This window comes from Syngnathus leptorhynchus, unplaced genomic scaffold (assembly GCF_054491065.1).
Source record: "Syngnathus leptorhynchus isolate UIUO unplaced genomic scaffold, UIUO_Slep HiC_scaffold_94, whole genome shotgun sequence".
NCBI lineage: Eukaryota > Metazoa > Chordata > Actinopteri > Syngnathiformes > Syngnathidae > Syngnathus > Syngnathus leptorhynchus.
The window spans coordinates 55,397-127,485 of NW_028232061.1; the positions used below are offsets into that span (position 1 = coordinate 55,397).

The 72,089-nt window shown below is 41.0% G+C and overlaps 1 protein-coding gene across 2 annotated transcripts; it reads right to left on the reverse strand.

The window, feature by feature from the left end:
- Window positions 1–22,600: 22,600 nt before the first annotated feature.
- LOC147038041 (uncharacterized) lies at window positions 22,601–34,775 on the reverse strand. Of its 2 annotated transcripts, none has more exons than XM_085905073.1 (5): window positions 34,617–34,775; window positions 34,369–34,534; window positions 34,010–34,291; window positions 33,776–33,914; window positions 22,601–24,136 (listed from the first exon to the last, which is right to left on the reverse strand). In XM_085905073.1, the coding sequence occupies exons 2-5, from the start codon at window positions 34,520–34,522 to the stop codon at window positions 24,127–24,129; spliced, it is 585 nt and encodes a 194-aa protein (XP_085761199.1). In that variant the 5' UTR covers window positions 34,523–34,534; window positions 34,617–34,775; the 3' UTR covers window positions 22,601–24,126. The 2 variants fall into 2 exon arrangements, with proteins under 2 accessions (XP_085761199.1, XP_085761198.1); XM_085905072.1 differs by lacking the exon at window positions 22,601–24,136 and having other exon boundaries at window positions 32,175–33,914; window positions 34,369–34,419; window positions 34,502–34,534.
- Between the last annotated feature and the right edge of the window lie 37,314 nt (window positions 34,776–72,089).

Consider the following 72,089-nt stretch of genomic DNA (forward strand, 5'->3'; position numbering starts at 1 on the left):
AACTCGATACTCCCTAGCCCCCAACAGCCTTTTTTTTCATAACACTTTAACCAGAGTGACGGGAGAGCGGCATTTCAGAAAACGTGCTTATCTCGGCGAGAAAAAGCGATTTCGGCAATAAAATTTAAAACGCGTGTAAAACATAAACCAAACGATGAAATTGGTTATTTCTTCATGTATAATGATCAACTCGATACTCCCTAGCCCCCAAAAGCCTTTTTTTTTCATAACACTTTAACCAGAGTGACGGGAGAGCGGCATTTCAGAAAACGTGCTTATCTCGGCGAGAAAAAGCGATTTCGGCAATAAAATTTAAAACGCGTGTAAAACATAAACCAAACGATGAAATTGGTTATTTCTTCATGTATAATGATCAACTCGATACTCCCTAGCCCCCAACAGCCTTTTTTTTCATAACACTTTAACCAGAGTGACGGGAGAGCGGCATTTCAGAAAACGTGCTTATCTCGGCGAGAAAAAGCGATTTCGGCAATAAAATTTAAAACGCGTGTAAAACATAAACCAAACGATGATATTGGTTATTTCTTCATGTATAATGATCAACTCGATACTCCCTAGCCCCCAACAGCCTTTTTTTTCATAACACTTTAACCAGAGTGACGGGAGAGCGGCATTTCAGAAAACGTGCTTATCTCGGCGAGAAAAAGCGATTTCGGCAATAAAATTTAAAACGCGTGTAAAACATAAACCAAACGATGAAATTGGTTATTTCTTCATGTATAATGATCAACTCGATACTCCCTAGCCCCCAACAGCCTTTTTTTTCATAACACTTTAACCAGAGTGACGGGAGAGCGGCATTTCAGAAAACGTGCTTATCTCGGCGAGAAAAAGCGATTTCGGCAATAAAATTTAAAACGCGTGTAAAACATAAACCAAACGATGAAATTGGTTATTTCTTCATGTATAATGATCAACTCGATACTCCCTAGCCCCCAACAGCCTTTTTTTTCATAACACTTTAACCAGAGTGACGGGAGAGCGGCATTTCAGAAAACCTGCTTATCTCGGCGAGAAAAAGCGATTTCGGCAATAAAATTTAAAACGCGTGTAAAACATAAACCAAACGATGAAATTGGTTATTTCTTCATGTATAATGATCAACTCGATACTCCCTAGCCCCCAACAGCCTTTTTTTTCATAACACTTTAACCAGAGTGACGGGAGAGCGGCATTTCAGAAAACCTGCTTATCTCGGCGAGAAAAAGCGATTTCGGCAATAAAATTTAAAACGCGTGTAAAACATAAACCAAACGATGAAATTGGTTATTTCTTCATGTATAATGATCAACTCGATACTCCCTAGCCCCCAACAGCCTTTTTTTTCATAACACTTTAACCAGAGTGACGGGAGAGCGGCATTTCAGAAAACGTGCTTATCTCGGCGAGAAAAAGCGATTTCGGCAATAAAATTTAAAACGCGTGTAAAACATAAACCAAACGATGAAATTGGTTATTTCTTCATGTATAATGATCAACTCGATACTCCCTAGCCCCCAACAGCCTTTTTTTTCATAACACTTTAACCAGAGTGACGGGAGAGCGGCATTTCAGAAAACGTGCTTATCTCGGCGAGAAAAAGCGATTTCGGCAATAAAATTTAAAACGCGTGTAAAACATAAACCAAACGATGAAATTGGTTATTTCTTCATGTATAATGATCAACTCGATACTCCCTAGCCCCCAACAGCCTTTTTTTTTCATAACACTTTAACCAGAGTGACGGGAGAGCGGCATTTCAGAAAACGTGCTTATCTCGGCGAGAAAAAGCGATTTCGGCAATAAAATTTAAAACGCGTGTAAAACATAAACCAAACGATGAAATTGGTTATTTCTTCATGTATAATGATCAACTCGATACTCCCTAGCCCCCAACAGACTTTTTTTTCATAACACTTTAACCAGAGTGACGGGAGAGCGGCATTTCAGAAAACGTGCTTATCTCGGCGAGAAAAAGCGATTTCGGCAATAAAATTTAAAACGCGTGTAAAACATAAACCAAACGATGAAATTGGTTATTTCTTCATGTATAATGATCAACTCGATACTCCCTAGCCCCCAACAGCCTTTTTTTTCATAACACTTTAACCAGAGTGACGGGAGAGCGGCATTTCAGAAAACGTGCTTATCTCGGCGAGAAAAAGCGATTTCGGCAATAAAATTTAAAACGCGTGTAAAACATAAACCAAACGATGAAATTGGTTATTTCTTCATGTATAATGATCAACTCGATACTCCCTAGCCCCCAACAGCCTTTTTTTTCATAACACTTTAACCAGAGTGACGGGAGAACGGCATTTCAGAAAACGTGCTTATCTCGGCGAGAAAAAGCGATTTCGGCAATAAAATTTAAAACGCGTGTAAAACATAAACCAAACGATGAAATTGGTTATTTCTTCATGTATAATGATCAACTCGATACTCCCTAGCCCCCAACAGCCTTTTTTTTCATAACACTTTAACCAGAGTGACGGGAGAGCGGCATTTCAGAAAACGTGCTTATCTCGGCGAGAAAAAGCGATTTCGGCAATAAAATTTAAAACGCGTGTAAAACATAAACCAAACGATGAAATTGCTTATTTCTTCATGTATAATGATCAACTCGATACTCCCTAGCCCCCAACAGCCTTTTTTTTCATAACACTTTAACCAGAGTGACGGGAGAGCGGCATTTCAGAAGACGTGCTTATCTCGGCGAGAAAAAGCGATTTCGGCAATAAAATTTAAAACGCGTGTAAAACATAAACCAAACGATGAAATTGGTTATTTCTTCATGTATAATGATCAACTCGATACTCCCTAGCCCCCAACAGCCTTTTTTTTCATAACACTTTAACCAGAGTGACGGGAGAGCGGCATTTCAGAAAACGTGCTTATCTCGGCGAGAAAAAGCGATTTCGGCAATAAAATTTAAAACGCGTGTAAAACATAAACCAAACGATGAAATTGGTTATTTCTTCATGTATAATGATCAACTCGATACTCCCTAGCCCCCAACAGCCTTTTTTTTCATAACACTTTAACCAGAGTGACGGGAGAGCGGCATTTCAGAAAACGTGCTTATCTCGGCGAGAAAAAGCGATTTCGGCAATAAAATTTAAAACGCGTGTAAAACATAAACCAAACGATGAAATTGGTTATTTCTTCATGTATAATGATCAACTCGATACTCCCTAGCCCCCAACAGCCTTTTTTTTCATAACACTTTAACCAGAGTGACGGGAGAGCGGCATTTCAGAAAACGTGCTTATCTCGGCGAGAAAAAGCGATTTCGGCAATAAAATTTAAAACGCGTGTAAAACATAAACCAAACGATGAAATTGGTTATTTCTTCATGTATAATGATCAACTCGATACTCCCTAGCCCCCAACAGCCTTTTTTTTCATAACACTTTAACCAGAGTGACGGGAGAGCGGCATTTCAGAAAACGTGCTTATCTCGGCGAGAAAAAGCGATTTCGGCAATAAAATTTAAAACGCGTGTAAAACATAAACCAAACGATGAAATTGGTTATTTCTTCATGTATAATGATCAACTCGATACTCCCTAGCCCCCAACAGCCTTTTATTTCATAACACTTTAACCAGAGTGACGGGAGAGCGGCATTTCAGAAAACGTGCTTATCTCGGCGAGAAAAAGCGATTTCGGCAATAAAATTTAAAACGCGTGTAAAACATAAACCAAACGATGAAATTGGTTATTTCTTCATGTATAATGATCAACTCGATACTCCCTAGCCCCCAACAGCCTTTTTTTTTCATAACACTTTAACCAGAGTGACGGGAGAGCGGCATTTCAGAAAACGTGCTTATCTCGGCGAGAAAAAGCGATTTCGGCAATAAAATTTAAAACGCGTGTAAAACATAAACCAAACGATGAAATTGGTTATTTCTTCATGTATAATGATCAACTCGATACTCCCTAGCCCCCAACAGCCTTTTTTTTCATAACACTTTAACCAGAGTGACGGGAGAGCGGCATTTCAGAAAACGTGCTTATCTCGGCGAGAAAAAGCGATTTCGGCAATAAAATTTAAAACGCGTGTAAAACATAAACCAAACGATGAAATTGGTTATTTCTTCATGTATAATGATCAACTCGATACTCCCTAGCCCCCAACAGCCTTTTTTTTCATAACACTTTAACCAGAGTGACGGGAGAGCGGCATTTCAGAAAACGTGCTTATCTCGGCGAGAAAAAGCGATTTCGGCAATAAAATTTAAAACGCGTGTAAAACATAAACCAAACGATGAAATTGGTTATTTCTTCATGTATAATGATCAACTCGATACTCCCTAGCCCCCAACAGCCTTTTTTTTCATAACACTTTAACCAGAGTGACGGGAGAGCGGCATTTCAGAAAACGTGCTTATCTCGGCGAGAAAAAGCGATTTCGGCAATAAAATTTAAAACGCGTGTAAAACATAAACCAAACGATGAAATTGGTTATTTCTTCATGTATAATGATCAACTCGATACTCCCTAGCCCCCAACAGCCTTTTTTTTCATAACACTTTAACCAGAGTGACGGGAGAGCGGCATTTCAGAAAACGTGCTTATCTCGGCGAGAAAAAGCGATTTCGGCAATAAAATTTAAAACGCGTGTAAAACATAAACCAAACGATGAAATTGGTTATTTCTTCATGTATAATGATCAACTCGAGTCGAGCTCCAGGGAGAGAGGCTGATTTTTCGCTTTTTGAGGCCGACCGACGAACCGGCGCGGGGCGGACTCAAAAGCCCGCAGAGCCGTAGGCACTTAGAAAAGTTTCGCCTTTGGCTGTGAGCTCCAGGGGAGAGGCTGGTTTTGCGTTATTTTAGGCCGGCTGGAGAACCGGCGCGGGTCGGACGCACAATCCCCGCAGAGCCGTGGGCACTTAGAAAATTTTTGCCAAGTTGGCTCTGAGCGCCTGGTACCTAATATGGAAGTATAGAGGCCGACTTTCGGGCAAGATCACGCCGCGTTAGGCTTCCAGGACCCCGGCTAAGCAATTTTACCGGGCCGCCCGGTTCTTTTTTTGAACCAGCCCGGTTCTTTTTACACTTCCAGCTGGAGCTCAGCAGCGGCTTTTTGCGCAAGATCACGCCGGGTTAGGCTTCCAGGACCTCGGCTAAGCAATTCTACCGGGCCGCCCGGTTCTTTTTTTGAACCAGCCCGGTTCTTTTTTCACTTCCAGCTGGAGCTCACGAGCGGCTTTTTGGACAAGATCACGCCGTGTTAGGCTTCCAGAGCCCCGGCTAAGCAATTTTACCGGCCCGCCCGGTTCTTTTTTTTAACCAGCCCGGTTCTTTTTACACTTCCAGCTGGAGCTCAGCAGCGGGTTTTTGGACAAGATCACGCCGTGTTAGGCTTCCAGAGCCCCGGCTAAGCAATTTTACAGGGTCGCCCGGTTCTTTTTTTTAACCAGCCCGGTTTTTTTTACACTTCCAGCTGGAGCTCAGCAGCGGCTTTTTGCACAGTATCACGCCGGGTTAGGCTTCCAGAGCCCCGGCTAAGCAATTTTACCGGGCCGCCCGGTTCTTTTTTTTAACCAGCCCGGTTCTTTTTACACTTCCAGCTGGAGCTCAGCAGCGGCTTTTTGGACAAGATCACGCCGTGTTAGGCTTCCAGAGCCCCGGCTAAGCAATTTTACCGGGTCGCCCGGTTCTTTTTTTTAACCAGCCCGGTTCTTTTTACACTTCCAGCTGGAGCTCAGCAGCGGCTTTTTGGACAAGATCACGCCGTGATAGGCTTCCAGAGCCCCGGCTAAGCAATTTTACCGGGTCGCCCGGTTCTTTTTTTAACCAGCCCGGTTCTTTTTACACTTCCAGCTGGAGCTCAGCATCGTGTAAAACATAAACCAAACGATGAAATTGGTTATTTCTTCATGTATAATGATCAACTCGATACTCCCTAGCCCCCAACAGCCTTTTTTTTCATAACACTTTAACCAGAGTGACGGGAGAGCGGCATTTCAGAAAACGTGCTTATCTCGGCGAGAAAAAGCGATTTCGGCAATAAAATTTAAAACGCGTGTAAAACATAAACCAAACGATGAAATTGGTTATTTCTTCATGTATAATGATCAACTCGATACTCCCTAGCCCCCAACAGCCTTTTTTTTTCATAACACTTTAACCAGAGTGACGGGAGAGCGGCATTTCAGAAAACGTGCTTATCTCGGCGAGAAAAAGCGATTTCGGCAATAAAATTTAAAACGCGTGTAAAACATAAACCAAACGATGAAATTGGTTATTTCTTCATGTATAATGATCAACTCGATACTCCCTAGCCCCCAACAGCCTTTTTTTTCATAACACTTTAACCAGAGTGACGGGAGAGCGGCATTTCAGAAAACGTGCTTATCTCGGCGAGAAAAAGCGATTTCGGCAATAAAATTTAAAACGCGTGTAAAACATAAACCAAACGATGAAATTGGTTATTTCTTCATGTATAATGATCAACTCGATACTCCCTAGCCCCCAACAGCCTTTTTTTTCATAACACTTTAACCAGAGTGACGGGAGAGCGGCATTTCAGAAAACGTGCTTATCTCGGCGAGAAAAAGCGATTTCGGCAATAAAATTTAAAACGCGTGTAAAACATAAACCAAACGATGAAATTGGTTATTTCTTCATGTATAATGATCAACTCGATACTCCCTAGCCCCCAACAGCTTTTTTTTTCATAACACTTTAACCAGGGTGACGGGAGAGCGGCATTTCAGAAAACGTGCTTATCTCGGCGAGAAAAAGCGATTTCGGCAATAAAATTTAAAACGCGTGTAAAACATAAACCAAACGATGAAATTGGTTATTTCTTCATGTATAATGATCAACTCGATACTCCCTAGCCCCCAACAGCCTTTTTTTTCATAACACTTTAACCAGGGTGACGGGAGAGCGGCATTTCAGAAAACGTGCTTATCTCGGCGAGAAAAAGCGATTTCGGCAATAACATTTAAAACGCGTGTAAAACATAAACCAAACGATGAAATTGGTTATTTCTTCATGTATAATGATCAACTCGATACTCCCTAGCCCCCAACAGCCTTTTTTTTCATAACACTTTAACCAGGGTGACGGGAGAGCGGCATTTCAGAAAACGTGCTTATCTCGGCGAGAAAAAGCGATTTCGGCAATAAAATTTAAAACGCGTGTAAAACATAAACCAAACGATGAAATTGTTATTTCTTCATGTATAATGATCAACTCGAGTCGAGCTCCAGGGAGAGAGGCTGATTTTTCGCTTTTTGAGGCCGACCGACGAACCGGCGCGGGGCGGACTCAAAAGCCCGCAGAGCCGTAGGCACTTAGAAAAGTTTCGCCTTTGGCTGTGAGCTCCAGGGGAGAGGCTGGTTTTGCGTTATTTTAGGCCGGCTGGAGAACCGGCGCGGGTCGGACGCACAATCCCCGCAGAGCCGTGGGCACTTAGAAAATTTTTGCCAAGTTGGCTCTGAGCGCCTGGTACCTAATATGGAAGTATAGAGGCCGACTTTCGGGCAAGATCACGCCGCGTTAGGCTTCCAGGACCCCGGCTAAGCAATTTTACCGGGCCGCCCGGTTCTTTTTTTGAACCAGCCCGGTTCTTTTTACACTTCCAGCTGGAGCTCAGCAGCGGCTTTTTGCGCAAGATCACGCCGGGTTAGGCTTCCAGGACCTCGGCTAAGCAATTCTACCGGGGCGCCCGGTTCTTTTTTTGAACCAGCCCGGTTCTTTTTACACTTCCAGCTGGAGCTCACGAGCGGCTTTTTGGACAAGATCACGCCGTGTTAGGCTTCCAGAGCCCCGGCTAAGCAATTTTACCGGCCCGCCCGGTTCTTTTTTTTAACCAGCCCGGTTCTTTTTACACTTCCAGCTGGAGCTCAGCAGCGGGTTTTTGGACAAGATCACGCCGTGTTAGGCTTCCAGAGCCCCGGCTAAGCAATTTTACAGGGTCGCCCGGTTCTTTTTTTTAACCAGCCCGGTTTTTTTTACACTTCCAGCTGGAGCTCAGCAGCGGCTTTTTGCACAGTATCACGCCGGGTTAGGCTTCCAGAGCCCCGGCTAAGCAATTTTACCGGGCCGCCCGGTTCTTTTTTTTAACCAGCCCGGTTCTTTTTACACTTCCAGCTGGAGCTCAGCAGCGGCTTTTTGGACAAGATCACGCCGTGTTAGGCTTCCAGAGCCCCGGCTAAGCAATTTTACCGGGTCGCCCGGTTCTTTTTTTTAACCAGCCCGGTTCTTTTTACACTTCCAGCTGGAGCTCAGCAGCGGCTTTTTGGACAAGATCACGCCGTGATAGGCTTCCAGAGCCCCGGCTAAGCAATTTTACCGGGTCGCCCGGTTCTTTTTTTAACCAGCCCGGTTCTTTTTACACTTCCAGCTGGAGCTCAGCATCGTGTAAAACATAAACCAAACGATGAAATTGGTTATTTCTTCATGTATAATGATCAACTCGATACTCCCTAGCCCCCAACAGCCTTTTTTTTTTCATAACACTTTAACCAGAGTGACGGGAGAGCGGCATTTCAGAAAACGTGCTTATCTCGGCGAGAAAAAGCGATTTCGGCAATAAAATTTAAAACGCGTGTAAAACATAAACCAAACGATGAAATTGGTTATTTCTTCATGTATAATGATCAACTCGATACTCCCTAGCCCCCAACAGCCTTTTTTTTCATAACACTTTAACCAGAGTGACGGGAGAGCGGCATTTCAGAAAACGTGCTTATCTCGGCGAGAAAAAGCGATTTCGGCAATAAAATTTAAAACGCGTGTAAAACATAAACCAAACGATGAAATTGGTTATTTCTTCATGTATAATGATCAACTCGATACTCCCTAGCCCCCAACAGCCTTTTTTTTCATAACACTTTAACCAGAGTGACGGGAGAGCGGCATTTCAGAAAACGTGCTTATCTCGGCGAGAAAAAGCGATTTCGGCAATAAAATTTAAAACGCGTGTAAAACATAAACCAAACGATGAAATTGGTTATTTCTTCATGTATAATGATCAACTCGATACTCCCTAGCCCCCAACAGCCTTTTTTTTCATAACACTTTAACCAGAGTGACGGGAGAGCGGCATTTCAGAAAACGTGCTTATCTCGGCGAGAAAAAGCGATTTCGGCAATAAAATTTAAAACGCGTGTAAAACATAAACCAAACGATGAAATTGGTTATTTCTTCATGTATAATGATCAACTCGATACTCCCTAGCCCCCAACAGCCTTTTTTTTCATAACACTTTAACCAGAGTGACGGGAGAGCGGCATTTCAGAAAACGTGCTTATCTCGGCGAGAAAAAGCGATTTCGGCAATAAAATTTAAAACGCGTGTAAAACATAAACCAAACGATGAAATTGGTTATTTCTTCATGTATAATGATCAACTCGATACTCCCTAGCCCCCAACAGCCTTTTTTTTCATAACACTTTAACCAGAGTGACGGGAGAACGGCATTTCAGAAAACGTGCTTATCTCGGCGAGAAAAAGCGATTTCGGCAATAAAATTTAAAACGCGTGTAAAACATAAACCAAACGATGAAATTGGTTATTTCTTCATGTATAATGATCAACTCGATACTCCCTAGCCCCCAACAGCCTTTTTTTTCATAACACTTTAACCAGAGTGACGGGAGAGCGGCATTTCAGAAAACGTGCTTATCTCGGCGAGAAAAAGCGATTTCGGCAATAAAATTTAAAACGCGTGTAAAACATAAACCAAACGATGAAATTGGTTATTTCTTCATGTATAATGATCAACTCGATACTCCCTAGCCCCCAACAGCCTTTTTTTTCATAACACTTTAACCAGAGTGACGGGAGAGCGGCATTTCAGAAAACGTGCTTATCTCGGCGAGAAAAAGCGATTTCGGCAATAAAATTTAAAACGCGTGTAAAACATAAACCAAACGATGAAATTGGTTATTTCTTCATGTATAATGATCAACTCGATACTCCCTAGCCCCCAACAGCCTTTTTTTTCATAACACTTTAACCAGAGTGACGGGAGAGCGGCATTTCAGAAAACGTGCTTATCTCGGCGAGAAAAAGCGATTTCGGCAATAAAATTTAAAACGCGTGTAAAACATAAACCAAACGATGAAATTGGTTATTTCTTCATGTATAATGATCAACTCGATACTCCCTAGCCCCCAACAGCCTTTTTTTTCATAACACTTTAACCAGAGTGACGGGAGAGCGGCATTTCAGAAAACGTGCTTATCTCGGCGAGAAAAAGCGATTTCGGCAATAAAATTTAAAACGCGTGTAAAACATAAACCAAACGATGAAATTGGTTATTTCTTCATGTATAATGATCAACTCGATACTCCCTAGCCCCCAACAGCCTTTTTTTTCATAACACTTTAACCAGAGTGACGGGAGAGCGGCATTTCAGAAAACGTGCTTATCTCGGCGAGAAAAAGCGATTTCGGCAATAAAATTTAAAACGCGTGTAAAACATAAACCAAACGATGAAATTGGTTATTTCTTCATGTATAATGATCAACTCGATACTCCCTAGCCCCCAACAGCCTTTTTTTTCATAACACTTTAACCAGAGTGACGGGAGAGCGGCATTTCAGAAAACGTGCTTATCTCGGCGAGAAAAAGCGATTTTGGCAATAAAATTTAAAACGCGTGTAAAACATAAACCAAACGATGAAATTGGTTATTTCTTCATGTATAATGATCAACTCGATACTCCCTAGCCCCCAACAGCCTTTTTTTTCATAACACTTTAACCAGAGTGACGGGAGAGCGGCATTTCAGAAAACGTGCTTATCTCGGCGAGAAAAAGCGATTTCGGCAATAAAATTTAAAACGCGTGTAAAACATAAACCAAACGATGAAATTGGTTATTTCTTCATGTATAATGATCAACTCGATACTCCCTAGCCCCCAACAGCCTTTTTTTTCATAACACTTTAACCAGAGTGACGGGAGAGCGGCATTTCAGAAAACGTGCTTATCTCGGCGAGAAAAAGCGATTTCGGCAATAAAATTTAAAACGCGTGTAAAACATAAACCAAACGATGAAATTGGTTATTTCTTCATGTATAATGATCAACTCGATACTCCCTAGCCCCCAACAGCCTTTTTTTTCATAACACGTTAACCAGAGTGACGGGAGAGCGGCATTTCAGAAAACGTGCTTATCTCGGCGAGAAAAAGCGATTTCGGCAATAAAATTTAAAACGCGTGTAAAACATAAACCAAACGATGAAATTGGTTATTTCTTCATGTATAATGATCAACTCGATACTCCCTAGCCCCCAACAGCCTTTTTTTTTCATAACACTTTAACCAGAGTGACGGGAGAGCGGCATTTCAGAAAACGTGCTTATCTCGGCGAGAAAAAGCGATTTCGGCAATAAAATTTAAAACGCGTGTAAAACATAAACCAAACGATGAAATTGGTTATTTCTTCATGTATAATGATCAACTCGATACTCCCTAGCCCCCAACAGCCTTTTTTTTCATAACACTTTAACCAGAGTGACGGGAGAGCGGCATTTCAGAAAACGTGCTTATCTCGGCGAGAAAAAGCGATTTCGGCAATAAAATTTAAAACGCGTGTAAAACATAAACCAAACGATGAAATTGGTTATTTCTTCATGTATAAAGATCAACTCGATACTCCCTAGCCCCCAACAGCCTTTTTTTTCATAACACTTTAACCAGAGTGACGGGAGAGCGGCATTTCAGAAAACGTGCTTATCTCGGCGAGAAAAAGCGATTTCGGCAATAAAATTTAAAACGCGTGTAAAACATAAACCAAACGATGAAATTGGTTATTTCTTCATGTATAATGATCAACTCGATACTCCCTAGCCCCCAACAGCCTTTTTTTTCATAACACTTTAACCAGAGTGACGGGAGAGCGGCATTTCAGAAAACGTGCTTATCTCGGCGAGAAAAAGCGATTTCGGCAATAAAATTTAAAACGCGTGTAAAACATAAACCAAACGATGAAATTGGTTATTTCTTCATGTATAATGATCAACTCGATACTCCCTAGCCCCCAACAGCCTTTTTTTTCATAACACTTTAACCAGAGTGACGGGAGAGCGGCATTTCAGAAAACGTGCTTATCTCGGCGAGAAAAAGCGATTTCGGCAATAAAATTTAAAACGCGTGTAAAACATAAACCAAACGATGAAATTGGTTATTTCTTCATGTATAATGATCAACTCGATACTCCCTAGCCCCCAACAGCCTTTTTTTTCATAACACTTTAACCAGAGTGACGGGAGAGCGGCATTTCAGAAAACGTGCTTATCTCGGCGAGAAAAAGCGATTTCGGCAATAAAATTTAAAACGCGTGTAAAACATAAACCAAACGATGAAATTGGTTATTTCTTCATGTATAATGATCAACTCGATACTCCCTAGCCCCCAACAGCCTTTTTTTTCATAACACTTTAACCAGAGTGACGGGAGAGCGGCATTTCAGAAAACGTGCTTATCTCGGCGAGAAAAAGCGATTTCGGCAATAAAATTTAAAACGCGTGTAAAACATAAACCAAACGATGAAATTGGTTATTTCTTCATGTATAATGATCAACTCGATACTCCCTAGCCCCCAACAGCCTTTTTTTTCATAACACTTTAACCAGAGTGACGGGAGAGCGGCATTTCAGAAAACGTGCTTATCTCGGCGAGAAAAAGCGATTTCGGCAATAAAATTTAAAACGCGTGTAAAACATAAACCAAACGATGAAATTGGTTATTTCTTCATGTATAATGATCAACTCGATACTCCCTAGCCCCCAACAGCCTTTTTTTTCATAACACTTTAACCAGAGTGACGGGAGAGCGGCATTTCAGAAAACGTGCTTATCTCGGCGAGAAAAAGCGATTTTGGCAATAAAATTTAAAACGCGTGTAAAACATAAACCAAACGATGAAATTGGTTATTTCTTCATGTATAATGATCAACTCGATACTCCCTAGCCCCCAACAGCCTTTTTTTTCATAACACTTTAACCAGAGTGACGGGAGAGCGGCATTTCAGAAAACGTGCTTATCTCGGCGAGAAAAAGCGATTTCGGCAATAAAATTTAAAACGCGTGTAAAACATAAACCAAACGATGAAATTGGTTATTTCTTCATGTATAATGATCAACTCGATACTCCCTAGCCCCCAACAGCCTTTTTTTTCATAACACTTTAACCAGAGTGACGGGAGAGCGGCATTTCAGAAAACGTGCTTATCTCGGCGAGAAAAAGCGATTTCGGCAATAAAATTTAAAACGCGTGTAAAACATAAACCAAACGATGAAATTGGTTATTTCTTCATGTATAATGATCAACTCGATACTCCCTAGCCCCCAACAGCCTTTTTTTTCATAACACGTTAACCAGAGTGACGGGAGAGCGGCATTTCAGAAAACGTGCTTATCTCGGCGAGAAAAAGCGATTTCGGCAATAAAATTTAAAACGCGTGTAAAACATAAACCAAACGATGAAATTGGTTATTTCTTCATGTATAATGATCAACTCGATACTCCCTAGCCCCCAACAGCCTTTTTTTTCATAACACTTTAACCAGAGTGACGGGAGAGCGGCATTTCAGAAAACGTGCTTATCTCGGCGAGAAAAAGCGATTTCGGCAATAAAATTTAAAACGCGTGTAAAACATAAACCAAACGATGAAATTGGTTATTTCTTCATGTATAATGATCAACTCGATACTCCCTAGCCCCCAACAGCCTTTTTTTTCATAACACTTTAACCAGAGTGACGGGAGAGCGGCATTTCAGAAAACGTGCTTATCTCGGCGAGAAAAAGCGATTTCGGCAATAAAATTTAAAACGCGTGTAAAACATAAACCAAACGATGAAATTGGTTATTTCTTCATGTATAAAGATCAACTCGATACTCCCTAGCCCCCAACAGCCTTTTTTTTCATAACACTTTAACCAGAGTGACGGGAGAGCGGCATTTCAGAAAACGTGCTTATCTCGGCGAGAAAAAGCGATTTCGGCAATAAAATTTAAAACGCGTGTAAAACATAAACCAAACGATGAAATTGGTTATTTCTTCATGTATAATGATCAACTCGATACTCCCTAGCCCCCAACAGCCTTTTTTTTCATAACACTTTAACCAGAGTGACGGGAGAGCGGCATTTCAGAAAACGTGCTTATCTCGGCGAGAAAAAGCGATTTCGGCAATAAAATTTAAAACGCGTGTAAAACATAAACCAAACGATGAAATTGGTTATTTCTTCATGTATAATGATCAACTCGATACTCCCTAGCCCCCAACAGCCTTTTTTTTCATAACACTTTAACCAGAGTGACGGGAGAGCGGCATTTCAGAAAACGTGCTTATCTCGGCGAGAAAAAGCGATTTCGGCAATAAAATTTAAAACGCGTGTAAAACATAAACCAAACGATGAAATTGGTTATTTCTTCATGTATAATGATCAACTCGATACTCCCTAGCCCCCAACAGCCTTTTTTTTCATAACACTTTAACCAGAGTGACGGGAGAGCGGCATTTCAGAAAACGTGCTTATCTCGGCGAGAAAAAGCGATTTCGGCAATAAAATTTAAAACGCGTGTAAAACATAAACCAAACGATGAAATTGGTTATTTCTTCATGTATAATGATCAACTCGATACTCCCTAGCCCCCAACAGCCTTTTTTTTCATAACACTTTAACCAGAGTGACGGGAGAGCGGCATTTCAGAAAACGTGCTTATCTCGGCGAGAAAAAGCGATTTCGGCAATAAAATTTAAAACGCGTGTAAAACATAAACCAAACGATGAAATTGGTTATTTCTTCATGTATAATGATCAACTCGATACTCCCTAGCCCCCAACAGCCTTTTTTTTCATAACACTTTAACCACAGTGACGGGAGAGCGGCATTTCAGAAAACGTGCTTATCTCGGCGAGAAAAAGCGATTTCGGCAATAAAATTTAAAACGCGTGTAAAACATAAACCAAACGATGAAATTGGTTATTTCTTCATGTATAATGATCAACTCGATACTCCCTAGCCCCCAACAGCCTTTTTTTTCATAACACTTTAACCAGAGTGACGGGAGAGCGGCATTTCAGAAAACGTGCTTATCTCGGCGAGAAAAAGCGATTTCGGCAATAAAATTTAAAACGCGTGTAAAACATAAACCAAACGATGAAATTGGTTATTTCTTCATGTATAATGATCAACTCGATACTCCCTAGCCCCCAACAGCCTTTTTTTTCATAACACTTTAACCAGAGTGACGGGAGAGCGGCATTTCAGAAAACGTGCTTATCTCGGCGAGAAAAAGCGATTTCGGCAATAAAATTTAAAACGCGTGTAAAACATAAACCAAACGATGAAATTGGTTATTTCTTCATGTATAATGATCAACTCGATACTCCCTAGCCCCCAACAGCCTTTTTTTTCATAACACTTTAACCAGAGTGACGGGAGAGCGGCATTTCAGAAAACGTGCTTATCTCGGCGAGAAAAAGCGATTTCGGCAATAAAATTTAAAACGCGTGTAAAACATAAACCAAACGATGAAATTGGTTATTTCTTCATGCATAATGATCAACTCGATACTCCCTAGCCCCCAACAGCCTTTTTTTTCATAACACTTTAACCAGAGTGACGGGAGAGCGGCATTTCAGAAAACGTGCTTATCTCGGCGAGAAAAAGCGATTTCGGCAATAAAATTTAAAACGCGTGTAAAACATAAACCAAACGATGAAATTGGTTATTTCTTCATGTATAATGATCAACTCGATACTCCCTAGCCCCTAACAGCCTTTTTTTTCATAACACTTTAACCAGAGTGACGGGAGAGCGGCATTTCAGAAAACGTGCTTATCTCGGCGAGAAAAAGCGATTTCGGCAATAAAATTTAAAACGCGTGTAAAACATAAACCAAACGATGAAATTGGTTATTTCTTCATGTATAATGATCAACTCGATACTCCCTAGCCCCCAACAGCCTTTTTTTTCATAACACTTTAACCAGAGTGACGGGAGAGCGGCATTTCAGAAAACGTGCTTATCTCGGCGAGAAAAAGCGATTTCGGCAATAAAATTTAAAACGCGTGTAAAACATAAACCAAACGATGAAATTGCTTATTTCTTCATGTATAATGATCAACTCGATACTCCCTAGCCCCCAACAGCCTTTTTTTTCATAACACTTTAACCAGAGTGACGGGAGAGCGGCATTTCAGAAAACGTGCTTATCTCGGCGAGAAAAAGCGATTTCGGCAATAAAATTTAAAACGCGTGTAAAACATAAACCAAACGATGAAATTGGTTATTTCTTCATGTATAATGATCAACTCGATACTCCCTAGCCCCCAACAGCCTTTTTTTTCATAACACTTTAACCAGAGTGACGGGAGAGCGGCATTTCAGAAAACGTGCTTATCTCGGCGAGAAAAAGCGATTTCGGCAATAAAATTTAAAACGCGTGTAAAACATAAACCAAACGATGAAATTGGTTATTTCTTCATGTATAATGATCAACTCGATACTCCCTAGCCCCCAACAGCCTTTTTTTTCATAACACTTTAACCAGAGTGACGGGAGAGCGGCATTTCAGAAAACGTGCTTATCTCGGCGAGAAAAAGCGATTTCGGCAATAAAATTTAAAACGCGTGTAAAACATAAACCAAACGATGAAATTGGTTATTTCTTCATGTATAATGATCAACTCGATACTCCCTAGCCCCCAACAGCCTTTTTTTTCATAACACTTTAACCAGAGTGACGGGAGAGCGGCATTTCAGAAAACGTGCTTATCTCGGCGAGAAAAAGCGATTTCGGCAATAAAATTTAAAACGCGTGTAAAACATAAACCAAACGATGAAATTGGTTATTTCTTCATGTATAATGATCAACTCGATACTCCCTAGCCCCCAACAGCCTTTTTTTTCATAACACTTTAACCAGAGTGACGGGAGAGCGGCATTTCAGAAAACGTGCTTATCTCGGCGAGAAAAAGCGATTTCGGCAATAAAATTTAAAACGCGTGTAAAACATAAACCAAACGATGAAATTGGTTATTTCTTCATGTATAATGATCAACTCGATACTCCCTAGCCCCCAACAGCCTTTTATTTCATAACACTTTAACCAGAGTGACGGGAGAGCGGCATTTCAGAAAACGTGCTTATCTCGGCGAGAAAAAGCGATTTCGGCAATAAAATTTAAAACGCGTGTAAAACATAAACCAAACGATGAAATTGGTTATTTCTTCATGTATAATGATCAACTCGATACTCCCTAGCCCCCAACAGCCTTTTTTTTCATAACACTTTAACCAGAGTGACGGGAGAGCGGCATTTCAGAAAACGTGCTTATCTCGGCGAGAAAAAGCGATTTCGGCAATAAAATTTAAAACGCGTGTAAAACATAAACCAAACGATGAAATTGGTTATTTCTTCATGTATAATGATCAACTCGATACTCCCTAGCCCCCAACAGCCTTTTTTTTCATAACACTTTAACCAGAGTGACGGGAGAGCGGCATTTCAGAAAACGTGCTTATCTCGGCGAGAAAAAGCGATTTCGGCAATAAAATTTAAAACGCGTGTAAAACATAAACCAAACGATGAAATTGGTTATTTCTTCATGTATAATGATCAACTCGATACTCCCTAGCCCCCAACAGCCTTTTTTTTCATAACACTTTAACCAGAGTGACGGGAGAGCGGCATTTCAGAAAACGTGCTTATCTCGGCGAGAAAAAGCGATTTCGGCAATAAAATTTAAAACGCGTGTAAAACATAAACCAAACGATGAAATTGGTTATTTCTTCATGTATAATGATCAACTCGATACTCCCTAGCCCCCAACAGCCTTTTTTTTCATAACACTTTAACCAGAGTGACGGGAGAGCGGCATTTCAGAAAACGTGCTTATCTCGGCGAGAAAAAGCGATTTCGGCAATAAAATTTAAAACGCGTGTAAAACATAAACCAAACGATGAAATTGGTTATTTCTTCATGTATAATGATCAACTCGAGTCGAGCTCCAGGGAGAGAGGCTGATTTTTCGCTTTTTGAGGCCGACCGACGAACCGGCGCGGGGCGGACTCAAAAGCCCGCAGAGCCGTAGGCACTTAGAAAAGTTTCGCCTTTGGCTGTGAGCTCCAGGGGAGAGGCTGGTTTTGCGTTATTTTAGGCCGGCTGGAGAACCGGCGCGGGTCGGACGCACAATCCCCGCAGAGCCGTGGGCACTTAGAAAATTTTTGCCAAGTTGGCTCTGAGCGCCTGGTACCTAATATGGAAGTATAGAGGCCGACTTTCGGGCAAGATCACGCCGCGTTAGGCTTCCAGGACCCCGGCCAAGCAATTTTACCGGGCCGCCCGGTTCTTTTTTTGAACCAGCCCGGTTCTTTTTACACTTCCAGCTGGAGCTCAGCAGCGGCTTTTTGCGCAAGATCACGCCGGGTTAGGCTTCCAGGACCTCGGCTAAGCAATTCTACCGGGCCGCCCGGTTCTTTTTTTGAACCAGCCCGGTTCTTTTTACACTTCCAGCTGGAGCTCACGAGCGGCTTTTTGGACAAGATCACGCCGTGTTAGGCTTCCAGAGCCCCGGCTAAGCAATTTTACCGGCCCGCCCGGTTCTTTTTTTTAACCAGCCCGGTTCTTTTTACACTTCCAGCTGGAGCTCAGCAGCGGGTTTTTGGACAAGATCACGCCGTGTTAGGCTTCCAGAGCCCCGGCTAAGCAATTTTACAGGGTCGCCCGGTTCTTTTTTTTAACCAGCCCGGTTTTTTTTACACTTCCAGCTGGAGCTCAGCAGCGGCTTTTTGCACAGTATCACGCCGGGTTAGGCTTCCAGAGCCCCGGCAAAGCAATTTTACCGGGCCGCCCGGTTTTTTTTTTTAACCAGCCCGGTTCTTTTTACACTTCCAGCTGGAGCTCAGCAGCGGCTTTTTGGACAAGATCACGCCGTGTTAGGCTTCCAGAGCCCCGGCTAAGCAATTTTACCGGGTCGCCCGGTTCTTTTTTTTAACCAGCCCGGTTCTTTTTACACTTCCAGCTGGAGCTCAGCAGCGGCTTTTTGGACAAGATCACGCCGTGATAGGCTTCCAGAGCCCCGGCTAAGCAATTTTACCGGGTCGCCCGGTTCTTTTTTTAACCAGCCCGGTTCTTTTTACACTTCCAGCTGGAGCTCAGCATCGTGTAAAACATAAACCAAACGATGAAATTGGTTATTTCTTCATGTATAATGATCAACTCGATACTCCCTAGCCCCCAACAGCCTTTTTTTTTCATAACACTTTAACCAGAGTGACGGGAGAGAATGGTAGGTGGCCCTTATGACAAAGTTTGATGGAGTATTGATTTATGACCTTAATAAAAAAGTATTAAATATATATTTTTTTTTTTTTTTTTTTTTTTTTAAAAGAGTTATTGAGGTCATAGAGTTTATGGAGGTCATAGGGAGGTCATAGGTTATAGGGTTAGGTTGTTATTTATTTAAATGTTGAATTATGGGTTGGGTTAGGGTTTGAGTTTGGTATGAGTGGTGTGTGTGTGTGGTTGAAAGTCAAAAATGTTATGAGCTGCTGCTTCCTCCCTCGTCCTGTAGGGGGTGTTTAAGTGTTTCATTCACTTTCATCCTGAGATAGGAGTGGTAAGGTGTGTAAGTTTATTTATCTCAGGATGAGTGTAAATCTTGTTTTGTTTTGTTTTTTGGATGGTGGTAAGTCTGAACATATGTGTTAGATCATCTGTAAATCTTGTTTTGTTTATTTTTTGGTGGTGGGAATATGTCTGTAGATGTTTAGGGTCTTAAGATTGTTGGGAGTGTCTGACCTTCTCACCTTGCGCGGCTCTTTACGGCGTGTGTCTGTATCTGGGTTGTATGTGTGTGTATGTGGCTGAGTTAAATTATTTGATGGTGGGAATATGTCTGTACATGTTTTGGGTCTTAAGATTGTTGGGGGGTGTATGACCCTGCTTTATGACCTCGCCGCGTGTATCTGTGGGATGTGTGTGTGTGTGGATGTCTGTGTGGGCCCCATGCGTTTTATGAAACATATATATATTTTTGGTGCTATGTTTCAGTTTAAAAAAGCTTTTAATAATAGTATGAGGTGAAAAAAAATGAATCTTACCTTCCGAGGGATGAAATTAGCTGGTCCTCAGTCCAATTTTGTGTATGGAGGAGAAAATGGAGTTAAAAAATGTTCAAACAAGATCTTTGAAAATATAACACAAATATAACACGTGACGATGAAAGGCAAAAAGTGGGTGGGATCGGCAATGTTGGGTATATAGAGTCTGGGGAGTGGAGGTTGTGTATCTTGATTTTTGAACCTTCTACTGAGAAGTATGATTTGCGAAACACCTGTGACGGTCCACATCTCACCCTTGGGTGCAGATGGCCTTTTACAGGCCCCTAGGAAGAAGCATATGTTTGTCAGAAGATTGCAACAGAGTCCTCTAAATATGACGGAGCTTGAGAATAAATGGCCTTTAACTCCTACTTTTTCCTGGGGTTATCATTATTTTCACGGAATCGGCGAGCTGGTCTTTTTCATGCAAGAGGATGGCAAATATACTATGCCCCACGGATTTGGATCCCTCAACTCGAATGACTGGGCCATCGTCAGTCAATTGTTTCCAAAGCTCCTTCCCCAATTTGTTGGAGAAACGGGGCTGAAGGGGGAGCTCACACTAACTTGGATTTCGAGACTAGGACCGAATGGCCGTTGGTTTTTCCGCCTCAAAGTTTCACCTCAGCTATCCGAGGAGGAGGAGGAGGAAGACGGGGAAATATGTGATGCTTTACTTAGCCTTCAGGTTTTCAACAGTGAGTGTGGTGTACTTCAGACGATTCTACAAGTCCCTTTATCAGAGTGGCAGAGGAGAATTAACCCCTTAACTGCCATGATAACGGAGCAGTATTTGTGTAGTAGAATGTGGATCACGATTGCGGGGGTCAGAAAAAAATTAATATTTGAATAACATTTCAATACGTTCTAATTTTTACATCCCCCTACAATCAAAGTACCGCCTACTCCAGACTCCAAGCACACCCCTAAATCTCCTACCGCCTACTCCAGACTCCAAGCACACCCCTAAATCTCCAGGAGGAGGAGGGCGTGGACCGTTTACAACTGCTCTGTATAAGAAAAAAAAGCTCCCCCCAAACCTTCAAACCTCAAAGAATCTCGCCAAGAAACATCTCGCTGCTCAAGACAAAAAAAATGTCTGACAAACGATGCGCCAAAAATCTTCTGCCTACCTTCCAAGATGCAGACAAGGAACCGAAACAAAAGATTCTGAAAGGCCTACAACATCACCACGAAGAGGTAATTAATTTGTGTTCACCTGCATCCTCACCGCCGTTTCCCCACGGCTGTGCTTCTGATGAAGCTGACATCGACATGCAGACTTCCACACCGATTTGCCCTGAACGCACCGTCACGTATCCGGGGACCCGGCATCCTGATTCTGCAAAAGATGACTGCGGTCGAGAATGTTTGAAAGAATTCGCACCGTTGCTATACGCCGAATCGATCATCATAATTTCATCGGATGAAGAAGACGAAGAGGGAAAAACAGATCGGCGATTCACACGTCTGTTGAAGGAACCGGCTACCTGGCACGCAAAGGAGGCCAGACGACAGTCTTTCACCACGCTGGACAACCCGGTGGAATCGGAGCTATGGTATCCCGAGCTGGCAATTCCACCATTTGAAGCAGATAATGTCTCCCTGTCTGCAAAACAGCCTTCACCTCCAGATCTCGCCTCAACAGAAGGACCAGTAATGAACAGCGACTGCGAGAATTCACCAAAGGGGGCAGTATTGAACAGCGACCCCGACAAATCAACATCCAGGTCGATGATGAGCAAGAAATCATCATCATCCGCGGCTTCAACGTTGCCATCCACCTCGTCATCAACCAGCGTCAGTTTTGAAATCGAAAATGCGCTACCCTGGATGTCGCCGCTTGAATATGTAAGAATCAAATTGTTGGTAGTTCTCTTACTACACAAAAATCTGCTTAAACATACCGCAAGTGATTGTTTGGCTTGTGAATTGGATGATCTTTCTCAGATGAGACATACATGTCTGTACATAAAACATGAAAATTATTATATGTTCGAAAATTTCCATAAGATCATGAAATCAGTATGTAATAGACAGTTCTTTTCTGCTATTTACAGAATGCTGACGCACCTCGATATTCAGTTACCACAAATAGATGTTAAAAAAATCATCAATGTCATTTTGTTAGATCTGTCCTATGAAGAAGACATCTTCGGGAAACTAGAAAGCTGTATTATTGATTACAAACAGTTTGCCCAAATTTCTGATTCTGCGATTGAATTTGTGTTTCATAGACACGAGGTTGAGAGAAATGGGTAATTCTTTGAGAAGAAACGATTTGCAAAATTGGACTGAGGATTTGGAACGAGTAATTATACAGCGTGACACTAATAACGACGCTTCTGTCCAGAAATTGGTGGATATTATGGAAAAAATAAGACATATATCCCAAAATGTTTTAGAAATTACTTGGACTAATCTAGTGTGTATTTTATCAAATTTAGAAGAAGTCTTTAACAAATTGAAACTCGTTATCAACGAATGGAGTGAAATATCTGTCGCACACCTGTTTACTCTGATGACATTGTTCCATGATTTGATTATTGTACATATACGCAATAATATTCCAATTGATGTTAAAGCCGAATTGAACAAATTCAAAATTCTTATCGAATCAAATGTACCGAAACATGTGATACGGTCTATGATAGCGTATGTACGTTCTTAAAATGTAATACAAAACTATGTGCCTTTTTTTTAAATGTACTTTTTTATTTTTATAATGTACCTTTTTTTTAAATGTACTTTTTTATTTTTATAATATACCTTTTTTTTAAATGTACCTTGTTTCTCCTATACCGCATTGTTTGATTATATTCTAACCAGAACAAACATTATACGTTTAACACCTGGTTTGTTTTATATATTGTAACCAAAAAAAAAAAAGAATTTTACCTGTTTTTCTCCTTTCAATAAACATTTTAAAACCACGAACGGGTTCCATATTTGTCACAACGGTTGCAACAATGGCTGAGGAAAGATGTCTGAAAAAATTGTATTATAATGTTAAAAATCCAGCAAGTTTCGGTGGTGCTCAACGTCTCCACAAGGCGGCTCTCTTGAGCTGTAAAAAAAACCAACCCACTTTGAAGAAAGTGAAATCATTCCTTGCGGGAGAAAATGCATATACATTACACAAACCTGCAAGACTGACTTTCTCTAGAAACAAAGTTTTCACGCGGCGAGCTCAAAGACAACTACAAGCCGATTTATGTGATATGCAAATTTTGTCATCACATAATGATGGGATGAAATATATTCTCACCGTGATTGACATTTTCTCAAAGAAGGCTTTTGCTCGCGTTCTGAAGGATAAATCAGCCGCCAGTGTGAGCCAAGCATTTGAATCAATTCTGTCAGACAGCGGAATCCCGCTACGTTTGCAGACGGACGCTGGCACAGAATTCTTCAACAAGCAATTCCAGAAATTAATAAAACGTCATAAAATCATCCATTTTTCCACAGCGTCGGATTTGAAAGCACAAACAGTCGAGCGTTTTAATCGGACTCTTAAGACCAGGATGTGGCGGTTTTTCACTGCGCATAATACAAGACGTTATGTCGACAAAATTCAAGATTTTCTATCCTCTTATAATAATTCATTTCATCGTAGTATTAAGATGTCGCCTAATGAGGTGACTATGGAAAATACAGACATCGTTTTCCGTAACCTGTACGGCAACGTATCTCTACAGAAGAGTGATAAAAAAAGATTCGCCGTAGGAGACAACGTTAGAATTTCCAAAATAAAGGGTGTCTTTGACAAATCGTACGAACAATCTTTCTCAGATGAGTTTTTCACTGTAGTAGAAATTCTCAATCGTTTTCCAAAGGTTTACAAACTCAGCGATTACGACGGAGAGCCGCTAGATGGCGTATTCTATGCAGATGAGCTCCAAAAAGTGAAAATTAAGAAAAATACATTTTTCAGCATTCAGAAAATTCTTAAATCCCGAACGGTCTCAGGGAGGCGTGAACTTTTGATACGCTGGGTCGGATGGCCTCCGAAATTTGATTCTTGGGTGGCAGCCAGCAGTGTTAAAGATATCTGAAATGACAAAACCAATCATTACTCATAAAATATCAAGATGGGTGAAGTCAGGGATGGATTTTATGTAACCCTGACCTCCAACGCAAGTATGCATTTGTATCCGAATAATACAAATACGGACTTTAGAGTCGAATTGGTCCAGAATATCGATTTAAAGGGGCCCTGGGAAGTCGCTATTTGTGAAATTACATATGTGAACACGTGTGTAGATGTACCGGAGAAAAAAAGGGGCTTCTACTTTAGAGAGATGACAAAACCAGCAACCGAGCCTCACGAGGCACCCCTACCCACCCTGGTGAAACTGCAGGGGGAGATATATGGCGATCTCAACTCCTTGGCTGAAGATATTAAAACGCAGTTATTGAAAGCTTCCAACAAAAAAATAAACGTGGAATACGACCAACATACCCATAGATTTAAATTTCACACCAAAGAACCCTACGAACTAAAATTTAACGAACCGTTAGCTTATTTAGTAGGCCTGCCGGCTGAGCAATGGTTTCCATTAAAAACAGATTGGACAAAGGCCCCGCGGACAGCTGATCGAAGGGGAGGGCGGTACCATCTTTTCATTTACGCCGATGTAATACACTATCAGACTGTTGGCGACGCCCACGCCCCTTTACTAAGGAGCCTGCCTTTAGAAGGGGAATTTGGATCGCTCATAAATAGAAGTTTCACCACGTTATATTATTTAGATGTAAACAAACGCCACATTGAGCACATCCATATTAGCATTCGCACAGACCAGAATCAACCAATCAATTTCAAATACGGGAAGATCGTTCTAGTTCTACATTTTAGACCGAAACATTAGAAAAATATGAGACTCGAGACACATCCCGATCTATATCGATTCGTCAAATATTATGAAAGTCAAATAGGTGGTTCCTATCCTGGTTTCCACGGTGCCCCAGTTCAGTACGGACGTGGGATAGGGTCTATATTCGCGAAGCTATTTCGTTTTGTTGCTCCAATGTTGAAATCAGGTTTCAACCTAGCCAGACCGCATCTGCAAAGTGCCGCGCGGAACATTGCTACGGATGTGGCGGGCCGCGTCATTGAAAAAATAAAACGTAAACCGGAAGCCGCTCAAGGAGGTGCGGGGCTTGTAGTTCTTTCACGTCGTGGCCGAAGACCCTCAGGCCTCAGATTGAGAATAAATAAAAAGACACGCAGTATCAAAAACTTCAAACCAGTCATCAAAAGGCGACCAAGACGTAGGACGGACATATTCTCTTAAAAAAATAAAAATAAAATAAATAAAATGTCGCTTTTACATTTTAATTCCCAAGAATGCAGTCTTAGTGAGCTGGATATTTTTGCTCCACCTCTTACACAATTATCAATAGATCAAACACAGTATGTGGAGATTCCTCCTTTATCGGCAATTACAGATTCGGGCCCGATTGAATTTTTTATCCCCGGAGATGGCTCTAAATATCTCGATCTATCTGATACATTGCTGCATTTACGTTTAAAAGTATTACACAAAGACGGAAGCAATCTAGCAGCGAATGAAGCTGTGGGGATTATTAATTATCCTCTTAATACCATATTTTCACAAGTTGACGTCGTTCTAGGGGACCGTCTTATATCACAATCTAGTGCGACTCACCCCTATAGGGCAATAATTGAGACTTTGTTAAATTTTTCAAGAGATACCCTCCATTCACAATTCTCAGCTGGGATGTTTGTTAAAGATACTAGGGGACGTATGGACTCTATTGCTTTTGAAGGCCCCAATATCAACGATGGACTATGGAAGCGCGCTTTACGACTGGCAGAATCACAAGAGTTCCAAATTATGGGGCCCATACACAGCGATATATTTTTCTGCGAGCGTCATCTACTGAATCACGTGGATCTACGTTTGAAATTATCCAGAGCCAACGATGATTTCTGTCTCATGAGCGCTTCTAACAACGACGTCTGTCTCAAGATTTTAGGGGCAACATTATTTGTGAAAAAAGTAACTGTGTCGCCAGCCGTCGCTATTGGCCACGAAGCAGCGTTACACAAGGGCAATGCCATTTATCCTTTAACGAGAATTTGTCTTAAAACGTTTTCCATTGCTCAGAATTCCAGAATATGTCATCAGGATAATCTGTTTCTCGGACATATGCCAAAACAAATAGTGTTAGCCCTCGTAAATCATTTGAGTTTTGCTGGGAGAAAAGATTTAAATCCATTTAATTTTATCAACGCCGACATTGAATATCTAAGTCTCTCGCAAGAAGGCCGACAGATTCCGTCCAAAGCTTTTCAGCCTTATTTTGGCGGGGGGCTTTCTACACGCGAATACCTTAATCTTTTCACAGCGACGGGGCGTTTTTTGAAGGATTTACCACTCTGTATCGATCAAGATGATTTTAATCAAGGTTACTCGCTTTTTGTCTTCAATCTGAACCCCGGAGATGATTCAGGAGCCATTGCCCCAGTAAACAACGGCGTGCTCAGACTGGATCTACGATTTCGTAATCCGCTTCCGCACACAACAACGTTAATTGTTTACGCCGCTTATGATTCAATTATCGAAATCAACGCCAAGAGAGAGGTGCTGATGGATTATTATTAATATTAAGATGAACGGGCGTGAATTGACCAGTTTCATGAGGCGTCAACATGGGCCTCTCTTTGGAGGCGTTTTTGCAGCAGACGAGTTGCATGACGTCACAGACACACCCCCCAGACACTACATTGTAAACACGCACCCGAGGCATCTGCCGGGGGAACACTGGCTGGGGTTAACGTTAGAAAAAGACGGTTCGGCCACATTCTTTGACCCTTTTGGTTTAGAACCCGACCATATATTTTACCCTAAGAGTATATTGGATTTTCTGAAAAAACATTCTAACCGTATAATTTACCATAACATTCAACTACAACACGAACTGACGAGCACCTGCGGTCATCACTGTGTTTATTATTTAAGTCAACGAAGATGCGGGTTAACTTATCTGGATGTTTTGGATAGCTACACGACAGACCCCCTACACAATGATGCAATGGTTACCTCCTTTGTTCGAAAATCACGTGGGGCTCGGCGAGTGTGCGGGGGTCAGACATCGTGTTCTTTGCATAAGTTTAAAAAATGTCATTGTACGTAGTCACGTTAATGTTTTTTATAAAACTCTTTTTATTCAATAAAACATCTTTAAAAAGAGAGTTACAGAGTCAAGTGTGTTTTTATGCTAACATATACAATATACGTTTTTTTTATTTCACCATACATCAAATTTCTCATATTTAATAACTAACCCATTTTTGAGCCATTGCGGCTTGCTTTCTTTTTTTTTTCTTAATGTTTTTTGCGTTTGCATTTTTAGCTTGGGAAACGTCTTCATCTTCAGCTCTAGCGTATTTTAAACGTTTAAAGTCAGAACGTGCCAAAGGGTTGGAAATGCTTGATTCCGGTAAATTAAGACGGGTTAATGTTTCCAAAAATTCACTCCAGCCTATAGGAGGACCGCCTACTTTCTTACCGCTCACGACGAGCTTTTTTATCAAATCGGTCATATGAGATCCTCTGATAAGATTTCCATTAAATATAAATTCGCCCCGAGGCGTCCATCCTATATCGTTCGATGCTAATTTTCTCAACACGTATGCGGCGTTTCGATGATGTCGTGATCCTATAGCGTCGAGAATCCCTGTCCATTCCTCCGTTTGCACCTGTTGCGTAGTTTTCATCCCCGGCGGGTCCTCGTGCACCTGTTCTCTCGTCTCCATCTCCGTCAGCTCCGTGGCGTTGTTGTTCTGATTGGGAGGGGTGGTGCGTTCTATCTGATCTTGCGATACATTCAGTGTGATGGGGGCACTCTCCTCATTCTTTTGTTTTAATAATCCTCTGTAACGTTGCATTAGGCTTTGATACATTTTGATTTTTTCGTATTGATTTAAATTTTTATTTTCCAACACCTGTTTCATCTGCCGATCTAAATCCCGTTCAGCTGTATCGAGGATGTTTGGCTGCGCTCGAGTCATCCTGTCTAGTTGGTATGGGGAGACGAGGTACAATTTATTCGCCGTTTTCAAACTCATTTTTTTTTAATTTATTTATTTATGAGGCCTCCGATGACGCTTCCGAGTACAGGAGCAAAAGCAGCCAGCAACGGGAAAATGAAACCACCTTTTTGAACCAATACAGCTCTTTTCTTCTTTAAAGTATTTTTTTTATCGGCTAGAAATCGAATATTCCTTTTTTGTTTTTTAAGTTTTTTGTATTGTTTCGAATTTAGAGGTATGTGGCCTTTTAGGAGATTTAAAGCAATCTCACATAGCGCTTTTAGTAAACTGGCAGGAGCTCTGAGGAGTAAATGTTTGCGTTCGCCCGGCTTGCAGGTAAAGAGAGTCTTAAGTAACGCCGCATTTCTTTTTAACAGTTTAGACATTGTTTTTATTGCTTAGGAATATAAACAGTAGGCCATTGATTGTGTAGTATGCCTGTGCGCAGTCTGTATTGTTCTGGACACGTAGGCGTCAAATCAACCAGTAAATAGCCGTACGGATCCCTCGTCGCATCTTCAAAACATTCCAGAAAGAACTTCCGGTTGTTGGGGCAGATTTGATTAGCCAGAACAGTTACCTGCAATTTATCGCGTGGATTTTTGAACAAAACTAGATAATTACTGTTTAGGCTTATAGTACGGCTAAATTTACCCTGGTGGAAGATGTTCTGCGTTAACATGATGACGCTTAGATTCATATGATGCCTATATTGTGTAAAAATTCGAACCACTTCCTGATTGTCTGAGGCTTGAAAGATGACATCGTCCAATATCAGCAGATGGTTTTGCTGCGGGGGGAACAACTTTTCATCGTCAAAAGATTCAGGCAATCCTTTGATAAATACAATATTTTTATTCATACTTTTGACTTCATCATACAAAGGTTGGGCCGAAGTATAAACCCATACAATATTATGAGGCTTTTGTCTCATGACATGATCTGTGTGTTCTAAAACATTTTTCACCAGAAAAGTCTTGCCACATCCACTAGGGCCACTAATTATACAGGCAAAAGGTAGTTCTAATCTAGGATCAAATTCAATTTGGTTCAAAGACATTTTTACACATGGAAAACAAAAAAAATGTTAAAACCCAAAAGGCAACGTCTGACCTCGCCCGACTAGGCGTCTCTTATCGTACACGACCCTCAGTCTCTTATTGAATGAGGCATTCTTTAATCGGAAGCCTTTTTTATCACGTACAATGACGTGTTGTGGGGTAGAGAGCACGTCCGAGCACGCGCCTTGGTTGTTGATGTACCCCTGAACCAGATCAAGCATGCTATCGAAATTGATGTTTTGCCCGCTTTCATGTGTTTGGGTGATACCTTTGACCTTCATCACGACACGTCCACTGTTTCTCAGTTTGTATGCGTAGGTCTTGGGGCCTGCGGAGACAAAATCTACAATGCTGTCGTTGGAAAGCTCGTCTGTCAAATCACCCAGATAGTCTCCCAGAGGCAGAACGCTTTCACCGGGCAAAGCTGTATAGATAATACTGTCCGTATCAGTGTACAAAACCCGGTTCTGTAGCATTTCCAAATAGCCGTACATTTTCAAACGAGCGTACGCCGTTGTAAAACACGCCGCAGCCACATTTGTAGTTTTCGTCAATGGTTTCTCAGTGTTTGTTCGAAAACAATACTGCACCATCGCTCGTTTTTTGTTGAGAAAGTGGATAAATGTCACGTCATACAGACCTGAAAAAAGCAGTTCGAGAAAATCCTTAGTTTTTGTCACAATCTTTGTGCTTGGCATGTTCTCACGCTGCGCCAACTTACCCCAGAGATTGTTCAGACATAGTTTTGAAACTTGCCTTTTTCCAGGATTCACTCTAATTTTGGAAGGATCTAGTTGAATATTTTGATGCGTCTTATAATCCTCGATATACTGGTTTCTATCAGCCTGATTGATGACATGTGCGGGGTACCCTGAAGATTCCTGTTTACCTTTCAAAAAAGTCCTCATATAGTCGGTAAAAATGGCGTCACTCTTTCGACTGTAATGCCATACCTCGGAAATATTCACAACGGTGTAACCGAGGTCGAGAGCCTTGGCGAATTCAGGGGTTGTCCAGACACCCGTTAATGACCTTTGCTCATCAGTGTGCGCACAGGCTGTATTTTGATTGTTGGCATCGCCACAGGTGCGACATAATGTGAATAGCAGTTTACCTTTAGGTGATTTGTAGGGCAAAACAGGAAAATATAACCCCCTCGGTGGGTTAACTGTAGCGCTGATGAAGCCGAAATACATCCTGGGGTCCTTGAAGTCATTGTGGAAGATTTCAGGATGATCAATGGGGTAGAGACAGGTGCTATTGATAAATGGATACAGCGACGTGACATCAACATAAAGCACACGTTCGTTAGGTTTTGGGGTATATCTTAAAACAAACGCGTTTGTCCGCCCCCCGAACAAAGCTTGTCTAGGCTTTAGCGGTGATGGGAATTTAGCTTTTTTGATGAATTCGCCCGTCGCCGCGTCTAACTTTTTCATTCGCAACCATTCGTGCTCCCACATAATTACAAGTTGCAAATTCGGTTTAAGACGTAGTTCTCGAATTTTCTTTTGGGTGGCATCGAACCTTTCCTGAAAGGGGCGTTTTGTCGTCGGACATATTTTAGCAAGATCGAAGCATTCTGAACAACCGTGGTGATAGCATCCAAAATATTCATACACTATACGCACACCTCCAACCTCTCTATAACCGTCTACAAAGAAGTTGTCTATTTTGACTTCCCCGCCGTTTAAAGCGTGTCTGATGTGAACATTTTGACTGTGCATGACCCACAGCAAATATTGGATAGCGTCTTGCGAGAAAGCTTTATATTGGTTCGTGTAGTTGTCTGCAGGTGTAATGGCCAGTGTTTGAGGCTTCAGGAATCTTGTGCGGAACACACTCATGCAGGCTGAGGCGATTGTCACAGCGTTGAAGGGGTCACAACCTGTAGCTTCGAAAAACTCACCCCTAAATGTCTCACCACCCTGGAATAACAAGTTCACGTCATTCTTACAGTAGGCTACAGCCTGCTGGGCAAAATCAAACGACCCCATACTGTTTTTGTCATACCATTCGTAGAACTTTGCACGCTCTGAGGGGGCCAGGCGTTCAACATCGTAAGACGAAGGCTCGGGATAAGACCCTACATAATTCAGATGAGCCAACGAGCTGAATTTGTGTGGAAAGTACCCCTTTGATTTGTCTTCAAACCCTAGGGCCTTTGGGATCGCACTTAGCGCCATGGTCAGAAATGAGAGCGAGTCTATGTATCGCGATTTGAAATCAACATCCACAAAAGAGAGAACCTTACTCCCTTGCATTATAATGTCAAATTTGACACCCAGATCGATCATTCTGTTGAGTAAAATGTAGGAATCAAAACCTCTAGCATTATGTGCTACAAAAGTCGAACCTTTGAAACGAGGGTTTCTGAAAAAACTAACAAAACCGTCGACACAATCGGTACCAAACCAATGCTTCTCCATACTATTCGATTTACAACAAACAAGAAAGGGTTTGAGTGACCCGTCTTCATCTACATAGGTTTCAAAATCGTAGTATATTACATTTCTACAAGGAGGCTGTGCTTTTAGAGGTTGGATGTAACACAGATGAGGATCAAGCATTGTATCTCCCCTCAAGTCGTCACCGCACACAGCACATTTTTTAGCGAGGCAATGATGCTTGACACGACTAGCACCTGGTTTCACATAATATTGCAAGCCGCATTGCATGCATTTTTTATATGTGTCACAGTTAGTTTTGAGGATGTCTGACCTTCTCGCCTTGCGCGGCTCTTTATGTTTGATAAAACACTCGTCATTATAACAAGTCTTATTACAATCAGGACAGATTACACGTTTAAAGGGTAGCTGTTTACATCTCGCATCAAGACACACGTGACAGTGCCCCGGGCACCGATGCTGCTCCCAATTCTCGTGACCTTTGAAGCAGTGTCTACAGAAATATGTATGACCTACAAACCCCTCAATGGATTTAACGCCATAGAAATGATTCTCTAGTAAAAGGATAAACAAAATATCATCGGCTGATTTGGGGTAGCGAGTCTCAAAAAAAGTCATAGGACGGCAGTCGGCTTTTCTGTACATTACAACTATCTTTCTTTTGAGGGCTTTCTCGAATTTGTGTACATCAGCCAGACTTACAGCTGTGTGACAGTTCAAACCTACACTCTCTTGTAAGAGCCGAGCCTGCTGTGTGGCCTGCTTTGTTGTTAGCGAGCTGTTTAGCAGATGTGCTAACGCGAGAGCAAAGCATAGATTGTTGTCTTTGTTAAGAGTCATGTACAAATGTCGTTTTTTTCTCTTTAATATTTCTACATTAGTGGATTGTATCAGTTTGCGACGCATACCTCCACGCAAAGGCTTGAATATTTGTACCACTAATTCTAAACCTTCATCGAGCATAAGTTCTGTGTTAGACTGTGCTAAACGCTCTAGCATACTTTGTACATGCTCCCTCATAGAGTCTATATCAGTCATTTGCTGGTAGGTATGTGCTCTTTCGTCACCACCCCCCACAATCTCAATCTGAATTGCATCCCCCGTTTGTGCAATGTCATCTACCTCCTCCAAAACACCTTCGATGTTATTTTCGATATGCATGTAAAAAGAAGCAAAATCCCTGCTACCCGATTGCATGGGGGGATTTATACGTCTCCGCACTTCAACATTATTGAAATGGGGTCTGTTAACTACAGCCGAGCCACCTTGTTGAACACGGCTTAGAGGCTGAGAGGTAGCGACAGGTTCCGAGCCTGCGGGTTGAACACGACTCAGCGGCTGAGAGGTAGCGTCAGGTTGCTGAAACGCCGTATGTTGAGACGGCGCTATGTCGCCCTCAATTTGATGATCAATTATTACAGCGCAGTTGTTAGGCTGTTGGCGAGTTTGTAGGCACGGCGCTATGTCGCTACCATCAATACACGCCAAGGGTTCAACGCACATGTCATCAATTATTTCATCATTCAACACAGACTGATTATCGTGAGTCGGGTCAGGCGGCTGTACATTTAACTCGTTGATAATGTCAATCAGTTGAGCCGGTATGTTAGGACTGAGACAACGTACACTCTCATACGTGTGGTTATTTAATTCAGTTATCAAGTTTAACAATTGTGAAGAAATGTGTGTAGGACTTTGGCTACCTTCATTGACACTTTGATTATTAAGACCCTCTACCACACTTTGTAAATGATTAGGCACATCGGGGCTGAGGGCACTCTGCTCACCCGATACCACCGCATTTACACCCTCTAGAGCAGATAGCAGGTGTGATGTTAATTCTGATATTTGACTCCTATACGCACCATCCGATAACATTTCAATATCGTTGTTAATTGTCAAGATTTGTTGATCTAGTTCAGGGGTATCACAAAATCTCTGCCTTGTACCTGATTCATGATTTGTTTCATCGGTTTCAAAATCTATTTCAACAATGCTTTTTATGACGTCTGCCTCAGTTGGCGTGAGTTTAGGGTCAGACATTGCCTTTTTATTTTTAAACTATCGATGTTTCAATTGCAGATGTCAATGTCTGTATTACTTTGAGACAAGAGCGAAGTTGCTGTCTGTAAATACATTCACCGTCACACGCATGAGACCTTGAATCTTTCAGACGCCTCTCTCTCACACGGAAGGATGGGTGGGGGTTGTGTGTGAGCCTGCTCCTTCTTCGACCCCTCCTACTCCGAGTCATCTGACGCCTCGGTTGAGCAGCCTGTGGTTGGCTGTCAATAGCGCCTGAAGTATACAGAAGAAACAATGTTATAACATAAATATATGATAGAAAAAATAATATATATATATATATACATATAAAACAAAATTCGACATACCTTCAATTTCTTTTAACGATTCGCGAGTTTGGTTCAACTCCTCGTACTTAATATTCGCAAGCTCTGCGTCCGTCACGTGACCCGCTGACACGTCATCCGCTTTTTGAGCAAAGAGCCGATTCTGTCGGTCTTCAAATGCTCTTAAAAGATGCGGAGCTGAGCCCTCGTCAGACGATTCTCCCAACACATCCGACACGTTTGAAGCAGGCTCTTTGTAACCTTCGCGACCTGTGTCACCCAGACCGTTTTTCTGGATGTCTTGCTCCGCTGCACCTACCAGATCTAACATACATACATAAGTTAAACATTTTAAGATCAACGTATTAATATTAACTAACATAAATGAATGTGTGATTCACCGTAATCCGTCTGCGTTAAGTAGACTCCACTGAAGTCATCATTTAACCGCGCTTTTTTTGTTGAGAAAAACAATAACATCACATTTCTGATGGAGAAAATAACAGAATAATGTAAACACATAATAAAACTCACGAGCATTGTGGACGTCCGCATAGACGATAATATCTATGTACAAAAAAAAACATACGTCATAAATACAATCGCATTATAACAGAATAGTTTATTTTTAGGAAAAAAAACAACCTACCTTTCACCATTGCTTTTAAAAGATCCGCAGAGCGTAGAGACCGACTTGAGGTGGTTTGAGCTTTGTAAAGGCCTTTTCTGACTGTTTAAACACTTGCACATCTATATATCCAGATACTTTCCCGCCCTAAAGAACATTCTGACCTGAAGACCCCTAACCCTAACCCCCACCCCATTTTTAAACTCCATTTTCTCCTCCATACACAAAATTGGACTGAGGACCAGCTAATTTCATCCCTCGGAAGGTAAGATTCATTTTTTTTCACCTCATACTATTATTAAAAGCTTTTTTAAACTGAAACATAGCACCAAAAATATATATATATGTTTCATAAAACGCATGGGGCCCACACAGACACACACACACACACACATCCCACAGATACACGCGGCGAGGTCATAAAGCAGGGTCATACACCCCCCAACAATCTTAAGACCCAAAACATGTACAGACATATTCCCACCATCAAATAATTTAACTCAGCCACATACACACACATACAACCCAGATACAGACACACGCCGTAAAGAGCCGCGCAAGGTGAGAAGGTCAGACACTCCCAACAATCTTAAGACCCTAAACATCTACAGACATATTCCCACCACCAAAAAATAAACAAAACAAGATTTACAGATGATCTAACACATATGTTCAGACTTACCCCCATCCAAAAAACAAAACAAAACAAGATTTACACTCATCCTGAGATAAATAAACTTACACACCTTACCACTCCTATCTCAGGATGAAAGTGAATGAAACACTTAAACACCCCCTACAGGACGAGGGAGGAAGCAGCAGCTCATAACATTTTTGACTTTCAACCACACACACACACCACTCATACCAAACTCAAACCCTAACCCAACCCATAATTCAACATTTAAATAAATAACAACCTAACCCTATAACCTATGACCTCCCTATGACCTCCATAAACTCTATGACCTCAATAACTCTTTTTAAAAAAAAAAAAAAAAAAAAAAAAAATATATATATATTTAATACTTTTTTATTAAGGTCATAAATCAATACTCCATCAAACTTTGTCATAAGGGCCACCTACCATTCTCTGACGGGAGAGCGGCATTTCAGAAAACGTGCTTATCTCGGCGAGAAAAAGCGAGTTCGGCAATAAAATTTAAAACGCGTGTAAAACATAAACCAAACGATGAAATTGGTTATTTCTTCATGTATAATGATCAACTCGATACTCCCTAGCCCCCAACAGCCTTTTTTTTCATAACACTTTAACCAGAGTGACGGGAGAGCGGCATTTCAGAAAACGTGCTTATCTCGGCGAGAAAAAGCGATTTCGGCAATAAAATTTAAAACGCGTGTAAAACATAAACCAAACGATGAAATTGGTTATTTCTTCATGTATAATGATCAACTCGATACTCCCTAGCCCCCAACAGCCTTTTTTTTCATAACACTTTAACCAGAGTGACGGGAGAGCGGCATTTCAGAAAACGTGCTTATCTCGGCGAGAAAAAGCGATTTCGGCAATAAAATTTAAAACGCGTGTAAAACATAAACCAAACGATGAAATTGGTTATTTCTTCATGTATAATGATCAACTCGATACTCCCTAGCCCCCAACAGCCTTTTTTTTCATAACACTTTAACCAGAGTGACGGGAGAGCGGCATTTCAGAAAACGTGCTTATCTCGGCGAGAAAAAGCGATTTCGGCAATAAAATTTAAAACGCGTGTAAAACATAAACCAAACGATGAAATTGGTTATTTCTTCATGTATAATGATCAACTCGATACTCCCTAGCCCCCAACAGCCTTTTTTTTCATAACACTTTAACCAGAGTGACGGGAGAGCGGCATTTCAGAAAACGTGCTTATCTCGGCGAGAAAAAGCGATTTCGGCAATAAAATTTAAAACGCGTGTAAAACATAAACCAAACGATGAAATTGGTTATTTCTTCATGTATAATGATCAACTCGATACTCCCTAGCCCCCAACAGCCTTTTTTTTCATAACACTTTAACCAGAGTGACGGGAGAGCGGCATTTCAGAAAACGTGCTTATCTCGGCGAGAAAAAGCGATTTCGGCAATAAAATTTAAAACGCGTGTAAAACATAAACCAAACGATGAAATTGGTTATTTCTTCATGTATAATGATCAACTCGATACTCCCTAGCTCCCAACAGCCTTTTTTTTCATAACACTTTAACCAGAGTGACGGGAGAGCGGCATTTCAGAAAACGTGCTTATCTCGGCGAGAAAAAGCGATTTCGGCAATAAAATTTAAAACGCGTGTAAAACATAAACCAAACGATGAAATTGGTTATTTCTTCATGTATAATGATCAACTCGATACTCCCTAGCCCCCAACAGCCTTTTTTTTCATAACACTTTAACCAGAGTGACGGGAGAGCGGCATTTCAGAAAACGTGCTTATCTCGGCGAGAAAAAGCGATTTCGGCAATAAAATTTAAAACGCGTGTAAAACATAAACCAAACGATGAAATTGGTTATTTCTTCATGTATAATGATCAACTCGATACTCCCTAGCCCCCAACAGCTTTTTTTTTCATAACACTTTAACCAGGGTGACGGGAGAGCGGCATTTCAGAAAACGTGCTTATCTCGGCGAGAAAAAGCGATTTCGGCAATAAAATTTAAAACGCGTGTAAAACATAAACCAAACGATGAAATTGGTTATTTCTTCATGTATAATGATCAACTCGATACTCCCTAGCCCCCAACAGCCTTTTTTTTCATAACACTTTAACCAGGGTGACGGGAGAGCGGCATTTCAGAAAACGTGCTTATCTCGGCGAGAAAAAGCGATTTCGGCAATAACATTTAAAACGCGTGTAAAACATAAACCAAACGATGAAATTGGTTATTTCTTCATGTATAATGATCAACTCGATACTCCCTAGCCCCCAACAGCCTTTTTTTTCATAACACTTTAACCAGAGTGACGGGAGAGCGGCATTTCAGAAAACGTGCTTATCTCGGCGAGAAAAAGCGATTTCGGCAATAAAATTTAAAACGCGTGTAAAACATAAACCAAACGATGAAATTGGTTATTTCTTCATGTATAATGATCAACTCGATACTCCCTAGCCCCCAACAGCCTTTTTTTTCATAACACTTTAACCAGAGTGACGGGAGAGCGGCATTTCAGAAAACGTGCTTATCTCGGCGAGAAAAAGCGATTTCGGCAATAAAATTTAAAACGCGTGTAAAACATAAACCAAACGATGAAATTGGTTTTTTCTTCATGTATAATGATCAACTCGATACTCCCTAGCCCCCAACAGCCTTTTTTTTCATAACACTTTAACCAGAGTGACGGGAGAGCGGCATTTCAGAAAACGTGCTTATCTCGGCGAGAAAAAGCGATTTCGGCAATAAAATTTAAAACGCGTGTAAAACATAAACCAAACGATGAAATTGGTTATTTCTTTATGTATAATGATCAACTCGATACTCCCTAGCCCCCAACAGCCTTTTTTTTTCATAACACTTTAACCAGAGTGACGGGAGAGCGGCATTTCAGAAAACGTGCTTATCTCGGCGAGAAAAAGCGATTTCGGCAATAAAATTTAAAACGCGTGTAAAACATAAACCAAACGATGAAATTGGTTATTTCTTCATGTATAATGATCAACTCGATACTCTCTAGCCCCCAACAGCCTTTTTTTTCATAACACTTTAACCAGAGTGACGGGAGAGCGGCATTTCAGAAAACGTGCTTATCTCGGCGAGAAAAAGCGATTTCGGCAATAAAATTTAAAACGCGTGTAAAACATAAACCAAACGATGAAATTGGTTATTTCTTCATGTATAATGATCAACTCGATACTCCCTAGCCCCCAACAGCCTTTTTTTTCATAACACTTTAACCAGAGTGACGGGAGAGCGGCATTTCAGAAAACGTGCTTATCTCGGCGAGAAAAAGCGATTTCGGCAATAAAATTTAAAACGCGTGTAAAACATAAACCAAACGATGAAATTGGTTATTTCTTCATGTATAATGATCAACTCGATACTCCCTAGCCCCCAACAGCCTTTTTTTTCATAACACTTTAACCAGAGTGACGGGAGAGCGGCATTTCAGAAAACGTGCTTATCTCGGCGAGAAAAAGCGATTTCGGCAATAAAATTTAAAACGCGTGTAAAACATAAACCAAACGATGAAATTGGTTATTTCTTCATGTATAATGATCAACTCGATACTCCCTAGCCCCCAACAGCCTTTTTTTTCATAACACTTTAACCAGAGTGACGGGAGAGCGGCATTTCAGAAAACGTGCTTATCTCGGCGAGAAAAAGCGATTTCGGCAATAAAATTTAAAACGCGTGTAAAACATAAACCAAACGATGAAATTGGTTATTTCTTCATGTATAATGATCAACTCGATACTCCCTAGCCCCCAACAGCCTTTTTTTTCATAACACTTTAACCAGAGTGACGGGAGAGCGGCATTTCAGAAAACGTGCTTATCTCGGCGAGAAAAAGCGATTTCGGCAATAAAATTTAAAACGCGTGTAAAACATAAACCAAACGATGAAATTGGTTATTTCTTCATGTATAATGATCAACTCGATACTCCCTAGCCCCCAGCAGCCTTTTTTTTCATAACACTTTAACCAGAGTGACGGGAGAGCGGCATTTCAGAAAACGTGCTTATCTCGGCGAGAAAAAGCGATTTCGGGAATAAAATTTAAAACGCGTGTAAAACATAAACCAAACGATGAAATTGGTTATTTCTTCATGTATAATGATCAACTCGATACTCCCTAGCCCCCAACAGCCTTTTTTTTCATAACACTTTAACCAGAGTGACGGGAGAGCGGCATTTCAGAAAACGTGCTTATCTCGGCGAGAAAAAGCGATTTCGGCAATAAAATTTAAAACGCGTGTAAAACATAAACCAAACGATGAAATTGGTTATTTCTTCATGTATAATGATCAACTCGATACTCCCTAGCCCCCAACAGCCTTTTTTTTCATAACACTTTAACCAGAGTGACGGGAGAGCGGCATTTCAGAAAACGTGCTTATCTCGGCGAGAAAAAGCGATTTCGGCAATAAAATTTAAAACGCGTGTAAAACATAAACCAAACGATGAAATTGGTTATTTCTTCATGTATAATGATCAACTCGATACTCCCTAGCCCCCAACAGCCTTTTTTTTCATAACACTTTAACCAGAGTGACGGGAGAGCGGCATTTCAGAAAACGTGCTTATCTCGGCGAGAAAAAGCGATTTCGGCAATAAAATTTAAAACGCGTGTAAAACATAAACCAAACGATGAAATTGGTTATTTCTTCATGTATAATGATCAACTCGATACTCCCTAGCCCCCAACAGCCTTTTTTTTCATAACACTTTAACCAGAGTGACGGGAGAGCGGCATTTCAGAAAACGTGCTTATCTCGGCGAGAAAAAGCGATTTCGGCAATAAAATCTAAAACGCGTGTAAAACATAAACCAAACGATGAAATTGGTTATTTCTTCATGTATAATGATCAACTCGATACTCCCTAGCCCCCAACAGCCTTTTTTTTCATAACACTTTAACCAGAGTGACGGGAGAGCGGCATTTCAGAAAACGTGCTTATCTCGGCGAGAAAAAGCGATTTCGGCAATAAAATTTAAAACGCGTGTAAAACATAAACCAAACGATGAAATTGGTTATTTCTTCATGTATAATGATCAACTCGATACTCCCTAGCCCCCAACAGCCTTTTTTTTCATAACACTTTAACCAGAGTGACGGGAGAGCGGCATTTCAGAAAACGTGCTTATCTCGGCGAGAAAAAGCGATTTCGGCAATAAAATTTAAAACGCGTGTAAAACATAAACCAAACGATGAAATTGGTTATTTCTTCATGTATAATGATCAACTCGATACTCCCTAGCCCCCAAAAGCCTTTTTTTTTCATAACACTTTAACCAGAGTGACGGGAGAGCGGCATTTCAGAAAACGTGCTTATCTCGGCGAGAAAAAGCGATTTCGGCAATAAAATTTAAAACGCGTGTAAAACATAAACCAAACGATGAAATTGGTTATTTCTTCATGTATAATGATCAACTCGATACTCCCTAGCCCCCAACAGCCTTTTTTTTCATAACACTTTAACCAGAGTGACGGGAGAGCGGCATTTCAGAAAACGTGCTTATCTCGGCGAGAAAAAGCGATTTCGGCAATAAAATTTAAAACGCGTGTAAAACATAAACCAAACGATGAAATTGGTTATTTCTTCATGTATAATGATCAACTCGATACTCCCTAGCCCCCAACAGCCTTTTTTTTCATAACACTTTAACCAGAGTGACGGGAGAGCGGCATTTCAGAAAACGTGCTTATCTCGGCGAGAAAAAGCGATTTCGGCAATAAAATTTAAAACGCGTGTAAAACATAAACCAAACGATGAAATTGGTTATTTCTTCATGTATAATGATCAACTCGATACTCCCTAGCCCCCAACAGCCTTTTTTTTCATAACACTTTAACCAGAGTGACGGGAGAGCGGCATTTCAGAAAACGTGCTTATCTCGGCGAGAAAAAGCGATTTCGGCAATAAAATTTAAAACGCGTGTAAAACATAAACCAAACGATGAAATTGGTTATTTCTTCATGTATAATGATCAACTCGATACTCCCTAGCCCCCAACAGCCTTTTTTTTCATAACACTTTAACCAGAGTGACGGGAGAGCGGCATTTCAGAAAACGTGCTTATCTCGGCGAGAAAAAGCGATTTCGGCAATAAAATTTAAAACGCGTGTAAAACATAAACCAAACGATGAAATTGGTTATTTCTTCATGTATAATGATCAACTCGATACTCCCTAGCCCCCAACAGCCTTTTTTTTCATAACACTTTAACCAGAGTGACGGGAGAGCGGCATTTCAGAAAACGTGCTTATCTCGGCGAGAAAAAGCGATTTCGGCAATAAAATTTAAAACGCGTGTAAAACATAAACCAAACGATGAAATTGGTTATTTCTTCATGTATAATGATCAACTCGATACTCCCTAGCCCCCAACAGCCTTTTTTTTCATAACACTTTAACCAGAGTGACGGGAGAGCGGCATTTCAGAAAACGTGCTTATCTCGGCGAGAAAAAGCGATTTCGGCAATAAAATTTAAAACGCGTGTAAAACATAAACCAAACGATGAAATTGGTTATTTCTTCATGTATAATGATCAACTCGATACTCCCTAGCCCCCAACAGCCTTTTTTTTCATAACACTTTAACCAGAGTGACGGGAGAGCGGCATTTCAGAAAACGTGCTTATCTCGGCGAGAAAAAGCGATTTCGGCAATAAAATTTAAAACGCGTGTAAAACATAAACCAAACGATGAAATTGGTTATTTCTTCATGTATAATGATCAACTCGATACTCCCTAGCCCCCAACAGCCTTTTTTTTCATAACACTTTAACCAGAGTGACGGGAGAGCGGCATTTCAGAAAACGTGCTTATCTCGGCGAGAAAAAGCGATTTCGGCAATAAAATTTAAAACGCGTGTAAAACATAAACCAAACGATGAAATTGGTTATTTCTTCATGTATAATGATCAACTCGATACTCCCTAGCCCCCAACAGCCTTTTTTTTCATAACACTTTAACCAGAGTGACGGGAGAGCGGCATTTCAGAAAACGTGCTTATCTCGGCGAGAAAAAGCGATTTCGGCAATAAAATTTAAAACGCGTGTAAAACATAAACCAAACGATGAAATTGGTTATTTCTTCATGTATAATGATCAACTCGATACTCCCTAGCCCCCAACAGCCTTTTTTTTCATAACACTTTAACCAGAGTGACGGGAGAGCGGCATTTCAGAAAACGTGCTTATCTCGGCGAGAAAAAGCGATTTCGGCAATAAAATTTAAAACGCGTGTAAAACATAAACCAAACGATGAAATTGGTTATTTCTTCATGTATAATGATCAACTCGATACTCCCTAGCCCCCAACAGCCTTTTTTTTCATAACACTTTAACCAGAGTGACGGGAGAGCGGCATTTCAGAAAACGTGCTTATCTCGGCGAGAAAAAGCGATTTCGGCAATAAAATTTAAAACGCGTGTAAAACATAAACCAAACGATGAAATTGGTTATTTCTTCATGTATAATGATCAACTCGATACTCCCTAGCCCCCAACAGCCTTTTTTTTCATAACACTTTAACCAGAGTGACGGGAGAGCGGCATTTCAGAAAACGTGCTTATCTCGGCGAGAAAAAGCGATTTCGGCAATAAAATTTAAAACGCGTGTAAAACATAAACCAAACGATGAAATTGGTTATTTCTTCATGTATAATGATCAACTCGATACTCCCTAGCCCCCAACAGCCTTTTTTTTCATAACACTTTAACCAGAGTGACGGGAGAGCGGCATTTCAGAAAACGTGCTTATCTCGGCGAGAAAAAGCGATTTCGGCAATAAAATTTAAAACGCGTGTAAAACATAAACCAAACGATGAAATTGGTTATTTCTTCATGTATAATGATCAACTCGATACTCCCTAGCCCCCAACAGCCTTTTTTTTCATAACACTTTAACCAGAGTGACGGGAGAGCGGCATTTCAGAAAACGTGCTTATCTCGGCGAGAAAAAGCGATTTCGGCAATAAAATTTAAAACGCGTGTAAAACATAAACCAAACGATGAAATTGGTTATTTCTTCATGTATAATGATCAACTCGATACTCCCTAGCCCCCAACAGCCTTTTTTTTCATAACACTTTAACCAGAGTGACGGGAGAGCGGCATTTCAGAAAACGTGCTTATCTCGGCGAGAAAAAGCGATTTCGGCAATAAAATTTAAAACGCGTGTAAAACATAAACCAAACGATGAAATTGGTTATTTCTTCATGTATAATGATCAACTCGATACTCCCTAGCCCCCAACAGCCTTTTTTTTCATAACACTTTAACCAGAGTGACGGGAGAGCGGCATTTCAGAAAACGTGCTTATCTCGGCGAGAAAAAGCGATTTCGGCAATAAAATTTAAAACGCGTGTAAAACATAAACCAAACGATGAAATTGGTTATTTCTTCATGTATAATGATCAACTCGATACTCCCTAGCCCCCAACAGCCTTTTTTTTCATAACACTTTAACCAGAGTGACGGGAGAGCGGCATTTCAGAAAACGTGCTTATCTCGGCGAGAAAAAGCGATTTCGGCAATAAAATTTAAAACGCGTGTAAAACATAAACCAAACGATGAAATTGGTTATTTCTTCATGTATAATGATCAACTCGATACTCCCTAGCCCCCAACAGCCTTTTTTTTCATAACACTTTAACCAGAGTGACGGGAGAGCGGCATTTCAGAAAACGTGCTTATCTCGGCGAGAAAAAGCGATTTCGGCAATAAAATTTAAAACGCGTGTAAAACATAAACCAAACGATGAAATTGGTTATTTCTTCATGTATAATGATCAACTCGATACTCCCTAGCCCCCAACAGCCTTTTTTTTCATAACACTTTAACCAGAGTGACGGGAGAGCGGCATTTCAGAAAACGTGCTTATCTCGGCGAGAAAAAGCGATTTCGGCAATAAAATTTAAAACGCGTGTAAAACATAAACCAAACGATGAAATTGGTTATTTCTTCATGTATAATGATCAACTCGATACTCCCTAGCCCCCAACAGCCTTTTTTTTCATAACACTTTAACCAGAGTGACGGGAGAGCGGCATTTCAGAAAACGTGCTTATCTCGGCGAGAAAAAGCGATTTCGGCAATAAAATTTAAAACGCGTGTAAAACATAAACCAAACGATGAAATTGGTTATTTCTTCATGTATAATGATCAACTCGATACTCCCTAGCCCCCAACAGCCTTTTTTTTCATAACACTTTAACCAGAGTGACGGGAGAGCGGCATTTCAGAAAACGTGCTTATCTCGGCGAGAAAAAGCGATTTCGGCAATAAAATTTAAAACGCGTGTAAAACATAAACCAAACGATGAAATTGGTTATTTCTTCATGTATAATGATCAACTCGATACTCCCTAGCCCCCAACAGCCTTTTTTTTCATAACACTTTAACCAGAGTGACGGGAGAGCGGCATTTCAGAAAACGTGCTTATCTCGGCGAGAAAAAGCGATTTCGGCAATAAAATTTAAAACGCGTGTAAAACATAAACCAAACGATGAAATTGGTTATTTCTTCATGTATAATGATCAACTCGATACTCCCTAGCCCCCAACAGCCTTTTTTTTCATAACACTTTAACCAGAGTGACGGGAGAGCGGCATTTCAGAAAACGTGCTTATCTCGGCGAGAAAAAGCGATTTCGGCAATAAAATTTAAAACGCGTGTAAAACATAAACCAAACGATGAAATTGGTTATTTCTTCATGTATAATGATCAACTCGATACTCCCTAGCCCCCAACAGCCTTTTTTTTCATAACACTTTAACCAGAGTGACGGGAGAGCGGCATTTCAGAAAACGTGCTTATCTCGGCGAGAAAAAGCGATTTCGGCAATAAAATTTAAAACGCGTGTAAAACATAAACCAAACGATGAAATTGGTTATTTCTTCATGTATAATGATCAACTCGATACTCCCTAGCCCCCAACAGCCTTTTTTTTCATAACACTTTAACCAGAGTGACGGGAGAGCGGCATTTCAGAAAACGTGCTTATCTCGGCGAGAAAAAGCGATTTCGGCAATAAAATTTAAAACGCGTGTAAAACATAAACCAAACGATGAAATTGGTTATTTCTTCATGTATAATGATCAACTCGATACTCCCTAGCCCCCAACAGCCTTTTTTTTCATAACACTTTAACCAGAGTGACGGGAGAGCGGCATTTCAGAAAACGTGCTTATCTCGGCGAGAAAAAGCGATTTCGGCAATAAAATTTAAAACGCGTGTAAAACATAAACCAAACGATGAAATTGGTTATTTCTTCATGTATAATGATCAACTCGATACTCCCTAGCCCCCAACAGCCTTTTTTTTCATAACACTTTAACCAGAGTGACGGGAGAGCGGCATTTCAGAAAACGTGCTTATCTCGGCGAGAAAAAGCGATTTCGGCAATAAAATTTAAAACGCGTGTAAAACATAAACCAAACGATGAAATTGGTTATTTCTTCATGTATAATGATCAACTCGATACTCCCTAGCCCCCAACAGCCTTTTTTTTCATAACACTTTAACCAGAGTGACGGGAGAGCGGCATTTCAGAAAACGTGCTTATCTCGGCGAGAAAAAGCGATTTCGGCAATAAAATTTAAAACGCGTGTAAAACATAAACCAAACGATGAAATTGGTTATTTCTTCATGTATAAAGATCAACTCGATACTCCCTAGCCCCCAACAGCCTTTTTTTTCAAAACACTTTAACCAGAGTGACGGGAGAGCGGCATTTCAGAAAACGTGCTTATCTCGGCGAGAAAAAGCGATTTCGGCAATAAAATTTAAAACGCGTGTAAAACATAAACCAAACGATGAAATTGGTTATTTCTTCATGTATAATGATCAACTCGATACTCCCTAGCCCCCAACAGCCTTTTTTTTCATAACACTTTAACCAGAGTGACGGGAGAGCGGCATTTCAGAAAACGTGCTTATCTCGGCGAGAAAAAGCGATTTCGGCAATAAAATTTAAAACGCGTGTAAAACATAAACCAAACGATGAAATTGGTTATTTCTTCATGTATAATGATCAACTCGATACTCCCTAGCCCCCAACAGCCTTTTTTTTCATAACACTTTAACCAGAGTGACGGGAGAGCGGCATTTCAGAAAACGTGCTTATCTCGGCGAGAAAAAGCGATTTCGGCAATAAAATTTAAAACGCGTGTAAAACATAAACCAAACGATGAAATTGGTTATTTCTTCATGTATAATGATCAACTCGATACTCCCTAGCCCCCAACAGCCTTTTTTTTCATAACACTTTAACCAGAGTGACGGGAGAGCGGCATTTCAGAAAACGTGCTTATCTCGGCGAGAAAAAGCGATTTCGGCAATAAAATTTAAAACGCGTGTAAAACATAAACCAAACGATGAAATTGGTTATTTCTTCATGTATAATGATCAACTCGATACTCCCTAGCCCCCAACAGCCTTTTTTTTCATAACACTTTAACCAGAGTGACGGGAGAGCGGCATTTCAGAAAACGTGCTTATCTCGGCGAGAAAAAGCGATTTCGGCAATAAAATTTAAAACGCGTGTAAAACATAAACCAAACGATGAAATTGGTTATTTCTTCATGTATAATGATCAACTCGATACTCCCTAGCCCCCAACAGCCTTTTTTTTCATAACACTTTAACCAGAGTGACGGGAGAGCGGCATTTCAGAAAACGTGCTTATCTCGGCGAGAAAAAGCGATTTCGGCAATAAAATTTAAAACGCGTGTAAAACATAAACCAAACGATGAAATTGGGTATTTCTTCATGTATAATGATCAACTCGATACTCCCTAGCCCCCAACAGCCTTTTTTTTCATAACACTTTAACCAGAGTGACGGGAGAGCGGCATTTCAGAAAACGTGCTTATCTCGGCGAGAAAAAGCGATTTCGGCAATAAAATTGAAAACGCGTGTAAAACATAAACCAAACGATGAAATTGGTTATTTCTTCATGTATAATGATCAACTCGATACTCCCTAGCCCCCAACAGCCTTTTTTTTCATAACACTTTAACCAGAGTGACGGGAGAGCGGCATTTCAGAAAACGTGCTTATCTCGGCGAGAAAAAGCGATTTCGGCAATAAAATTTAAAACGCGTGTAAAACATAAACCAAACGATGAAATTGGTTATTTCTTCATGTATAATGATCAACTCGATACTCCCTAGCCCCCAACAGCCTTTTTTTCATAACACTTTAACCAGAGTGACGGGAGAGCGGCATTTCAGAAAACGTGCTTATCTCGGCGAGAAAAAGCGATTTCGGCAATAAAATTTAAAACGCGTGTAAAACATAAACCAAACGATGAAATTGGTTATTTCTTCATGTATAATGATCAACTCGATACTCCCTAGCCCCCAACAGCCTTTTTTTTCATAACACTTTAACCAGAGTGACGGGAGAGCGGCATTTCAGAAAACGTGCTTATCTCGGCGAGAAAAAGCGATTTCGGCAATAAAATTTAAAACGCGTGTAAAACATAAACCAAACGATGAAATTGGTTATTTCTTCATGTATAATGATCAACTCGATACTCCCTAGCCCCCAACAGCCTTTTTTTTCATAACACTTTAACCAGAGTGACGGGAGAGCGGCATTTCAGAAAACGTGCTTATCTCGGCGAGAAAAAGCGATTTCGGCAATAAAATTTAAAACGCGTGTAAAACATAAACCAAACGATGAAATTGGTTATTTCTTCATGTATAATGATCAACTCGATACTCCCTAGCCCCCAACAGCCTTTTTTTTCATAACACTTTAACCAGAGTGACGGGAGAGCGGCATTTCAGAAAACGTGCTTATCTCGGCGAGAAAAAGCGATTTCGGCAATAAAATTTAAAACGCGTGTAAAACATAAACCAAACGATGAAATTGGTTATTTCTTCATGTATAATGATCAACTCGATACTCCCTAGCCCCCAACAGCCTTTTTTTTCATAACACTTTAACCAGAGTGACGGGAGAGCGGCATTTCAGAAAACGTGCTTATCTCGGCGAGAAAAAGCGATTTCGGCAATAAAATTTAAAACGCGTGTAAAACATAAACCAAACGATGAAATTGGTTATTTCTTCATGTATAATGATCAACTCGATACTCCCTAGCCCCCAACAGCCTTTTTTTTCATAACACTTTAACCAGAGTGACGGGAGAGCGGCATTTCAGAAAACGTGCTTATCTCGGCGAGAAAAAGCGATTTCGGCAATAAAATTTAAAACGCGTGTAAAACATAAACCAAACGATGAAATTGGTTATTTCTTCATGTATAATGATCAACTCGATACTCCCTAGCCCCCAACAGCCTTTTTTTTCATAACACTTTAACCAGAGTGACGGGAGAGCGGCATTTCAGAAAACGTGCTTATCTCGGCGAGAAAAAGCGATTTCGGCAATAAAATTTAAAACGCGTGTAAAACATAAACCAAACGATGAAATTGGTTATTTCTTCATGTATAATGATCAACTCGATACTCCCTAGCCCCCAACAGCCTTTTTTTTCATAACACTTTAACCAGAGTGACGGGAGAGCGGCATTTCAGAAAACGTGCTTATCTCGGCGAGAAAAAGCGATTTCGGCAATAAAATTTAAAACGCGTGTAAAACATAAACCAAACGATGAAACTGGTTATTTCTTCATGTATAATAATCAACTCGATACTCCCTAGCCCCCAACAGCCTTTTTTTTCATAACACTTTAACCAGAGTGACGGGAGAGCGGCATTTCAGAAAACGTGCTTATCTCGGCGAGAAAAAGCGATTTCGGCAATAAAATTTAAAACGCGTGTAAAACATAAACCAAACGATGAAATTGGTTATTTCTTCATGTATAATGATCAACTCGAGTCGAGCTCCAGGGAGAGAGGCTGATTTTTCGCTTTTTGAGGCCGACCGACGAACCGGCGCGGGGCGGACTCAAAAGCCCGCAGAGCCGTAGGCACTTAGAAAAGTTTCGCCTTTGGCTGTGAGCTCCAGGGGGAGAGGCTGGTTTTGCGTTATTTTAGGCCGGCTGGAGAACCGGCGCGGGTCGGACGCACAATCCCCGCAGAGCCGTGGGCACTTAGAAAATTTTTGCCAAGTTGGCTCTGAGCGCCTGGTACCTAATATGGAAGTATAGAGGCCGACTTTCGGGCAAGATCATGCCGCGTTAGGCTTCCAGGACCCCGGCTAAGCAATTTTACCGGGCCGCCCGGTTCTTTTTTTGAACCAGCCCGGTTCTTTTTACACTTACAGCTGGAGCTCGGCAGCGGCTTTTTGCGCAAGATCACGCCGGGTTAGGCTTCCAGGACCTCGGCTAAGCAATTCTACCGGGCCGCCCGGTTCTTTTTTTTGAACCAGCCCGGTTCTTTTTACACTTCCAGCTGGAGCTCACGAGCGGCTTTTTGGACAAGATAACGCCGTGTTAGGCTTCCAGAGCCCCGGCTAAGCAATTTTACCGGCCCGCCCGGTTCTTTTTTTTAACCAGCCCGGTTCTTTTTACACTTCCAGCTGGAGCTAGGCAGCGGGTTTTTGGACAAGATCACGCCGTGTTAGGCTTCCAGAGCCCCGGCTAAGCAATTTTACAGGGTCGCCCGGTTCTTTTTTTTAACCAGCCCGGTTTTTTTTACACTTCCAGCTGGAGCTCAGCAGCGGCTTTTTGCACAGTATCACGCCGGGTTAGGCTTCCAGAGCCCCGGCTAAGCAATTTTACCGGGCCGCCCGGTTCTTTTTTTTAACCAGCCCGGTTCTTTTTACACTTCCAGCTGGAGCTCAGCAGCGGCTTTTTGGACAAGATCACGCCGTGTTAGGCTTCCAGAGCCCCGGCTAAGCAATTTTACCGTGTCGCCCGGTTCTTTTTTTGAACCAGCCCGGTTCTTTTTACACTTCCAGCTGGAGCTCAGCAGCGGCTTTTTGGACAAGATCACGCCGTATTAGGCTTCCAGAGCCCCGGCTAAGCAATTTTACCGGGTCGCCCGGTTCTTTTTTTAACCAGCCCGGTTCTTTTTACACTTCCAGCTGGAGCTCAGCATCGTGTAAAACATAAACCAAACGATGAAATTGGTTATTTCTTCATGTATAATGATCAACTCGATACTCCCTAGCCCCCAACAGCCTTTTTTTTCATAACACTTTAACCAGAGTGACGGGAGAGCGGCATTTCAGAAAACGTGCTTATCTCGGCGAGAAAAAGCGATTTCGGCAATAAAATTTAAAACGCGTGTAAAACATAAACCAAACGATGAAATTGGTTATTTCTTCATGTATAATGATCAACTCGATACTCCCTAGCCCCCAACAGCCTTTTTTTTCATAACACTTTAACCAGAGTGACGGGAGAGCGGCATTTCAGAAAACGTGCTTATCTCGGCGAGAAAAAGCGATTTCGGCAATAAAATTTAAAACGCGTGTAAAACATAAACCAAACGATGAAATTGGTTATTTCTTCATGTATAATGATCAACTCGATACTCCCTAGCCCCCAACAGCCTTTTTTTTCATAACACTTTAACCAGAGTGACGGGAGAGCGGCATTTCAGAAAACGTGCTTATCTCGGCGAGAAAAAGCGATTTCGGCAATAAAATTTAAAACGCGTGTAAAACATAAACCAAACGATGAAATTGGTTATTTCTTCATGTATAATGATCAACTCGATACTCCCTAGCCCCCAACAGCCTTTTTTTTCATAACACTTTAACCAGAGTGACGGGAGAGCGGCATTTCAGAAAACGTGCTTATCTCGGCGAGAAAAAGCGATTTCGGCAATAAAATTTAAAACGCGTGTAAAACATAAACCAAACGATGAAATTGGTTATTTCTTCATGTATAATGATCAACTCGATACTCCCTAGCCCCCAACAGCCTTTTTTTTCATAACACTTTAACCAGAGTGACGGGAGAGCGGCATTTCAGAAAACGTGCTTATCTCGGCGAGAAAAAGCGATTTCGGCAATAAAATTTAAAACGCGTGTAAAACATAAACCAAACGATGAAACTGGTTATTTCTTCATGTATAATAATCAACTCGATACTCCCTAGCCCCCAACAGCCTTTTTTTTCATAACACTTTAACCAGAGTGACGGGAGAGCGGCATTTCAGAAAACGTGCTTATCTCGGCGAGAAAAAGCGATTTCGGCAATAAAATTTAAAACGCGTGTAAAACATAAACCAAACGATGAAATTGGTTATTTCTTCATGTATAATGATCAACTCGAGTCGAGCTCCAGGGAGAGAGGCTGATTTTTCGCTTTTTGAGGCCGACCGACGAACCGGCGCGGGACGGACTCAAAAGCCCGCAGAGCCGTAGGCACTTAGAAAAGTTTCGCCTTTGGCTGTGAGCTCCAGGGGGAGAGGCTGGTTTTGCGTTATTTTAGGCCGGCTGGAGAACCGGCGCGGGTCGGACGCACAATCCCCGCAGAGCCGTGGGCACTTAGAAAATTTTTGCCAAGTTGGCTCTGAGCGCCTGGTACCTAATATGGAAGTATAGAGGCCGACTTTCGGGCAAGATCATGCCGCGTTAGGCTTCCAGGACCCCGGCTAAGCAATTTTACCGGGCCGCCCGGTTCTTTTTTTGAACCAGCCCGGTTCTTTTTACACTTACAGCTGGAGCTCGGCAGCGGCTTTTTGCGCAAGATCACGCCGGGTTAGGCTTCCAGGACCTCGGCTAAGCAATTCTACCGGGCCGCCCGGTTCTTTTTTTTGAACCAGCCCGGTTCTTTTTACACTTCCAGCTGGAGCTCACGAGCGGCTTTTTGGACAAGATAACGCCGTGTTAGGCTTCCAGAGCCCCGGCTAAGCAATTTTACCGGCCCGCCCGGTTCTTTTTTTTAACCAGCCCGGTTCTTTTTACACTTCCAGCTGGAGCTAGGCAGCGGGTTTTTGGACAAGATCACGCCGTGTTAGGCTTCCAGAGCCCCGGCTAAGCAATTTTACAGGGTCGCCCGGTTCTTTTTTTTAACCAGCCCGGTTTTTTTTACACTTCCAGCTGGAGCTCAGCAGCGGCTTTTTGCACAGTATCACGCCGGGTTAGGCTTCCAGAGCCCCGGCTAAGCAATTTTACCGGGCCGCCCGGTTCTTTTTTTTAACCAGCCCGGTTCTTTTTACACTTCCAGCTGGAGCTCAGCAGCGGCTTTTTGGACAAGATCACGCCGTGTTAGGCTTCCAGAGCCCCGGCTAAGCAATTTTACCGTGTCGCCCGGTTCTTTTTTTGAACCAGCCCGGTTCTTTTTACACTTCCAGCTGGAGCTCAGCAGCGGCTTTTTGGACAAGATCACGCCGTGTTAGGCTTCCAGAGCCCCGGCTAAGCAATTTTACCGGGTCGCCCGGTTCTTTTTTTAACCAGCCCGGTTCTTTTTACACTTCCAGCTGGAGCTCAGCATCGTGTAAAACATAAACCAAACGATGAAATTGGTTATTTCTTCATGTATAATGATCAACTCGATACTCCCTAGCCCCCAACAGCCTTTTTTTTCATAACACTTTAACCAGAGTGACGGGAGAGCGGCATTTCAGAAAACGTGCTTATCTCGGCGAGAAAAAGCGATTTTGGCAATAAAATTTAAAACGCGTGTAAAACATAAACCAAACGATGAAATTGGTTATTTCTTCATGTATAATGATCAACTCGATACTCCCTAGCCCCCAACAGCCTTTTTTTTCATAACACTTTAACCAGAGTGACGGGAGAGCGGCATTTCAGAAAACGTGCTTATCTCGGCGAGAAAAAGCGATTTCGGCAATAAAATTTAAAACGCGTGTAAAACATAAACCAAACGATGAAATTGGTTATTTCTTCATGTATAATGATCAACTCGATACTCCCTAGCCCCCAACAGCCTTTTTTTTCATAACACTTTAACCAGAGTGACGGGAGAGCGGCATTTCAGAAAACGTGCTTATCTCGGCGAGAAAAAGCGATTTCGGCAATAAAATTTAAAACGCGTGTAAAACATAAACCAAACGATGAAATTGGTTATTTCTTCATGTATAATGATCAACTCGATACTCCCTAGCCCCCAACAGCCTTTTTTTTCATAACACTTTAACCAGAGTGACGGGAGAGCGGCATTTCAGAAAACGTGCTTATCTCGGCGAGAAAAAGCGATTTCGGCAATAAAATTTAAAACGCGTGTAAAACATAAACCAAACGATGAAATTGGTTATTTCTTCATGTATAATGATCAACTCGATACTCCCTAGCCCCCAACAGCCTTTTTTTTCATAACACTTTAACCAGAGTGACGGGAGAGCGGCATTTCAGAAAACGTGCTTATCTCGGCGAGAAAAAGCGATTTCGGCAATAAAATTTAAAACGCGTGTAAAACATAAACCAAACGATGAAATTGGTTATTTCTTCATGTATAATGATCAACTCGATACTCCCTAGCCCCCAACAGCCTTTTTTTTCATAACACTTTAACCAGAGTGACGGGAGAGCGGCATTTCAGAAAACGTGCTTATCTCGGCGAGAAAAAGCGATTTCGGCAATAAAATTTAAAACGCGTGTAAAACATAAACCAAACGATGAAATTGGTTATTTCTTCATGTATAATGATCAACTCGATACTCCCTAGCCCCCAACAGCCTTTTTTTTCATAACACTTTAACCAGAGTGACGGGAGAGCGGCATTTCAGAAAACGTGCTTATCTCGGCGAGAAAAAGCGATTTCGGCAATAAAATTTAAAACGCGTGTAAAACATAAACCAAACGATGAAATTGGTTATTTCTTCATGTATAATGATCAACTCGATACTCCCTAGCCCCCAACAGCCTTTTTTTTCATAACACTTTAACCAGAGTGACGGGAGAGCGGCATTTCAGAAAACGTGCTTATCTCGGCGAGAAAAAGCGATTTCGGCAATAAAATTTAAAACGCGTGTAAAACATAAACCAAACGATGAAATTGGTTATTTCTTCATGTATAATGATCAACTCGATACTCCCTAGCCCCCAACAGCCTTTTTTTTCATAACACTTTAACCAGAGTGACGGGAGAGCGGCATTTCAGAAAACGTGCTTATCTCGGCGAGAAAAAGCGATTTCGGCAATAAAATTTAAAACGCGTGTAAAACATAAACCAAACGATGAAATTGGTTATTTCTTCATGTATAATGATCAACTCGATACTCCCTAGCCCCCAACAGCCTTTTTTTTCATAACACTTTAACCAGAGTGACGGGAGAGCGGCATTTCAGAAAACGTGCTTATCTCGGCGAGAAAAAGCGATTTCGGCAATAAAATTTAAAACGCGTGTAAAACATAAACCAAACGATGAAATTGGTTATTTCTTCATGTATAATGATCAACTCGATACTCCCTAGCCCCCAACAGCCTTTTTTTTCATAACACTTTAACCAGAGTGACGGGAGAGCGGCATTTCAGAAAACGTGCTTATCTCGGCGAGAAAAAGCGATTTCGGCAATAAAATTTAAAACGCGTGTAAAACATAAACCAAACGATGAAATTGGTTATTTCTTCATGTATAATGATCAACTCGATACTCCCTAGCCCCCAACAGCCTTTTTTTTCATAACACTTTAACCAGAGTGACGGGAGAGCGGCATTTCAGAAAACGTGCTTATCTCGGCGAGAAAAAGCGATTTCGGCAATAAAATTTAAAACGCGTGTAAAACATAAACCAAACGATGAAATTGGTTATTTCTTCATGTATAATGATCAACTCGATACTCCCTAGCCCCCAACAGCCTTTTTTTTCATAACACTTTAACCAGAGTGACGGGAGAGCGGCATTTCAGAAAACGTGCTTATCTCGGCGAGAAAAAGCGATTTCGGCAATAAAATTTAAAACGCGTGTAAAACATAAACCAAACGATGAAATTGGTTATTTCTTCATGTATAATGATCAACTCGATACTCCCTAGCCCCCAACAGCCTTTTTTTTCATAACACTTTAACCAGAGTGACGGGAGAGCGGCATTTCAGAAAACGTGCTTATCTCGGCGAGAAAAAGCGATTTCGGCAATAAAATTTAAAACGCGTGTAAAACATAAACCAAACGATGAAATTGGTTATTTCTTCATGTATAATGATCAACTCGATACTCCCTAGCCCCCAACAGCCTTTTTTTTCATAACACTTTAACCAGAGTGACGGGAGAGCGGCATTTCAGAAAACGTGCTTATCTCGGCGAGAAAAAGCGATTTCGGCAATAAAATTTAAAACGCGTGTAAAACATAAACCAAACGATGAAATTGGTTATTTCTTCATGTATAATGATCAACTCGATACTCCCTAGCCCCCAACAGCCTTTTTTTTCATAACACTTTAACCAGAGTGACGGGAGAGCGGCATTTCAGAAAACGTGCTTATCTCGGCGAGAAAAAGCGATTTCGGCAATAAAATTTAAAACGCGTGTAAAACATAAACCAAACGATGAAATTGGTTATTTCTTCATGTATAATGATCAACTCGATACTCCCTAGCCCCCAACAGCCTTTTTTTTCATAACACTTTAACCAGAGTGACGGGAGAGCGGCATTTCAGAAAACGTGCTTATCTCGGCGAGAAAAAGCGATTTCGGCAATAAAATTTAAAACGCGTGTAAAACATAAACCAAACGATGAAATTGGTTATTTCTTCATGTATAATGATCAACTCGATACTCCCTAGCCCCCAACAGCCTTTTTTTTCATAACACTTTAACCAGAGTGACGGGAGAGCGGCATTTCAGAAAACGTGCTTATCTCGGCGAGAAAAAGCGATTTCGGCAATAAAATTTAAAACGCGTGTAAAACATAAACCAAACGATGAAATTGGTTATTTCTTCATGTATAATGATCAACTCGATACTCCCTAGCCCCCAACAGCCTTTTTTTTCATAACACTTTAACCAGAGTGACGGGAGAGCGGCATTTCAGAAAACGTGCTTATCTCGGCGAGAAAAAGCGATTTCGGCAATAAAATTTAAAACGCGTGTAAAACATAAACCAAACGATGAAATTGGTTATTTCTTCATGTATAATGATCAACTCGATACTCCCTAGCCCCCAACAGCCTTTTTTTTCATAACACTAACCAGAGTGACGGGAGAGCGGCATTTCAGAAAACGTGCTTATCTCGGCGAGAAAAAGCGATTTCGGCAATAAAATTTAAAACGCGTGTAAAACATAAACCAAACGATGAAATTGGTTATTTCTTCATGTATAATGATCAACTCGATACTCCCTAGCCCCCAACAGCCTTTTTTTTCATAACACTTTAACCAGAGTGACGGGAGAGCGGCATTTCAGAAAACGTGCTTATCTCGGCGAGAAAAAGCGATTTCGGCAATAAAATTTAAAACGCGTGTAAAACATAAACCAAACGATGAAATTGGTTATTTCTTCATGTATAATGATCAACTCGATACTCCCTAGCCCCCAACAGCCTTTTTTTTCATAACACTTTAACCAGAGTGACGGGAGAGCGGCATTTCAGAAAACGTGCTTATCTCGGCGAGAAAAAGCGATTTCGGCAATAAAATTTAAAACGCGTGTAAAACATAAACCAAACGATGAAATTGGTTATTTCTTCATGTATAATGATCAACTCGATACTCCCTAGCCCCCAACAGCCTTTTTTTTCATAACACTTTAACCAGAGTGACGGGAGAGCGGCATTTCAGAAAACGTGCTTATCTCGGCGAGAAAAAGCGATTTCGGCAATAAAATTTAAAACGCGTGTAAAACATAAACCAAACGATGAAATTGGTTATTTCTTCATGTATAATGATCAACTCGATACTCCCTAGCCCCCAACAGCCTTTTTTTTCATAACACTTTAACCAGAGTGACGGGAGAGCGGCATTTCAGAAAACGTGCTTATCTCGGCGAGAAAAAGCGATTTCGGCAATAAAATTTAAAACGCGTGTAAAACATAAACCAAACGATGAAATTGGTTATTTCTTCATGTATAATGATCAACTCGATACTCCCTAGCCCCCAACAGCCTTTTTTTTCATAACACTTTAACCAGAGTGACGGGAGAGCGGCATTTCAGAAAACGTGCTTATCTCGGCGAGAAAAAGCGATTTCGGCAATAAAATTTAAAACGCGTGTAAAACATAAACCAAACGATGAAATTGGTTATTTCTTCATGTATAATGATCAACTCGATACTCCCTAGCCCCCAACAGCCTTTTTTTTCATAACACTTTAACCAGAGTGACGGGAGAGCGGCATTTCAGAAAACGTGCTTATCTCGGCGAGAAAAAGCGATTTCGGCAATAAAATTTAAAACGCGTGTAAAACATAAACCAAACGATGAAATTGGTTATTTCTTCATGTATAATGATCAACTCGATACTCCCTAGCCCCCAACAGCCTTTTTTTTCATAACACTTTAACCAGAGTGACGGGAGAGCGGCATTTCAGAAAACGTGCTTATCTCGGCGAGAAAAAGCGATTTCGGCAATAAAATTTAAAACGCGTGTAAAACATAAACCAAACGATGAAATTGGTTATTTCTTCATGTATAATGATCAACTCGATACTCCCTAGCCCCCAACAGCCTTTTTTTTCATAACACTTTAACCAGAGTGACGGGAGAGCGGCATTTCAGAAAACGTGCTTATCTCGGCGAGAAAAAGCGATTTCGGCAATAAAATTTAAAACGCGTGTAAAACATAAACCAAACGATGAAATTGGTTATTTCTTCATGTATAATGATCAACTCGATACTCCCTAGCCCCCAACAGCCTTTTTTTTCATAACACTTTAACCAGAGTGACGGGAGAGCGGCATTTCAGAAAACGTGCTTATCTCGGCGAGAAAAAGCGATTTCGGCAATAAAATTTAAAACGCGTGTAAAACATAAACCAAACGATGAAATTGGTTATTTCTTCATGTATAATGATCAACTCGATACTCCCTAGCCCCCAACAGCCTTTTTTTTCATAACACTTTAACCAGAGTGACGGGAGAGCGGCATTTCAGAAAACGTGCTTATCTCGGCGAGAAAAAGCGATTTCGGCAATAAAATTTAAAACGCGTGTAAAACATAAACCAAACGATGAAATTGGTTATTTCTTCATGTATAATGATCAACTCGATACTCCCTAGCCCCCAACAGCCTTTTTTTTCATAACACTTTAACCAGAGTGACGGGAGAGCGGCATTTCAGAAAACGTGCTTATCTCGGCGAGAAAAAGCGATTTCGGCAATAAAATTTAAAACGCGTGTAAAACATAAACCAAACGATGAAATTGGTTATTTCTTCATGTATAATGATCAACTCGATACTCCCTAGCCCCCAACAGCCTTTTTTTTCATAACACTTTAACCAGAGTGACGGGAGAGCGGCATTTCAGAAAACGTGCTTATCTCGGCGAGAAAAAGCGATTTCGGCAATAAAATTTAAAACGCGTGTAAAACATAAACCAAACGATGAAATTGGTTATTTCTTCATGTATAATGATCAACTCGATACTCCCTAGCCCCCAACAGCCTTTTTTTTCATAACACTTTAACCAGAGTGACGGGAGAGCGGCATTTCAGAAAACGTGCTTATCTCGGCGAGAAAAAGCGATTTCGGCAATAAAATTTAAAACGCGTGTAAAACATAAACCAAACGATGAAATTGGTTATTTCTTCATGTATAATGATCAACTCGATACTCCCTAGCCCCCAACAGCCTTTTTTTTCATAACAGCTTTAACCAGAGTGACGGGAGAGCGGCATTTCAGAAAACGTGCTTATCTCGGCGAGAAAAAGCGATTTCGGCAATAAAATTTAAAACGCGTGTAAAACATAAACCAAACGATGAAATTGGTTATTTCTTCATGTATAATGATCAACTCGATACTCCCTAGCCCCCAACAGCCTTTTTTTTCATAACACTTTAACCAGAGTGACGGGAGAGCGGCATTTCAGAAAACGTGCTTATCTCGGCGAGAAAAAGCGATTTCGGCAATAAAATTTAAAACGCGTGTAAAACATAAACCAAACGATGAAATTGGTTATTTCTTCATGTATAATGATCAACTCGATACTCCCTAGCCCCCAACAGCCTTTTTTTTCATAACACTTTAACCAGAGTGACGGGAGAGCGGCATTTCAGAAAACGTGCTTATCTCGGCGAGAAAAAGCGATTTCGGCAATAAAATTTAAAACGCGTGTAAAACATAAACCAAACGATGAAATTGGTTATTTCTTCATGTATAATGATCAACTCGATACTCCCTAGCCCCCAACAGCCTTTTTTTTCATAACACTTTAACCAGAGTGACGGGAGAGCGGCATTTCAGAAAACGTGCTTATCTCGGCGAGAAAAAGCGATTTCGGCAATAAAATTTAAAACGCGTGTAAAACATAAACCAAACGATGAAATTGGTTATTTCTTCATGTATAATGATCAACTCGATACTCCCTAGCCCCCAACAGCCTTTTTTTTCATAACACTTTAACCAGAGTGACGGGAGAGCGGCATTTCAGAAAACGTGCTTATCTCGGCGAGAAAAAGCGATTTCGGCAATAAAATTTAAAACGCGTGTAAAACATAAACCAAACGATGAAATTGGTTATTTCTTCATGTATAATGATCAACTCGATACTCCCTAGCCCCCAACAGCCTTTTTTTTCATAACACTTTAACCAGAGTGACGGGAGAGCGGCATTTCAGAAAACGTGCTTATCTCGGCGAGAAAAAGCGATTTCGGCAATAAAATTTAAAACGCGTGTAAAACATAAACCAAACGATGAAATTGGTTATTTCTTCATGTATAATGATCAACTCGATACTCCCTAGCCCCCAACAGCCTTTTTTTTCATAACACTTTAACCAGAGTGACGGGAGAGCGGCATTTCAGAAAACGTGCTTATCTCGGCGAGAAAAAGCGATTTCGGCAATAAAATTTAAAACGCGTGTAAAACATAAACCAAACGATGAAATTGGTTATTTCTTCATGTATAATGATCAACTCGATACTCCCTAGCCCCCAACAGCCTTTTTTTTCATAACACTTTAACCAGAGTGACGGGAGAGCGGCATTTCAGAAAACGTGCTTATCTCGGCGAGAAAAAGCGATTTCGGCAATAAAATTTAAAACGCGTGTAAAACATAAACCAAACGATGAAATTGGTTATTTCTTCATGTATAATGATCAACTCGATACTCCCTAGCCCCCAACAGCCTTTTTTTTCATAACACTTTAACCAGAGTGACGGGAGAGCGGCATTTCAGAAAACGTGCTTATCTCGGCGAGAAAAAGCGATTTCGGCAATAAAATTTAAAACGCGTGTAAAACATAAACCAAACGATGAAATTGGTTATTTCTTCATGTATAATGATCAACTCGATACTCCCTAGCCCCCAACAGCCTTTTTTTTCATAACACTTTAACCAGAGTGACGGGAGAGCGGCATTTCAGAAAACGTGCTTATCTCGGCGAGAAAAAGCGATTTCGGCAATAAAATTTAAAACGCGTGTAAAACATAAACCAAACGATGAAATTGGTTATTTCTTCATGTATAATGATCAACTCGATACTCCCTAGCCCCCAACAGCCTTTTTTTTCATAACACTTTAACCAGAGTGACGGGAGAGCGGCATTTCAGAAAACGTGCTTATCTCGGCGAGAAAAAGCGATTTCGGCAATAAAATTTAAAACGCGTGTAAAACATAAACCAAACGATGAAATTGGTTATTTCTTCATGTATAATGATCAACTCGATACTCCCTAGCCCCCAACAGCCTTTTTTTTCATAACACTTTAACCAGAGTGACGGGAGAGCGGCATTTCAGAAAACGTGCTTATCTCGGCGAGAAAAAGCGATTTCGGCAATAAAATTTAAAACGCGTGTAAAACATAAACCAAACGATGAAATTGGTTATTTCTTCATGTATAATGATCAACTCGATACTCCCTAGCCCCCAACAGCCTTTTTTTTCATAACACTTTAACCAGAGTGACGGGAGAGCGGCATTTCAGAAAACGTGCTTATCTCGGCGAGAAAAAGCGATTTCGGCAATAAAATTTAAAACGCGTGTAAAACATAAACCAAACGATGAAATTGGTTATTTCTTCATGTATAATGATCAACTCGATACTCCCTAGCCCCCAACAGCCTTTTTTTTCATAACACTTTAACCAGAGTGACGGGAGAGCGGCATTTCAGAAAACGTGCTTATCTCGGCGAGAAAAAGCGATTTCGGCAATAAAATTTAAAACGCGTGTAAAACATAAACCAAACGATGAAATTGGTTATTTCTTCATGTATAATGATCAACTCGATACTCCCTAGCCCCCAACAGCCTTTTTTTTCATAACACTTTAACCAGAGTGACGGGAGAGCGGCATTTCAGAAAACGTGCTTATCTCGGCGAGAAAAAGCGATTTCGGCAATAAAATTTAAAACGCGTGTAAAACATAAACCAAACGATGAAATTGGTTATTTCTTCATGTATAATGATCAACTCGATACTCCCTAGCCCCCAACAGCCTTTTTTTTCATAACACTTTAACCAGAGTGACGGGAGAGCGGCATTTCAGAAAACGTGCTTATCTCGGCGAGAAAAAGCGATTTCGGCAATAAAATTTAAAACGCGTGTAAAACATAAACCAAACGATGAAATTGGTTATTTCTTCATGTATAATGATCAACTCGATACTCCCTAGCCCCCAACAGCCTTTTTTTTCATAACACTTTAACCAGAGTGACGGGAGAGCGGCATTTCAGAAAACGTGCTTATCTCGGCGAGAAAAAGCGATTTCGGCAATAAAATTTAAAACGCGTGTAAAACATAAACCAAACGATGAAATTGGTTATTTCTTCATGTATAATGATCAACTCGATACTCCCTAGCCCCCAACAGCCTTTTTTTTCATAACACTTTAACCAGAGTGACGGGAGAGCGGCATTTCAGAAAACGTGCTTATCTCGGCGAGAAAAAGCGATTTCGGCAATAAAATTTAAAACGCGTGTAAAACATAAACCAAACGATGAAATTGGTTATTTCTTCATGTATAATGATCAACTCGATACTCCCTAGCCCCCAACAGCCTTTTTTTTCATAACACTTTAACCAGAGTGACGGGAGAGCGGCATTTCAGAAAACGTGCTTATCTCGGCGAGAAAAAGCGATTTCGGCAATAAAATTTAAAACGCGTGTAAAACATAAACCAAACGATGAAATTGGTTATTTCTTCATGTATAATGATCAACTCGATACTCCCTAGCCCCCAACAGCCTTTTTTTTCATAACACTTTAACCAGAGTGACGGGAGAGCGGCATTTCAGAAAACGTGCTTATCTCGGCGAGAAAAAGCGATTTCGGCAATAAAATTTAAAACGCGTGTAAAACATAAACCAAACGATGAAATTGGTTATTTCTTCATGTATAATGATCAACTCGATACTCCCTAGCCCCCAACAGCCTTTTTTTTCATAACACTTTAACCAGAGTGACGGGAGAGCGGCATTTCAGAAAACGTGCTTATCTCGGCGAGAAAAAGCGATTTCGGCAATAAAATTTAAAACGCGTGTAAAACATAAACCAAACGATGAAATTGGTTATTTCTTCATGTATAATGATCAACTCGATACTCCCTAGCCCCCAACAGCCTTTTTTTTCATAACACTTTAACCAGAGTGACGGGAGAGCGGCATTTCAGAAAACGTGCTTATCTCGGCGAGAAAAAGCGATTTCGGCAATAAAATTTAAAACGCGTGTAAAACATAAACCAAACGATGAAATTGGTTATTTCTTCATGTATAATGATCAACTCGATACTCCCTAGCCCCCAACAGCCTTTTTTTTCATAACACTTTAACCAGAGTGACGGGAGAGCGGCATTTCAGAAAACGTGCTTATCTCGGCGAGAAAAAGCGATTTCGGCAATAAAATTTAAAACGCGTGTAAAACATAAACCAAACGATGAAATTGGTTATTTCTTCATGTATAATGATCAACTCGATACTCCCTAGCCCCCAACAGCCTTTTTTTTCATAACACTTTAACCAGAGTGACGGGAGAGCGGCATTTCAGAAAACGTGCTTATCTCGGCGAGAAAAAGCGATTTCGGCAATAAAATTTAAAACGCGTGTAAAACATAAACCAAACGATGAAATTGGTTATTTCTTCATGTATAATGATCAACTCGATACTCCCTAGCCCCCAACAGCCTTTTTTTTCATAACACTTTAACCAGAGTGACGGGAGAGCGGCATTTCAGAAAACGTGCTTATCTCGGCGAGAAAAAGCGATTTCGGCAATAAAATTTAAAACGCGTGTAAAACATAAACCAAACGATGAAATTGGTTATTTCTTCATGTATAATGATCAACTCGATACTCCCTAGCCCCCAACAGCCTTTTTTTTCATAACACTTTAACCAGAGTGACGGGAGAGCGGCATTTCAGAAAACGTGCTTATCTCGGCGAGAAAAAGCGATTTCGGCAATAAAATTTAAAACGCGTGTAAAACATAAACCAAACGATGAAATTGGTTATTTCTTCATGTATAATGATCAACTCGATACTCCCTAGCCCCCAACAGCCTTTTTTTTCATAACACTTTAACCAGAGTGACGGGAGAGCGGCATTTCAGAAAACGTGCTTATCTCGGCGAGAAAAAGCGATTTCGGCAATAAAATTTAAAACGCGTGTAAAACATAAACCAAACGATGAAATTGGTTATTTCTTCATGTATAATGATCAACTCGATACTCCCTAGCCCCCAACAGCCTTTTTTTTCATAACACTTTAACCAGAGTGACGGGAGAGCGGCATTTCAGAAAACGTGCTTATCTCGGCGAGAAAAAGCGATTTCGGCAATAAAATTTAAAACGCGTGTAAAACATAAACCAAACGATGAAATTGGTTATTTCTTCATGTATAATGATCAACTCGATACTCCCTAGCCCCCAACAGCCTTTTTTTTCATAACACTTTAACCAGAGTGACGGGAGAGCGGCATTTCAGAAAACGTGCTTATCTCGGCGAGAAAAAGCGATTTCGGCAATAAAATTTAAAACGCGTGTAAAACATAAACCAAACGATGAAATTGGTTATTTCTTCATGTATAATGATCAACTCGATACTCCCTAGCCCCCAACAGCCTTTTTTTTCATAACACTTTAACCAGAGTGACGGGAGAGCGGCATTTCAGAAAACGTGCTTATCTCGGCGAGAAAAAGCGATTTCGGCAATAAAATTTAAAACGCGTGTAAAACATAAACCAAACGATGAAATTGGTTATTTCTTCATGTATAATGATCAACTCGATACTCCCTAGCCCCCAACAGCCTTTTTTTTCATAACACTTTAACCAGAGTGACGGGAGAGCGGCATTTCAGAAAACGTGCTTATCTCGGCGAGAAAAAGCGATTTCGGCAATAAAATTTAAAACGCGTGTAAAACATAAACCAAACGATGAAATTGGTTATTTCTTCATGTATAATGATCAACTCGATACTCCCTAGCCCCCAACAGCCTTTTTTTTCATAACACTTTAACCAGAGTGACGGGAGAGCGGCATTTCAGAAAACGTGCTTATCTCGGCGAGAAAAAGCGATTTCGGCAATAAAATTTAAAACGCGTGTAAAACATAAACCAAACGATGAAATTGGTTATTTCTTCATGTATAATGATCAACTCGATACTCCCTAGCCCCCAACAGCCTTTTTTTTCATAACACTTTAACCAGAGTGACGGGAGAGCGGCATTTCAGAAAACGTGCTTATCTCGGCGAGAAAAAGCGATTTCGGCAATAAAATTTAAAACGCGTGTAAAACATAAACCAAACGATGAAATTGGTTATTTCTTCATGTATAATGATCAACTCGATACTCCCTAGCCCCCAACAGCCTTTTTTTTCATAACACTTTAACCAGAGTGACGGGAGAGCGGCATTTCAGAAAACGTGCTTATCTCGGCGAGAAAAAGCGATTTCGGCAATAAAATTTAAAACGCGTGTAAAACATAAACCAAACGATGAAATTGGTTATTTCTTCATGTATAATGATCAACTCGATACTCCCTAGCCCCCAACAGCCTTTTTTTTCATAACACTTTAACCAGAGTGACGGGAGAGCGGCATTTCAGAAAACGTGCTTATCTCGGCGAGAAAAAGCGATTTCGGCAATAAAATTTAAAACGCGTGTAAAACATAAACCAAACGATGAAATTGGTTATTTCTTCATGTATAATGATCAACTCGATACTCCCTAGCCCCCAACAGCCTTTTTTTTCATAACACTTTAACCAGAGTGACGGGAGAGCGGCATTTCAGAAAACGTGCTTATCTCGGCGAGAAAAAGCGATTTCGGCAATAAAATTTAAAACGCGTGTAAAACATAAACCAAACGATGAAATTGGTTATTTCTTCATGTATAATGATCAACTCGATACTCCCTAGCCCCCAACAGCCTTTTTTTTCATAACACTTTAACCAGAGTGACGGGAGAGCGGCATTTCAGAAAACGTGCTTATCTCGGCGAGAAAAAGCGATTTCGGCAATAAAATTTAAAACGCGTGTAAAACATAAACCAAACGATGAAATTGGTTATTTCTTCATGTATAATGATCAACTCGATACTCCCTAGCCCCCAACAGCCTTTTTTTTCATAACACTTTAACCAGAGTGACGGGAGAGCGGCATTTCAGAAAACGTGCTTATCTCGGCGAGAAAAAGCGATTTCGGCAATAAAATTTAAAACGCGTGTAAAACATAAACCAAACGATGAAATTGGTTATTTCTTCATGTATAATGATCAACTCGATACTCCCTAGCCCCCAACAGCCTTTTTTTTCATAACACTTTAACCAGAGTGACGGGAGAGCGGCATTTCAGAAAACGTGCTTATCTCGGCGAGAAAAAGCGATTTCGGCAATAAAATTTAAAACGCGTGTAAAACATAAACCAAACGATGAAATTGGTTATTTCTTCATGTATAATGATCAACTCGATACTCCCTAGCCCCCAACAGCCTTTTTTTTCATAACACTTTAACCAGAGTGACGGGAGAGCGGCATTTCAGAAAACGTGCTTATCTCGGCGAGAAAAAGCGATTTCGGCAATAAAATTTAAAACGCGTGTAAAACATAAACCAAACGATGAAATTGGTTATTTCTTCATGTATAATGATCAACTCGATACTCCCTAGCCCCCAACAGCCTTTTTTTTCATAACACTTTAACCAGAGTGACGGGAGAGCGGCATTTCAGAAAACGTGCTTATCTCGGCGAGAAAAAGCGATTTCGGCAATAAAATTTAAAACGCGTGTAAAACATAAACCAAACGATGAAATTGGTTATTTCTTCATGTATAATGATCAACTCGATACTCCCTAGCCCCCAACAGCCTTTTTTTTCATAACACTTTAACCAGAGTGACGGGAGAGCGGCATTTCAGAAAACGTGCTTATCTCGGCGAGAAAAAGCGATTTCGGCAATAAAATTTAAAACGCGTGTAAAACATAAACCAAACGATGAAATTGGTTATTTCTTCATGTATAATGATCAACTCGATACTCCCTAGCCCCCAACAGCCTTTTTTTTCATAACACTTTAACCAGAGTGACGGGAGAGCGGCATTTCAGAAAACGTGCTTATCTCGGCGAGAAAAAGCGATTTCGGCAATAAAATTTAAAACGCGTGTAAAACATAAACCAAACGATGAAATTGGTTATTTCTTCATGTATAATGATCAACTCGATACTCCCTAGCCCCCAACAGCCTTTTTTTTCATAACACTTTAACCAGAGTGACGGGAGAGCGGCATTTCAGAAAACGTGCTTATCTCGGCGAGAAAAAGCGATTTCGGCAATAAAATTTAAAACGCGTGTAAAACATAAACCAAACGATGAAATTGGTTATTTCTTCATGTATAATGATCAACTCGATACTCCCTAGCCCCCAACAGCCTTTTTTTTCATAACACTTTAACCAGAGTGACGGGAGAGCGGCATTTCAGAAAACGTGCTTATCTCGGCGAGAAAAAGCGATTTCGGCAATAAAATTTAAAACGCGTGTAAAACATAAACCAAACGATGAAATTGGTTATTTCTTCATGTATAATGATCAACTCGATACTCCCTAGCCCCCAACAGCCTTTTTTTTCATAACACTTTAACCAGAGTGACGGGAGAGCGGCATTTCAGAAAACGTGCTTATCTCGGCGAGAAAAAGCGATTTCGGCAATAAAATTTAAAACGCGTGTAAAACATAAACCAAACGATGAAATTGGTTATTTCTTCATGTATAATGATCAACTCGATACTCCCTAGCCCCCAACAGCCTTTTTTTTCATAACACTTTAACCAGAGTGACGGGAGAGCGGCATTTCAGAAAACGTGCTTATCTCGGCGAGAAAAAGCGATTTCGGCAATAAAATTTAAAACGCGTGTAAAACATAAACCAAACGATGAAATTGGTTATTTCTTCATGTATAATGATCAACTCGATACTCCCTAGCCCCCAACAGCCTTTTTTTTCATAACACTTTAACCAGAGTGACGGGAGAGCGGCATTTCAGAAAACGTGCTTATCTCGGCGAGAAAAAGCGATTTCGGCAATAAAATTTAAAACGCGTGTAAAACATAAACCAAACGATGAAATTGGTTATTTCTTCATGTATAATGATCAACTCGATACTCCCTAGCCCCCAACAGCCTTTTTTTTCATAACACTTTAACCAGAGGGACGGGAGAGCGGCATTTCAGAAAACGTGCTTATCTCGGCGAGAAAAAGCGATTTCGGCAATAAAATTTAAAACGCGTGTAAAACATAAACCAAACGATGAAATTGGTTATTTCTTCATGTATAATGATCAACTCGATACTCCCTAGCCCCCAACAGCCTTTTTTTTCATAACACTTTAACCAGAGTGACGGGAGAGCGGCATTTCAGAAAACGTGCTTATCTCGGCGAGAAAAAGCGATTTCGGCAATAAAATTTAAAACGCGTGTAAAACATAAACCAAACGATGAAATTGGTTATTTCTTCATGTATAATGATCAACTCGATACTCCCTAGCCCGCAACAGCCTTTTTTTTCATAACACTTTAACCAGAGTGACGGGAGAGCGGCATTTCAGAAAACGTGCTTATCTCGGCGAGAAAAAGCGATTTCGGCAATAAAATTTAAAACGCGTGTAAAACATAAACCAAACGATGAAATTGGTTATTTCTTCATGTATAATGATCAACTCGATACTCCCTAGCCCCCAACAGCCTTTTTTTTCATAACACTTTAACCAGAGTGACGGGAGAGCGGCATTTCAGAAAACGTGCTTATCTCGGCGAGAAAAAGCGATTTCGGCAATAAAATTTAAAACGCGTGTAAAACATAAACCAAACGATGAAATTGGTTATTTCTTCATGTATAATGATCAACTCGATACTCCCTAGCCCCCAACAGCCTTTTTTTTCATAACACTTTAACCAGAGTGACGGGAGAGCGGCATTTCAGAAAACGTGCTTATCTCGGCGAGAAAAAGCGATTTCGGCAATAAAATTTAAAACGCGTGTAAAACATAAACCAAACGATGAAATTGGTTATTTCTTCATGTATAATGATCAACTCGATACTCCCTAGCCCCCAACAGCCTTTTTTTTCATAACACTTTAACCAGAGGGACGGGAGAGCGGCATTTCAGAAAACGTGCTTATCTCGGCGAGAAAAAGCGATTTCGGCAATAAAATTTAAAACGCGTGTAAAACATAAACCAAACGATGAAATTGGTTATTTCTTCATGTATAATGATCAACTCGATACTCCCTAGCCCCCAACAGCCTTTTTTTTCATAACACTTTAACCAGAGTGACGGGAGAGCGGCATTTCAGAAAACGTGCTTATCTCGGCGAGAAAAAGGGATTTCGGCAATAAAATTTAAAACGCGTGTAAAACATAAACCAAACGATGAAATTGGTTATTTCTTCATGTATAATGATCAACTCGATACTCCCTAGCCCCCAACAGCCTTTTTTTTCATAACACTTTAACCAGAGTGACGGGAGAGCGGCATTTCAGAAAACGTGCTTATCTCGGCGAGAAAAAGCGATTTCGGCAATAAAATTTAAAACGCGTGTAAAACATAAACCAAACGATGAAATTGGTTATTTCTTCATGTATAATGATCAACTCGATACTCCCTAGCCCCCAACAGCCTTTTTTTTCATAACACTTTAACCAGAGTGACGGGAGAGCGGCATTTCAGAACACGTGCTTATCTCGGCGAGAAAAAGCGATTTCGGCAATAAAATTTAAAACGCGTGTAAAACATAAACCAAACGATGAAATTGGTTATTTCTTCATGTATAATGATCAACTCGAGTCGAGCTCCAGGGAGAGAGGCTGATTTTTCGCTTTTTGAGGCCGACCGACGAACCGGCGCGGGGCGGACTCAAAAGCCCGCAGAGCCGTAGGCACTTAGAAAAGTTTCGCCTTTGGCTGTGAGCTCCAGGGGGAGAGGCTGGTTTTGCGTTATTTTAGGCCGGCTGGAGAACCGGCGCGGGTCGGACGCACAATCCCCGCAGAGCCGTGGGCACTTAGAAAATTTTTGCCAAGTTGGCTCTGAGCGCCTGGTACCTAATATGGAAGTATAGAGGCCGACTTTCGGGCAAGATCACGCCGCGTTAGGCTTCCAGGACCCCGGCTAAGCAATTTTACCGGGCCGCCCGGTTCTTTTTTTGAACCAGCCCGGTTCTTTTTACACTTCCAGCTGGAGCTCAGCAGCGGCTTTTTGCGCAAGATCACGCCGGGTTAGGCTTCCAGGACCTCGGCTAAGCAATTCTACCGGGCCGCCCGGTTCTTTTTTTGAACCAGCCCGGTTCTTTTTACACTTCCAGCTGGAGCTCACGAGCGGCTTTTTGGACAAGATCACGCCGTGTTAGGCTTCCAGAGCCCCGGCTAAGCATTTTTACCGGCCCGCCCGGTTCTTTTTTTTAACCAGCCCGGTTCTTTTTACACTTCCAGCTGGAGCTCAGCAGCGGGTTTTTGGACAAGATCACGCCGTGTTAGGCTTCCAGAGCCCCGGCTAAGCAATTTTACAGGGTCGCCCGGTTCTTTTTTTTAACCAGCCCGGTTTTTTTTACACTTCCAGCTGGAGCTCAGCAGCGGCTTTTTGCACAGTATCACGCCGGGTTAGGCTTCCAGAGCTCCGGCTAAGCAATTTTACCGGGCCGCCCGGTTCTTTTTTTTAACCAGCCCGGTTCTTTTTACACTTCCAGCTGGAGCTCAGCAGCGGCTTTTTGGACAAGATCACGCCGTGTTAGGCTTCCAGAGCCCCGGCTAAGCAATTTTACCGGGTCGCCCGGTTCTTTTTTTTAACCAGCCCGGTTCTTTTTACACTTCCAGCTGGAGCTCAGCAGCGGCTTTTTGGACAAGATAACGCCGTGTTAGGCTTCCAGAGCCCCGGCTAAGCAATTTTACCGGGTCGCCCGGTTCTTTTTTTAACCAGCCCGGTTCTTTTTACACTTCCAGCTGGAGCTCAGCATCGTGTAAAACATAAACCAAACGATGAAATTGGTTATTTCTTCATGTATAATGATCAACTCGATACTCCCTAGCCCCCAACAGACTTTTTTTTCATAACACTTTAACCAGAGTGACGGGAGAGCGGCATTTCAGAAAACGTGCTTATCTCGGCGAGAAAAAGCGATTTCGGCAATAAAATTTAAAACGCGTGTAAAACATAAATCAAACGATGAAATTGGTTATTTCTTCATGTATAATGATCAACTCGATACTCCCTAGCCCCCAACAGCCTTTTTTTTCATAACACTTTAACCAGAGTGACGGGAGAGCGGCATTTCAGAAAACGTGCTTATCTCGGCGAGAAAAAGCGATTTCGGCAATAAAATTTAAAACGCGTGTAAAACATAAACCAAACGATGAAATTGGTTATTTCTTCATGTATAATGATCAACTCGATACTCCCTAGCCCCCAACAGCCTTTTTTTTCATAACACTTTAACCAGAGTGACGGGAGAGCGGCATTTCAGAAAACGTGCTTATCTCGGCGAGAAAAAGCGATTTCGGCAATAAAATTTAAAACGCGTGTAAAACATAAACCAAACGATGAAATTGGTTATTTCTTCATGTATAATGATCAACTCGATACTCCCTAGCCCCCAACAGCCTTTTTTTTCATAACACTTTAACCAGAGTGACGGGAGAGCGGCATTTCAGAAAACGTGCTTATCTCGGCGAGAAAAAGCGATTTCGGCAATAAAATTTAAAACGCGTGTAAAACATAAACCAAACGATGAAATTGGTTATTTCTTCATGTATAATGATCAACTCGATACTCCCTAGCCCCCAACAGCCTTTTTTTTCATAACACTTTAACCAGAGTGACGGGAGAGCGGCATTTCAGAAAACGTGCTTATCTCGGCGAGAAAAAGCGATTTCGGCAATAAAATTTAAAACGCGTGTAAAACATAAACCAAACGATGAAATTGGTTATTTCTTCATGTATAATGATCAACTCGATACTCCCTAGCCCCCAACAGCCTTTTTTTTCATAACACTTTAACCAGAGTGACGGGAGAGCGGCATTTCAGAAAACGTGCTTATCTCGGCGAGAAAAAGCGATTTCGGCAATAAAATTTAAAACGCGTGTAAAACATAAACCAAACGATGAAATTGGTTATTTCTTCATGTATAATGATCAACTCGATACTCCCTAGCCCCCAACAGCCTTTTTTTTCATAACACTTTAACCAGAGTGACGGGAGAGCGGCATTTCAGAAAACGTGCTTATCTCGGCGAGAAAAAGCGATTTCGGCAATAAAATTTAAAACGCGTGTAAAACATAAACCAAACGATGAAATTGGTTATTTCTTCATGTATAATGATCAACTCGATACTCCCTAGCCCCCAACAGCCTTTTTTTTCATAACACTTTAACCAG

Bases quoted from the DNA above. Each gene is read 5' to 3' on its own strand.
- LOC147038041 (XM_085905072.1), bottom strand. The intron at 34,292-34,368 runs GTGAATCACACA...TATGTATGTTAG, and splicing joins CTTAACGCAGACGGATTACG to ATCTGGTAGGTGCAGCGGAG. The intron at 33,915-34,009 runs GTATGTCGAATT...TGTATACTTCAG, and splicing joins ATCGTTAAAAGAAATTGAAG to GCGCTATTGACAGCCAACCA.